Raw genomic sequence first — 72,089 nt, forward strand, 5'->3', positions numbered from 1 at the left:
TTAAGCTTTAGTTACAACTCAACCTTGACCATATCTATCCTTGCATCGTGCACACCTGCAGCCAATTTTCTAATCTTGGCCTGTTGGGCATGGAATCCCCCACAGCATGTTTTGGGGCTCAAAGCCCAAGTTTTGGTCAAATGTATTGTAAAACTCTACGAATTGCGGGCGTAGAGCACGAAGTATAGGTTTAGTCATAGGGTTGTTCAACCTAAGTATTGTGATGTAATGTAATGTCATGTCAGCCTACCCATGGTCCGCGGACCATGGGATTATATAAATAGAGTGATGCTCTAAGTTGTAAAGAAAACGAATGGGAGAGACAGATGAATACGAATGGTTCGAGCATAGAGTAAGAGTCTAAGTGTATTGGGTCATAGTAGTAGGAAGAGGCTCTGTAGATAAGTGCGCAGAGGCCTAGTAGAGTCTGCAGCTGAGTGCGCGGACCCCTGTAGCTGAGTGCATAGGGCAGTGTCGAGTCTGTAATCTTGAATGAAGAATAATAAAGAGAAGTTGATTCCAATTTCTGCGTATATGCTTGTGTATTTCCTTCTTTACATTTATACTGTTTTGTTTATTGCACGCACTTATATGATTGTTGGATATAATGTTAATTATCACTAGTATTACACAAATAAGTTAAGTAATCAGGTAATAACATGTTAAATAGTAAGGAGCTTCGGTATAATATGGATCATGCCACAAGTGGGGCTGTGCAAAGGCATCATCACAGGTTGGGTGGGACTAATAGGTGCACATAGTGATGTGTGCGTAGGGTCAAATCGTGGACCACTAGAAGCTCATTAGACATCCTTAGAGTGAGTAAACCTGGTTCTAGAACCCTTCCATACTGCTTCGGGTGAGACCTCAATCTGTGCTCTGCGGACTGTTGCCGAAAGGGCTAGTAGTACTGGGATTTTCTTGGCTAAATCACCTCAGAACCTGGGTCAGGCCCATACAAGCCAACAAATGGTTATGTTGCCGAGACTGGGATTTTCATAAGGGATGTGTGATGGTGTGCCACTCAAATTCCACAAAGAAAGTACACGAGTTTGTGGCACAAGAAAACAGAAATCTATGTGTAACGAAGGAACAGTGGTTGGAGCGCTACTTGTATATGGAAATCATCGAAGTTTTCTTCGCATCCTTTCCTTTTGAGCTGTATGAGTGGTTCATGAAGCTAGTAGACAGTTAGGGAAGGTGTAGGCTCAACAAATTAATTGTGTGGACTCTGGAATTAGTGTGCAGACTAGAAGCATTAGGAGATAAGATCGCGTGAGTTGTGGACCATTGGCTAGACTGAATTATAGGAGGATTTATCACTGATTTCACGATAGATATGATCGTCAGCAACAGTGAGGCAGAATGACGTTTCATCAAGGGACTGAAAAGTAAGTATATTAAATCTTTGAACACTTGGATTAAGATTCTATTGTGTGAAAAGCAGGTTATGTGAATAAATTAATGTTTGGGACTAAGGCGAAGTGGGAAGATCTACAGAAGTCGAAGTAGTGAAGAATTACAAACCAGTCCCTTAATTTCCCCCTAGAGAGAAAGCGAGGAAGAGCTCGTGAAAGTATCTCCGAGAAGTGCAGTCAATCTGATAAGGCAGTGAATTCCATGCCTACCACCTCCACCTACAATGCCACCCATCTCACCCTCCTCACCTCCATCTCCTCCCACCCCACCTTTGCCGCCACCACAGTTCAGTATGGCGAGTACAATCAAACTGCTGGTATTTAGAGGAGTATGGAATGAAGACTCGGACCAATTATGGTTCATGGTAAGAGCAGTATGGGAATCGCAAGGAATCATGGATGACAATATTAAGAAGGCTACATTGGCAAGCGTGTTGCAGGACCGCCCATTAACATGGTACATCAAGCATTCTAATGACCATCCAAACGCAGGGATCGTAGAAATCCAGACTACGCTGAACACAGAATTTAGTAGGACAATGTCGGAAAGACAATCAATCATTGGGTTTAAGGAGATCGCGATGCTCTCGGGCGAGACCCCCTGGGATTTCGACTAAAGACTGAAGGCTATGATTCGCGAAGCCAACATGATGTTGATGGATGAACAACACCGCACATGGTTTGTGGCATCACTAACACCACACTTACGAATGGTGTTGTCACAGCAAAAACTTTCCACCCAGGCCAAAGCTTTGGAGATGGAGATGAGATTGCATGAGACCCCTATACAAGACCCTGGTCTAGGACTCCAACAAATCCATGCACAACTGCAGAATCTATGTCTGGAAATGCAGAGTTTGAAATAGGACAGGACACCTTGACTAGAGGCGCACGAGGAGGTATGGTGCATAAAATGTAAAGGCCAGGGGCATGATAAGGACCACTACCCAGTGTTCACGAATTACTTGGCAGGAGGAGGGCTAATGCTATGAATACCTGAGGCACAAGCAGGACTGAGCGTGGTGCCTACATTATGGTGCGCGATTTGTCAGATAGGAGGAAAACACACTACAGATAGTTGTCATCTATTGTAGAGGTATATGTAGACGTCCCAACAACTGTTTTGTAACTTCTACAGGTCGGTAGGCCATGATGAGCGCACCTGCAGAAGTTACCAACTAATGATGGATCTGACTCATGCCTACAGGGTGTAGACCGAAATGCGAGCCTTTGACCTGAATGCAAGAATGGAATGCACTGTATTTCAGGGGAACAGTTCAGGTCGAGGTGGACTGGGACTAGGAAGGGGTCGCATGCAGTTAATTTGTTATAATTACAAAGGGCCAGGGCACTATGCCTGTGATTGTACAAACCTGACAAGGACATCATGTTTGTATTGTACTTAGTTTGATGATGAGGCAGAAGACTACCTTACATTGATAGCGAGAATGTAAGAAAGAGGGGTACTTCAGCCCCCTCTGACTTGGAATCTACAAATGATGACATTTGAACCATGTAAGAAGACCTGAATGTATACATGATGCTCGGGGGCAGTGTAACCACTGGTGATGATAAAGGGAAAAAGTCAGAAGAAAGTGCATGGGTTTGAATGGCTCTTACAAGGCAACCTGAATTTCATTTAGAACACGTGAAGGAGACATTCATAGAAGATAAGAAGAGCTTCACGAAGGCCTCCACTTCAGGTACTAAGGATCAACTAGAACCAAGGATGGATCCTTCAATGCTCACTACCTTTCTGGAGACATGCATGAAATTGATGTGCGATAGCAAGGCAATAAAAGGACTATAGGAACTTATCACTAGGTGCGTGGGGTCAGGAGAACCGCACATGGTCTAGAATCTTGGAAAGCATGCATTACGCATAGGAAGGGAAATGAGGTTGACTGCGCAAATCAGTGAATATGAAATGGATCAGGTAATCCTAGATCTCAGATCACAGACAAATGTACTGCCAAAACAAACATGGGAATGCATGGGAAGACCCATGCTACAGTGGTCCCCTATCCAGTTACGAATGGCGAACCAACAGAAGGTCTTATCCATGGGAAGATTACAAGGGGTAATAGTAGATATTGAAGTTGCAAGCGCACAAGTGGATTTTGAAGTGATAGAGATTGTCGATGACAATAATCCCTATGCCGCACTACTAGGAATAGACTGGGCCACTGATATGAACAAAGTCATAAATATGAAAAAGCATGAATGATCTTCGAGAAAAAGTCAGTACACATAGTAGTACTGCTAGATCTAGCTGAAGGAGCGTGATACACTGAACTGGTGCATAATGACGATAGTGATGACGATGTCAATTGTATTTACAAGATAACCACATGAGAAGAGGATTGGGTGAATCCAACTACAGATGGAAGGATTTCGTGGGAGTGCGAAATCTCCTGCACTTCGTATTCAGTCGAAGAGATAGAGCGATGGAAGAATCGGTTGCACGAAGTAACAATGCTTAATTGCAACATGATTGTTAGATCACTGTGTTATGTGACAACAGAGGCAAGGGATCTACCTACATATGATGGGTTGATATCGATCGATGAATTCCTAAAAAAGATTGAGAGCACAGTACCAGAATAGCAGCGGTTCAATGCGCTGTAGTGAGCAGTGCATGCAACACCCACAAGATGGTGGGGCATGCATCAAGGAAGTTTGAGGACTGGCGTTGATGCAGAAGGATGATGTTCCCACGCTTTGGAAAACCCCAACTCAAATGAGAGCCAGTCAGTAGGGGCAGAAAGGCTTGCGTGCTCACCTTTCCCGATGGGTACGGACATATGTTGTATAGCCTACAGAAGCACACACCACTCCCAGAATAGAGAATCGAAACAAATCACAGCAATAGGAAAGGTGACGCGCACTACCAATTATCCACAGAGAAGAATTCGATAAGGTGTGCAAAGTGCTGAACAGGGTTCACTAGGTGAGACACACTGATTGGGACCTGTACATACTAGCGGTTCAATGGACCTATAGGACCATGTGCAAAACCCTGACCACAAAAATGATTCCAAAGGTGCGGAACATAGTAGAGACCGTAATTTCTTAATAGGATGCAAAGAGGATTCCACCTGTAAGAGCTTCCGTAGTTGTGACAATGCGCGAAGACCAGGATGAAGAAATCACACAACTATGTGAGGTCGAACACATAAAGATTCAGGTAGCCATTCAGTGAGGGAATCTTAGACTTCATGAACTCGAAAAAGACCGGGTACAACTAAGTAAGAAAAGCATTTTTATGGACACCAAGATCAAGAGGTTGGAAAATGAGATCAAGCAAGCATGTATCGTCAGTAAACCAAGGATGAAAAAACAAGGTGCGAATGATCATGCTGTTGGCTTAGAAGATTGTCACCAAGAATTTATGAATCTGCTGCCATGGCTACGACTACACCTCACCAAACACAGTATCCAGGGTAGCGTACTACATATGGTAGAATGTGTGGCACTGGCTGTCGTGAGGGAAATTGAGGATTTTTCACAGACTATACTGGAAGGCCAGTTGAAGTATCGCATAGGTGGTGTGACCACCTAACCAACGATAGGGAGCACAGTCTTAGTGCTCCAAGCAGTTCAAATAGAGCGTGAGACTATAAAAGAGTCTGTTTGGGAGCTACGTGATAAGGGAGGTGCGCGCAGAATTAGCATGTCAAAAGGCTCGCGCCTGCACACGAGGGGATGCGCTGCTGTGTGAGTAGGCTGGGAAGTAACCATTAACATCACTGTTCATTATGGGATTTCTAATTTAAGGGAAAAGGGAGTGGGCGGCGGGCATTTAAGATGAAAATTAAGGGCAAGATTTGGGACAATCTGCCACCAAGAAAGAATTCAAAAGGTGTTATAAAACTCTAGGGGCTAGCCACAAGACAACACTTATTCACTTGAGATTTGAGTAGTTGATTAGCACACAAAGTGTTGAGTGTCGAGCAATATTCGAGCCCCAAAGTTCGTGAACGACCACAGATAGTTCAAACAACATGGTGGCTACTAGGAGAGGTTTGCGCTCTGTAGAAGGAACTGCCGACAAGGCTGCAAAAAACCCCACAGTACACGATGTTCTTAAAGATATTGGGGTTGCATCAGAAATATCGACATCACCTCGGGCGCCAAGGCCAAAAAAAGATAAGCAGGCAGTGGGACCAGTCCGCATGTCCTCGAGGAATCCGTTGTTCGGTAAGCTCTTAATGGAAGTAAAGGGTAAGGCTATCACCATTGAGACAGATGATGAAGAGGAGGACCTGCAGACTCTCATTTCTAAGGTAGAGTGTTATAGAAAATTTTGTGCCTTACAGCAACAAGCATGAATTAGGGGATCCAAAGTTCCCTAAACATGATGTTCCTACCCCTAGAGGAACAAGGTCAGCAAGCCAACAGCTATCAGATCAGTTCTCCACCTGAAAACACTCAAAAACAAGCAATCCTGAAATCAAAGCAAGTGCTCCACTAGGTTTCTGCGCTGAAACTCAGTTGCTCCATGGTGTACCTGCGTTGCAAAGCAAGTGGAACAAAGGCCACCTGCGCTGAGCGAGATGGGACAAGTGGCACAATGAGTCATTGCTTTGGAATCTTCCAAAAATGACACTTGGTTCAGGTATTTCGCCTTGTGATGAGTCAGAGGCTCTGTTTCTCCAAGTGGAAGCAAGGTTCTCCAAGTGGACTCAAGAACTGAAGATCAACTAAAGATTAACTGAAGAGAGAGAGGACACAAGGCAGCTACACATCAGTTGCAAGCTGACTCATCCTTTCTCAATTCATCTATATATTGAGCTCTCTCCTATGAGCTCAAGAGGCTGGAATTTGGTGCAAAGTAATGATATGCTGTTGGTTTCATTCTTGAGTTATTGGGTGATTGTTTGAGAGAGGTGAAGAAGAGCAATTCTTTCTGCTGGGAGGTGTTGCTGGGTTGGAGCCTGCAATGGTTGTAATACTCTCAGAACCTTTATTTCTTCATTAATAAAAGCTATTGAGGTTCTTCTATGTGCTTTTGTTCAATTATATATTGTGATGATTGCATGTTTGGTTTACACTAATCCATGGACCAGTTATGATTGCATGCCTCTTGTAGTTTCCTTCGTTGTTATTGTGAAGGATCTCATTGCAGCTGGGTGAGCAGAACAACAAAGAGCTAGGAGCAAGCGACCAAAGAGGAGAGTTTGGATTCGACATTAAGCGCAAGGCAACGGTTAGTGTTTCCTCCATTCTCTTTTGCTTTCATAAAGAAGTAAACTTTCATTAGTTTGTTTTACAGTTGTTGCTAAGGAACTGTCACCCTTAGAGTGGGTTAGGGTCATCCGAGTCGGATACTTTTCCCTACAACAAATTGGCGACTCCATTGGGGATCGTATCCGTTTGATTGTGTTTGTAGTATTTTGCTATTCATTTCCTGAACAAAAGAGTACCAAATCGAAAAGCTTTTGACTATATCAAAAGCGAAGTAGAGGGCAGCTACTCTAGCTCATTTCTGAGCAAGTTCATGATTTGAAGAGCTGATCTACAAGGATCCTTGTAAGCTCTTAGTGATAGCTTTTCACCTTCCTAATCATCCCTTTGAGTGTGCTTGACTGATTGTCTCTGATTTGAGCAAAAACTGTGCATTTTTGAGAAAATTATGACCCGGAAACTGTGAAAACGCAAGTTTCGTTTTCCAAAGCAGGTAGTACACAGGCTACCTGCTTTGCAACGCAGGTCCCGAAGGGGCTACCTGCGCTGAGAGCCAGATTGGCCGTGCAGCACCTGCGTTGGCCCAAATTTGCCTAGTGCATTTGGGGTTTCCTCACTTTCTCTTGCCTGTTTTCACTTAGATTTTGCTGCTAGGTGTCAGTCTTGTACCTGTTCTGAAACCAATATTACTTGCCATCATTCTGCCTCTGTTATATAACGAAATTGTACTTGTTCTTTGTATTTCTTACTCATTTACAATTTCCCATAACGAAGAGTAAACTAGTCTTGCTTTTGGCCTCTTAGATCTGAACCTGTGTTAGGCATTTTGCTAGTCTAAAGAGTTAGCTTGTTTGCTGTCCATAGCTGATTAGTCATTTTACTTTCGTCAGTATGGTTTGATTTCATATATTTCCAGTGATTAAGCAAGTGAATCTTAAGGTGTCTTTTGGTTTTGGACAACTTGTTTGTTTTCGCTCTAAATCGAAATCAAAGTTATATAACCACTTTCTTTTTGTAACCCATCCACATTAAGAAAGGGAAAAGAAAATACATGCATTGTGCATTTTGCATTTGACTGTTTGCTTGATGATTTAGAAAAAATTTGCATTTAGTGTGTGCTCTATGATCTGTGTGAAAAGATTTGCCTTTCTTCTCCCTCAGTAGTTAAGATTTTCAAAGTTGAAAGATTGAAAAGTTTGCTTCTCATCTTAGACTGCATCAGGAATTTGTCATATACATCTCGTGGTGATCCTTAAAGGCAAACTGCTAAGCAAGATCAACATTAAAATAAATTCAATTTACATAACAACGCTTTGAAACATAACACAAACACATAGAGGTCTAGGTAGAGACGTGTTCCGGCGTCGTTAAGCATAGTGACTGTCGATCTCTACGAAGGTGGGTGATTCCTCCTGAGAGTCGGTGGCACTAATACGGAATTGTGCTCCCACGTACCGTCGAGTATATATTGGGAGACCCCTATAGGCATATATCCTTTATCCTTAGGAAGCCGTGTCGGCCGCCCTACTGATCGCAATGCAGTGAACACAGCATTCACGAAGATTGACCACACGTACCGTAAAACGTATTCCGTGGTTTTGCGAAAGGTTGGGCACACCCTCTGCCTAGATCTCCAGAGCAGTTTCTTTTGGCCTTTTTCAAACTCTATAACTAAAAAAGTCCATCTGAGCATTTGTCACTTCAGGCTCGTTAAAACATCGAAGGAGACTAGAGTCATCTTTAGCTTTTTCTCGACTCTTTAAAACTGAAAAAGCAAGTTGTGTCTAAAGCATCGTTATAAAATTTATTTTAAGCGGAATAATCATCACCCTTCCCTCGTTGATCTTCGAAGTTAGTCCACCACAAGTGGAAGTTCCTGTAGAATCGCTAAGAAATCTTTCGGATAGACTAGATATGTCTGAACAACCGTCAACATCTAGGACTGTGTCGTCCGACACAGCAACCGCAGAGCCTCCTACTGCTACTCCAACGATGTTTGCTCGTATACCATCTGTCCCGCCAAATTGTCAACAGCAAGTCGGAGTCCCGTCAGGGACAACAATATGGTTAGTTCCTATTTCTTCATCCGGATTATCATCTGGTACTTCTTATGTTGAAACTCAAAAAATTGATCCAATGTGTCTTCAAAGGCCAATTTACCCTTTAAGTACTGGATTTCCACCATGTGGAGGGCAGTATGCTCTTTCATTGTTCCCTCCCGGAGAACAACCATGTGGGAGTTTACAACAAAGTTCAGGTCAAACTGGAATCACATCTAGCGGTTGGGTACCAATACTGCCTCAACAATCAGGAGTTGCATATTCAATGCAACCAGTACACCCTGTGTCGAATATTCCCACCACACCTGCTACGGCGAATGCGTCGCAAGTACAAGCGCTACCTGTTGTAATACAACAACCACTTGTCTCAACGACTCAATCGCAATCTCAGGGTAGTGCCTCCTTATCTGGAGCGACTCAGACTCAAACAACTACTGTGACTCCTCATCCTGGTGAATCATCCAGTATTGGTCAACAACCGCCATTCCAGCAATCATATCAAGGACCTGAGCAACAAGTCTTTGTAAGTAATGGGCAACCATACTATAATGGTTACGCCCATCAACCTTGTCAAAGTTGCCAGCACTATGCTGGTCTGCAAAGACCCATTGCTCAGGCAATCCCATCTTATCCTGGATATGCTTCGCCTAACCTGAATGAACAGTTGCCCTTTGTAGCAACTCTAGAATTACCAGATCTAAACCGGCTGACAAATGATCCAATTGCTTATGCCCCTTGGTGGCCAGCGATTCCACATAAACTTCCGTCAGATATTCCTAAATTTAATGGAAATCCGGGTGAAGATCCGTCGAATCATGTGATGACGTTCCATCTATGGTGTTCATCGAACACCCTGAATGATGATTCGATAAGACTTCGCCTCTTTCAGAGGACGTTAACGGGTCCAGCGGCAAAATGGTACATTGAATTGCCTAGAGCTTCGTTCGACAACTTCAGTACCTTAGCCACAACCTTTTTAACCCATTTTCAATTACCGATAAGGTATGAAACGGGAACAGAACTCCTTACCAACTTCAAACAGACAACGGCCACTCATATATCTGATCATATACATGAATGGCGACGTCGTCGTAGGATGGTAAAAACATATGTTCCCGATCAGTTATTAGCTGAATGGTTTATAAAGTCATTACTTCCGGCCATAACGGAAGATGTGGCAAAAGGGGGGGTCGTAACAGAAGAGCAAGTTATAGCTCGTGCGCAATATCTAGACTTGGTTTATACTCAGTCTGGCACGCTCTACGACAAAATACCTGACGCCCCTAGACCGGAATTCTCAATTCCTCCTCCTCCTAAATCAAGCAATGACTCTCACGCCGGCGATGGCGTGATTAGCAAGCACAAAACTTATAGTCAAAATGCAAATGAAGAACTTCTTGCCTCAGAAGTAAATGCCATGTCGACCGACAAGGGCAAATAACTGAAGCAACCAGGGGGCAAGAAGAAAAAGAAAAAGATTGTTTAAACCATCTTAGGTGCATTTTTAGTGATTTTGAGTCGAGTCTTCATACCACGAGTTTCATCTCCGCACCTTTTGACTTAAACAAAAACCAATAAAAATAATTCTTAAAGTAAAATTCATCTAGCAACATTTTTATTTCTAGGGCTCTGATACACCAACATAGCTTAGGCTAGTGTCTTGGAGTAGGAGAGTAATTAACTCTCCAAGACAGTAAAAACAAACAAGTAGCTATATCTTGTGGTAGGGAAGAAATCCAATTATTTCTTTTATGCTCTGGGAAAGCTCCTCTTAAAGGACAAGCACGAGATCGTGTCCGAACCAGTGTGGGAATCAATCCTTCCTCATTGGGAATGACGCCAGATATTCACGTATTAAAAACGATAAACCTCAGATTAACCATTGTCGAGGAGCCTGGGGTCACTTGTTCGTAAACCTTGGATTATGTCAAGGAGCCTTCAAGGGGATTGAGCTTGCTACTCTGCCCTTGCGTGCGTATCAGATCGTAGACTATTCCCCCAGGTATATTTGTTTCAGTTGGTAACCTTAGTGGCCATATTCTTTAGGATTCTTCCTAAGGTGACAGTGGTGGGAAGATCCCACTATACCTGGAGCAGACATCGGCTAGACTCACTTGGATTTTTTGGGGGGTTCTCTTCACTCGAGATGGTTAAGTGGACGAACTTGTGCCAGTCTATTCATTAAGTAGGTTGCCAGGGTAACTGTTCCAACCGCCATTTCTGTATTGAACTCTGCGACATTGGATTTCATCACCAACTAGTGTTTTCAGTACGGGAAGTTACTGTTTGTGTGTGTTTGATCTCCTAGATTCTTTAGGCGTGTGATTCAAATTTGTTTGGTTCTTTAGAGGCTTTAGGTGGTTTTCATTTAGATTTTACTTTTTTTGCGTGTGAAGTAGTTAAAAGTCTTTAACCGTCGCTGAATTACCGAGGAAGTCCCGTAGACTTCGGGGCCAACCTCCTGAGTTTTCACCGAGCCATCCTGAAGGGTTGAAAGTCCTCGTAACTCCTAGAGACAGTAGAGTTGGGTCACGTGAAGAAGGAGTGTCTTCTTTGGTGGTACATCCTGATTTTCAAGCTTTAGTAATAGATTATAATCCACAATCAGTGTCTGTTTCCGAAATTATTGGTAGCTTTTCATCTACTAGTGATATAGGTGAGGAACCTGAAATATATGAACCTGAAAGTGAATTTGTTGCTACTCTGACATCGGGGTTTGCTTCTCCAGCTTCTAGTGGTCCTGGTTCACCTAGGGTAGAAAGAGTAATCAGCCAAGATCTTCCTTCTGGACTCATAGCTATCGAAGAACTTGCTACTCTGGAAGAAGAAGTAGGCATCCCTATCCCTGCAAATCAACCTGTTATTGAGCTAAGGGAGCTTGAATCAATTTTTTACAGTCCACCTAGGAGGAGTACTTGGTATCTTTCTTTGACTAATTTCTTAGAAAACCTAGGGTTAAGTTTTTCACCACCTCGTGTTCCTTATCACCCAGCACCTAGAGGTTACTATCCTCTGTTAAATATTTCAAGACAGTCATCCATGTTTACTCAATCGCCCGAATCCTTTTTGTACGACGGTCCTTCTATTCCCTCTGGGTATTAGTCACTTTCTGGTACTTTTTCGGGAGCATCTCCTCAACCCATTGAACAAGGGTTATTAACTGGAAGCAATGGTACTAAGCCGTTGAGTGTAGAAGACTTTCTCATGATGTCAGGTTCTATTCCCAATCCTCGACCTCAAGTTGGCTAGTTACCGCCTGGGGGGCAGCCTCAATTATCGCTTGGGGGGCAACCTCAAGGTACCCAATTTGCACCTGGGGGACAACCTCAAGGACAGTACATACCTACGGGATAGTACGTTCCTCAAGGTCAACTCCAGACGCAATATGTACCGCAAGGTCAACCCCAGTATCAATTTATACCTCAAGTTCAACCCCAATATCAGTACGTGCCTCAAGGGTATCAACCCCAAGGTCAGTATTCGAACCAAGGTTTCCAACCACCCTCCGATCAATCATATGTTCAAGGAACGGGAAATGTACCTTTGAATTATCAATCCTACTCTCAACCTGGTTATGGTCCTCAATATTCTCAACCTGTTATGGGTCCGTACCCCGGAATGAATTTAGTGTGGGATCCATCGCAAACTCAACAGGTGTTGCAGCCAAGTGTACAGTTGTCATCTCAAACTAGACAACCCTTAGTTTCTGGTATGCCCCAGCAACCTGTCCAGTCTAATATTCAAACTTTTGTACGTTTGGTAGTTTCTCAGCCTGGGCCTAGTACGCCTCGTACTCTGCCTCAAACGACTACTGCAACATCTTTTCAATCTACCCCACCTACTTCCGGAGTATCGACAACTCCTATTTCTACTATTCCTGTATCTACTCCTCAGACATATTTACCACCGTCTGGATCCACGATTCAAACTTCGGTTCAGATGCCTATAGGACAACCTGGTTTAAGTACGGTTGTCACAAGTCAACCACAATTTACTTATCAACCGTACCAGGGACAGTACCAATTCGGTCTTACTATGCAGCAACCAGTCTATCAGTATCAACCATACCCTGGGTACACATATCAACAACCTCAGCAACCCCAGTACGGCTCGGTTAATCCTGGTTTTCCAGGAGGATACAATATCCCAAATGCAATTCCTATTCCTAATTATCCTGGATATCCTCCTCCTGGGGTTGGTCTCATGACCCAGAGTTTTAGGGACCCTAATCGTCAGTTACCGTTTATCACAACTTTGGACTTGCCTGACTTGTCGCGCCTAATGAACGATCCCATTAATTATCTTCCGTTTTGGCCGCCAATGCCGAATAAGTTGCCTAGTGATATTCCTAAGTGCGAAGGCAAATCAGGAGAGGATCCGTCGAACCATGTGATGACTTATCACCTATGGTGTGCATCTAACTCCATTTCAGATGATTCAATCCATCTAAGACTTTTCCAACGCACTCTAATTGGTCTTACAGCCAAGTGGTACATTAAGTTACCGCGAGGCACTTTTTATAATTTTAGTCAGTTAGCTACCTCATTTTTAACTCATTTTCAGTTGCCAGTCCGATATGACAATGGCACGGAATTGTTAACTTCGTTAAAGAAATCGATGTCCACTTACATTTCAGATCACATTCATGAATGGAGACGTCGACGACGTTTAGTGAAGGTTTTTATTCCGGATCAGGTCTTGGATGAATGGTTTGTAAAGTCTTTGTTGCCAAAGATCACTGAAGATGTAGCTAAAGCCGGAGTTGTTACTGAGGAGAAAGTAATTGCTCAAGAACAGTACCTTGACTTGGTCTATACTCGGTCAGGTACGTTACACGATAAAATCCCTGATCTTCCCAAGCAAAATGAAATCGCTGCAGCTCCTTCGGGATCTCATGCCGCCAATGGTATGATTGGTATGGTTAATACTAAAAGTAAGAAGAAGTCTTCCAAGAATTCTTCTCCTATCATAACCTTGCCTGATTCCCCGACAAGAGATTCTTCTGTGGAGATTTCTGCCGATATTCATGTTGTAGAGTCATCTATAGCCAAATCAAAATCTGGTGGGAAGAAGAAAGGAAAGAAGAAGAATAAAACTGACAAAAATTCAAAGGAGAAACCTGAAAAATTGGAATCCAATGATGAAAAACGCAAACCTCGTTATCCTTGTCTCATTTGTGATGATGAACATTTTACAAGAGACTGCCCTCATCGTGCAGAGGTTGCGAAGATTGTCAAAGGTTCCCAAACGCCTGCTATTTTGAAGGATCCTTTTCCAGTTCAAGACAGTAAGATGATAAGTTATTCCTTGAGTGCCAATGAAGAATCCATACTGATGATGTCCCATGTTAGGATTGCGACTCGATCACATGATTATGGTAGTAAAAGTCCTGTTGATGGTAAAGAAGCAGAATCTTCTCATTCTAATCCATCAACCTCAGCTCCCGGTTCTGATCCACTACAGATCGAGAAACCTAATCCAGACTTGGTAATCAAACCGCCCGCCAAGGGTATACTTCGAAAGTCAGCTTTCAATCCACATGCGAGAGCGGCTCAGAACTATAACATTGTTGAGGATTTAGCTGTTTCACCCTCAGCAATTTTGGCTTTGGAAGTGCTGTAATCATGTCCAGCACAGCATAAATTACTTTTGTCAGCTATAGGAGCTGTTGACGTTCAGGACTCGAACCTAATAATTTTCGATCTAGAAAATAGTACACCATGCTTACCTCATCAAATGGCTTTCTAGATTCCAGTGATAGTAAAAAATAGGCCTATTCATCGGACTATGATTGATGAGGGAACCTCAACGTGTATTATGTCGATACAGTGTTGGAGATTACTTGGTTCTCCTTCGCTAAATCAATCCTCGACGATTCTAAAGGCCTTTGATGGCCGTGGGTTTCATCCTTTTGGAATTCTACAGGATTTGCCTATAGGGGTTGAATGAAAAACCGTTAATCTAGATGTGGAGGTGGTTGATGCCCCTCTAGATTACAACCTTCTCTTGGGTCGTAGTTGGTCTTACACTATGACAGCTGTCGTTTCATTGGTCTTTCGGGTTATAAAGTTTCCTCATAATGGAAAGATCGTAACAATAGACCAGCTGGCTTACTTTTCCTCTGACCCAGCCTCTTCTAAAAGTATTCACCATGTCGGTAAAACGACTATCCCATATAAGGATGTTGGAGTAGGACTAGTTAAAGATGCCGATTTATTGGGAACTTTTCCTTTTCCTCCAATCAACGCATCGTCTTCATTTGCAACCATTCGTATGATTACGTCAGACACCATTGTTTATGATGATCCTTGGATCGTTCCTTCTGAATCTGATATAGACTCATTTGGTGATGTCATGCCTTTGAGTCCATATGAAATTGCGTATGAGGCCGTGCAATCGTTTACCGATCCATCTTCAACTGAAATTGACTTAATGAATGTGGTCTGTGAAGAATCACTTTTCGCATCAAGCTCAAATTCAATCACATTTTCTAAACTTGTTCACTCTGATGAGAAAATTCGTGAAATCCTCTGTGTAGATGATTTACCATGGGAAGATCTCCATCACAGATCTTTGTTTTTACCCGAGAATGATCGTTTTGAAAATGATGTTTCATCAATTTTTATGACTGAATATGTCAAGGAACCTCAAAATCCAATGAAACATCCTAATTCAGAGTTAAATTTGGGAAACATCTCTCGAACTATTCCTATTGACATTTCGGTTAAGCCTGGAATTGTTGAGAACATTCATATAGGTGCCTCATGTACAGATGACAAAATTCAAATATACAAGGCCCTATTTCAAGAATTTCGTGACGTGTTTGCCTGGTCCTATGAGGAAATGCCAGGAATCGATCCCGCGATTGTTGTTCATGAAATAAAGACTTACCTAGAAGCTAAACCCGTCTGGCAACGTTTGCGTCAGATTCACCCAAGAAAAGCTGCTGCAATTAAAGCAGAAGTTGAAAAATTACTCAAAGCAAGTTTCACTTATCCGATCCCATTAATGGATTGGGTATCGAATATTGTTTCGGTTAACAAAAAACAAGGGACAATAAGAATATGTATCGATTATAGGGACGTTAATCGAGCCTGTCCAAAGGAGAATTACCCAACTCCCTATATCGATCAAATCATTGATGATTGTGCCAGCAGCGAAATGTTCTCCTTCATGGATGGTTTTTCCAGATACAATCAAATCAATATTCTACCTGCCGATCAACCAAAAACGGCTTTCATTTGTCCATGGGGGACATTTGCTTATTGCAAATTACCTTTTGGACTCAAGAATGCCGGAGAAACCTTTCAAAGGGCTATGTCTTATGCATTTCATGACATCAAGCACATTGTGCAACCCTATCTCGATGATTTTCCTGCTCATTTATTACATCGAGCTGATCACCTCGTCCATTTACGAGCAATATTTATGAGGTGTAGGCATTATCGGATTCGGTTGAATCCACACAAATGTGTTTTCTGTATAGAAACGGGTCGATTGCTAAGGTTTTTAGTTTCGAAAGCTGGCATTTGAGTCGATCCCTCGAAGGTCGAAGCTATTGTCGAATTGCCTCCTCCTTCAAGTCTTCGCCAACTCCAAAGTTTGCAAGGGAAAGCAAAATTTTTACGCCGACTCATTCCTAACTACGCCGAGGTTACAAAGGGTTTTACCCGGTTGTTGAAACAGACTACTCCATTCTATTGGGATGAGATAGCTTAGAAATCTTTTGATGCACTAAAACACGCGTTGACCCATGCACCGTTATTGCATCCTCCCAACTACAACCAGGATTACTTCTTGTATCTCGCCGCCTCTCATTCCACCATTGGAATGGTCTTAGTTCACGAAGATGAATTTGGTAATGAACATGTGATATATTACCTTAGTCAAACTTTAAATCCAACTGAGCTAAAATACTCACATGTGGAGAAATTGGCATTGGCAGCTGTTCAAGCTGTCCAATGTTTTCGTCACTACATTTTACTACGTAAAACTACAGTAATTTCTAATTGCAACCCTACGATCTACATTTTGACCAAGAAATTGCTAGGGGGCAAGTACTCTAAATGGATTGTTATCCTGCAGGAGTTCGACTTGGAATTTGAGAAATCTAAGTCTAAGAAATCTTTAGTTTTTACGGAGTTAATGTGTGATTTCCCGCGTGCTGACACAGAAACTGTGGCGGAAGAGCCCATTGCGGACGAATCCTTGTTCTTAATCAGCACTTTAGATCCATGATATGGGGATACCATCGTTTATCTCAAGACCCAATCCTTTCAGCCAAAAATTTCAAGGTCGGAACGTCAGAAAATACGATTCCAGTCCCAACAATTCAGGATTATTGGAGATACTCTTTATTGCCGTGGGGTGGACTCTGTTTTTTACTATTGTTTAACTCACGAGGAAGATGAAAGGGTTCTGAATGACTGTCACACTGGAGCCTGTGGCGATCATATGTCTGGGTATGCCACAACCAAAAAGATATTGCGCGTTGGCTACTTCTGGCCGTCTTTGTTTAAAGATTGTATTACCGCGGTCCAAAAATGCCACAACTGCCAAATTTTTGATCGAAAGATGCACACTCCACTTGCTCCTCTCCACCCTATAATTTTCGTTGGTCCTTTTTCCAAATGGGGTATCGATTTTATTACATGTAACCCTCACTCGGCGAGGGGGCATCCATATATCATCCTTGCGGTAGATTATTTTACCAAGTGGGCCGAGGCGATGCCTACATTTGAGGCAGACGGCAAGACAGCTGCAATTTTCATGTTCAATCAGATAATTGCTAGGTTTGGTGTTCGACAAGCGATTATCACTGATCATGGGCGTCATTTTCAAAACGTTATGATGACCGAACTTACAGGCCAGCTTGGTTTGCGTCACGATAGTTCAACTCATTATCCACAAGCTAATGGTTTGGTTGAATCCATCAACAAAGTCTTAGTCATCATGATCCGACGAATCATTGGGATTCATTGGTCTAATTGGCATAACATACTATTTTCAGCGCTTTGGGCGTATCGAACTTCAGTAAAAACATCAACAGGGTTCACTCCTTTCCAACTAGTTTATGATCTGGAAGTTGTGTTACCCATTGAATGCGAAATCCCGTCATTACAAATGGCCATCGAGTTACTTCCAGCCACTTTCGAAGAGGAAAAGCGTTTGTTATACTTGGCTCAATTAGATGAGAATCGGCGTAATGCTGCATTGGCAATCGAGACTCACGCAAAACGTATGAAAGCTTAGTATGATCGAAAAGTGACCCCTCGAAATTTTTCGGAAGGAGATCTAGTCTTAGTTTACGATCAAGCTAATGATAAATTAGGCACTGGAAAATTCATTCCTATGTGGCATGGTCCCTATGTTGTCAAGCGAAAGCTAGTAAAAGGGGCCTATGAATTGGTAGACTTTGACGGGGACTCTTTAGGTAAACCCAGAAATGGTCTTTACTTGAAGAGGTATTATGCTTAAAGGATGGGTATGGAGATTTTTAGTTAGGATAGTTTTTATTTCTAACTAGTGTGTTTTAGTTTAAACAATGTGCTTAGCTTAGAGAGTGTTTTTTCGTCATTATTCCTGCTTATCTTGGTTTTACTCTTGATATTGCAGATGTCGATGCCTCTCCAAACATACATTGGTTTCGCTGATGGTGCTTGTTGTAATACATGGAACATTTCTTCTGCAGCTTGGGTTATCTATTCGCCCTCTGATGAGTTGGTATCTATGCATGGGGTAAGGCTCAGTCAAACAACGAACAACATTACCGAGTATAGTGCAGTGATTGAGTTATTATCTAAATCTATTTCATTTGGGATTCGGAGTTTGATAGTGAGGTTAGATTCTGAACCCATTGTATTACAGCTTAATAGAGTGTATGCCATTAGAAATCCAGTGTTATTGAGATTATTTTTGAGAGTGTGTCTCTTGGAACATGAATTTGATTATATTGAGTATCAACATATTCCAACATCTTTAAATACATTAGCAGATGCAATTGCTTCTCGAATGTTAAGTAGACATTTGCAATAATCATACATGTAAATTTAAAACCATTCCATAACATGATTTACAAGATAAGCCGGTAATAGTGATATATATATATATATATATATATATATATAGGAGTGTGTCAAAAAATACATCGTTCTCGATCATAGGTTGAAAAACACCTTATGATCGGCAAAAATGATAAGTAAAAAATAAAAAATGTCATATGTGCCGATAATAGGCGATCATCCTATCACTGGTGATGATCTCGACAAGAAACCACTGCACGGGCCACCTTGCAAAGGAACCTCCTAAAAGGTCCTGCGACCCCAATCACATAGCGCTAAATTCGACGAGGAATGTCATATATGGTAGTCTCCGGAATATCTCCTGTCAAGCGCTCTAGATGACCCTCCAACTTGGCCAAAACCTCTGCTGATTCGTCCTGTGGCGCTGGCGCGACTACAACTGGTTGCTTCCTCTCGTAAGGCTGGAGAGCGGCTGATCGTCGTGGACCCACATCTGCATTTGAAGCGTTTACTATCAGTTTTGGGACGATGAAAAAATAATAAAAAAAATAAAAAATAAAATGTCAAAAATGATTTTACCTAATTCATCCCATTGCTCTCCTAGAGGAAGAGCCATGTCTGGGTCACCACGAAAATCTACCCCAGCATAAGGGAAATCCTGAATAGAAAAAACCTGGTTTTCCAACCATTGGAAATACTCAGGTTTGAATCGAACAACCTCTGTCCCCTCGTCCGGATGACGGGCCATAACTGCGACCCATCACATCAGTTTGGGCTCTCGAGGAAGCCCAGCTCCAACAGTAAGGTGCTGCGCGATCAACATGGGAACCCTCTCCAAACCAAAGCTCACAACCAAAGCCCCATAACCAAAGGTCTTTAGTTGTCCGTTCTTGGCTCTGGTCAGTTCGCCTTTCACATTGGCCAACACAGCATCGCACCAGTTGAAGATGGTGCCTCGAAAGCAGTCAACTGCCATCCGCATCTGGGATCCAGGGGCAATATGCACTACCACACTCCCGCAAAGTATGGTGACAGTAAATGCGATCACCATGAGTTCAGGAAGGGATATGGTTTTTATGTCTATCCCTTCGTCTCTAGCCTGGCTGTTGTAGAACTCTAGCCGGAGGCTATCGACAGACTGGCCACCTGGCCTAGCCCCGAATAGAGTCAAGTCTTCGCCTATCTTAAGCAAACCGGTCAATAAATATATGTCTGCTGGCTCGATTTCAAGCTGGTGGCCACCAATGAAGAAGCATTGGTCCTATATGCTCCATCTGTCAACTAGCCACTATAAGAAATCCACCTGGGCCCTCATGCTAGGTATGGCCCAAAATTTGTACAAGTCGCAGGCCTTCAATGCATCGATCGAAGGTTGGTGATTCAACGCGGCTAGATCCACGTCCTCATGCTCTCTTTCACTCCAATCTAACATGATGTACTCTCTGCATCAAGTAAAAAGATAAATTAGAATACTAGAAATTAATTTGTTTGGGCCAAATTTGAGAATTTTTGGGTTAAAAACCCTTGCGGCGGGGACCGCACCCTCTGTGTTAGACACAGTGCGTGGGTCCACACCTTGCCTACATGGAAGGTGCAGACCCCTGACTTTTTCCCCATTGAGAAAAAGTCGAGGTCTGTGGGCTGGCAATGTTACACCTGCAGACCCCCGCGCACGGGTTTTAAGCCTAAAAACCCTAAAAAAATAAAATAAAAACCCAAAACAAAAAAATGAAACGGTTAAAAATGAACAGTAGGACGATGTGGATTACCTGGAGAAGACGGTGTTTGATTCTGACGGTTGGATTTTCCGCAATCTTCACGGGAAGTTTTCTGAACAAAAGCACTATTTTCTCACCCAAACTCAAATGGTAAAAATGAATTGATGAAAGCCCTTTTTTATAAGTTTTTTGAGTAAATAAATTGCAAATTTGTTTATGTTTCACTTTGGAAAGGTATTTTTGCAACATTTTTATCCATTTCAAACAGGTATGAGTAATGTTTGCATTTTTGTTCAGGATAACGGATTATTCAGGCGAAATCTATCATTTTCGACGAAAAAACATTTAGAGTCACCTTTAAGCTCTTTTCTGACTCCTGAAACATGAAAATATTACCGAGTTTTTCTTTTGAACTCGTTAAAACAGAACTAAAAGACGGTCCACTTACAGCTCTTTTCTGACCGTAAAAACATGAAAAGATTGCCGGATTTTTGTCGTTTCGAATTCGATATTGGTTATAAAACGACGTGTCGTTGATCGCTTTTTTACTTTTTTGAATCAGGGACACTATTTACGAAAAGTTCTCCTTGGTCATAAAAGATCAAGTGGTTCTCTCAAGTATTATTTTATACTTTTTCGGGCTTGGGAGACAAAAATTTATGAAAAAGGTCAACCTTGGAGTTTTCTTAAGTTTTTTTAGACTCTCTAAAATTGAAAAACGTCGAGTTTCTCCTATACTGGACTCGTTAAAATTTCACAGTAAAGGACCTGTTCAATTACAAACAGGAACGAACCACTCCTTCTTAGGGTTCGAATTTGAACTAAGTTGGACTCATCAGAAGGATGAGCTTATAATCAATCAAATGTTATCCTCCTCAAGCTTGTCAAAAAAAAGAGGTACTTGCCAGAAATGGCGGGGGAAAAGAGAGAAAAATGAGCCTGTTTTTCATACTTTGTAACCACTCTTGAACACGACACTTTTATTCACCTGGGTTGGGAAATCCTTTGCCTAACAGTTGATCAAACCACATTGAAAGTCTTCAGCTGGTTTCTGGGTATTAACTTTGGGTCAATGGTCACCAAGCCATCTGCTGTGTCGTTATGTGTTCAAGAAGTCACTGCCAATAAACCATTCATCTGCAAAATATCTGTCATCCATCTTGACCATCCCTGAGTCAGTCCTTTCAACTAAATTTCTTCAACTTGATCTATGATTTCGTGTTGTGGGCTTGCCTGCGAGGGATCACTTTCTATTGACTTCACCTCATTATCTAGAAAGATGATCTAGAAATCATCAGTACCTTGGGATCTGCATGCCTCAATGGCAGGTTTCTCGCCTTTGACGACAGGTTGCATCATTGACCTTCGATCAAAGGATTCCGTGACATGTTCGACATCAACACATTTATTCACATCTCATGGATTGTACTGGGTACTTTGAGAGCCATTGACATCACTGGTGGTTTCTCTCACACTTGTTAACAGTTTACATCATTGACTAGTAATCAAGTGGTTTCTACCATGTTCAACATCAACACATTCATTCGCATGGATAGAATCGTACTATTTCGAGAAGTAGAAATGAAGACCCTGGATCTAGTTTCCACAATCCAGGTTGCGAGGAATTTTGTATTCATTATATAATGGACTATTCATAAACAGATGGCTGCATCCATACTGTGTCCACATGCGTCTATACTTGTGATGTATTACAAGATCATTCCTGTATCAGAGCAGTAGTTAGTTTTCTAAGTCAGTTTTGATCTGAGTATGAAAATTACTACCTCAGCGATGATATGATCTCATATATATATCTTGCATTGAATGTTTTCACAGGTTCCGACCGGGTTCTCCACAAGATGATCCTCAAAATGATAAAGTACTTCACTCTCCCTAAATGATAAATGAAATCCTCATCTACTACAGACATCGCACTTTAGGGGGCAATCTGTTACACAAAAATATCGTCACCATGATTATTTGCAGTCAGTATGGGTCTATCATCACTTGTACTGACCTCCTAAGCAAGTCTCAGGCCTCAGCTCTTCAAGTCAAGATTTGAAAATGAGAGAAAGACATTGAAAATCAATAAAACTCTGGTTCCGCACTTTCTCTCACTATTGCCTGCAGTCCCACACCTTCTGTTTACAAAAACTGCGGACTTGCCCGCTCTGTCCCTAAAGGTGTGGGTGTGGACCCCTGTGAAAGTAAAAAAGGCGCAAGTTTATTCTAAAAAACTCACTTTGGGTTAATTCTAGATGATTCTAGAAGGAATTTTGACATGGATTGGCTGCTCTTAGGTGGTTCATGCATCCCAAAAGAGAAGCAGCTAATCCCTTGATGAGAGGAGTTATCCCTTTGAAGGAGGGCTTTTTCCCTTTGAAGGAGCACCTAGTAACTTCCCTCCATTGCACTATAAATTCAGGCATTGGGCTGGTTGCTGGAGAGGTTAGAAGCTGAACATTTTTTAGGGTAAATGCTGGTGAAATTAAGACTTCCTAGTTGAGCTTAAGAGGAGAGATCACATACCTTTTTGGCTTCATTGGGAAGAGAGTGAAACTTGTCAAAGTAGAGGAGACTTCTTGCTGGACCCTAGGAGGAGCTTGTACAACGTCAAGGCACAGGTTGTAAAGTTCTTCTTGATTTGAATTAATACAATCAAACTCATTTTTCTCAACAAATTGTCTCATGTCATTTCTTTCATGAATTCCTTAACTTTCATGTTAAATATGTTTTATGATATTGGCTTTTCAGGTGCTATTTAATTTGTTTGCTTGTTTGTGTTTGCAGATTCACGACAAGGGAGCTCATTTGGATCGAAGGAGAGAAGCTTCCACAAACTTGCGTTGGACCCAAGGTAGGCCTAAAGCACGTGTTTTCCTTTGTTTATATAAGCATATTTAGAGAAAGATAGTGTGTGATTGGTTTGCTTGTCATTAGGTCTTCTTTAGATTCTAGGAAGGTATGTCTTGTCCACAAGATCAACTTATTCCATGTGACAGCTAGAGCCGCGAAAATGGCTTTGCAGTGTGGAGAAGGCCAGATTGCTTCATCTGTTGTGGACTCCACACTTTCACCACGCGTCCATCACTATTTTTGTCATCAGGAAGCTACATTGCCTAGTGCACAATGGGTACTTATCGATGGAGGAGCCTATTCCCATCACGGCGAATCTCATCCACAGAATTTCTCGGCTTCCTTGTAAGGGAAAGGACACCATGGCAATAGTAGGAAAAAGTGGATATTTGGCTCTCGTGGAGGCCATGAAGAAAAAATATAAGCTCGAGAAGAAAACAAGGGGTTACGCAATCAACAACATCAAAGATAAAGGGGTGCACGTAGCCACCCAACTCCTGGCCAGGAAGGTAATGAGAATGTGCCACAGCAATGAGGTATTAGTGCCAGTAGTTGCGTTGGATGAACAATGCATAGAGGGGGTCCAATTCAATTAGGCCGAGTTCCTCTATGAGGAATTCTTGACCAACTGCAAGGAAGCCTAGGAGTAGGGTAAGACCTTCCACTATGCATGGTTTCTTTTGTCCATTCTAGTAGTAGCGGGAGAACTGCCAAAATATAGTCTATTCCCAAGCATTGAACATGACTTACTAGAGGCTGCAAAGTATGTGTCACTCTAGGCTACCAATGACATGAAGTGGATTTGCGAGACAAAGATCTTCTGGGTGCTCATTGAGGCGAGCATCTGAATGTGGATTAATAGGCGACTGTGCCTATCCGCCACAGTGCACAACAATCTACGGAGCTTTGTAGAATTTAAGGTGGACATGCATAATATTTACATGAAAGTGTGAAAGGATACAGTGCATCAATGGACCATGCTCCCCTTCATTGTCATTGATGGTGCAATTTTTACAGTGTTATAATCATGGCCTCCCAAGTGGCGCACCCCAGATTTGGCAAAGCTGGATAGGACAATAGCATAAAAAAGAAACGATGAGGCCAAGTTACGTGTCACGAAGTTGGCCAAGAAGAGGCGTAATGAAAAAGTGGCAGCAGAGGTAGGGGCGGTCCGTGAGGTAGCAAAGGCAACCCCACTGTAGGTAAAGGTGCCCCTAGTATTAGCAGCAATGTAGACAATGGGGGCCACAACAAAGCAGGAAGAGGAGAGCTAGGAATTGTCTACAAGATACGAGGTAGAGGACACAAACCTGGTAGAAAAAGGCACAGACCTGGGCACAACTTCCACCCAACTCAAAAGGCCACACGTCACATAGAGATTGGGTCCATAGAAAAAGGTCAAGTCCTACAAATTGGCCATTGATCTGATCATGTTGACCGAAGGCGACCTCTATGAAATCGGTGACATAGTTTGTGAGGTCACTAAGGAAGCACTCCAAGAAGCCATGTCAGAGCAGGAGACTATGTTTGGGGCCCTAAGGGCGCAGCTGCAGGAACTACAGATGTGGCCCCCACAGGAAGGAACCGTTTTCACCTACGGCATAGTAGGCACATTAGCAGTGGAGCAGCTGCTACGCACAAAGATGGCCAACACCATAATGCTACTAGAAGGGGAGGTAGCAGTAGAGAATGAAATTGACAGAGTCACGGTTGGCAGGATCAAGGGACTTCGCCTTAATTTGGCTGCCCTTCTACAAGACACATTATACGAACTGCAGGATGGAGTAACAGTAGAGCTCCGAGCCAGGAGGGCCATACAATCTAGGTGATGAGTGAGCAAAAGATCAACATCGAACAGCTCAGTCTGCAGTGTGATGAATCGGTGCCACAAAACCAGCAAATAGTGTAGACAGTTGATGGAGCATGTTGGCGAGTCCAATAGTTACCCATCGCTGCAGATCTACCAACAAAAATGCGGATCCACTATCTGGCAAGTGGAGTCTGAAACGTGTGCGAGGAAACAACGCATGTGTAACTAAAGCTAAATCTCCAGATTTCCAAGCTGCGGCTGAAGGCGTAGCTTCCACTCCCTTAGAAGTTAGAGAGTAGCGCGTTAGCACTATCCAAAGAGGTTTGGAAGAAATTGGATGGGTAGTATAGGACTGTACCGGTATGTTGGACCAAGCCTCTGGAGTCCTCACATCCTTGTAGGAGGACCCAAAAATATAGCATCTGGAAACAGAGGTGCGTGAGCTTTTGGAGAAGTATGACAATGTAAGGGGCACTACGCATACATTCTTCCTCACTCAACAACTCACAAAGGTGTAGCAAGAAAGGGCACTGAAAGAGAAGGTGGATGTCGCGAGACAAAAAGAGGCACTTCTCAAAGCATACATCCAACCATGGATTGATGAGGCCTTCACCATTACAGCAGATATCAAGGGCAAGCTCGCACAGATGTAGGAACTTTACGCACTAAGGCAAGGATTTGATCCTCACAAAGAAGCATTAAAAGAGTCCATACAACAGGTCCAGGAAACCGCAGAATAGTGCATCGCGAACCTCCAGCAGTATGGGACTAGTTGGAGGGACTCCGCGCAAAGATCACCACACCAACAGAGTGACTCAGGAACGAGTCACAATGATTTTTTTGGGGTTTGTTGGGCATGATATCCTCCCACAGCATGTTTTGGGGCTCAAAGCCCAAGTTTTGGTCAAATGTATTGTAAAACTCCGCAAATTGTAGGCGCAGGGCACGAAGTATATGTTGAGTCATAGGGCTATTCACCCTAAGTATTGTAATGTAATGTAATGTCATGTCGGCCTACCCATGGTCCACTGACCATGGGATTATATAAATAGATTGAGGCTCTAAGCTATAAAGAAAATGAATGGGAAAGATAGATGAATACGAATGGTTCGAGCATAGAGTAAGAGTATCAGTGTATTGGGTCGTAGTAGTAGTAGGAAGAGGCTCTGCAGCTAAGTTTGTAGAGGCCTAGTAGAGTCCGCAGCTGAGTCTACGGACCCTTGCAGCTGAGTGCACAAGGCAGTGTCAAGTTTGTAATATTGAACGAAAAATAATAAAGAGAAGTTGATTCCAATTTTTAAGCATCTACTTGTGTATTGCCTTCTTTAGATTTATACTATTTTGTTTATTGTGCGCACTTATATGATTGCTGGATATACTATTAACTATCACTAGTCTTACACAAATAAGCTAAGTAATCTGGTAATAACAAATTAAATAGTATGGAACTTGGGTATAATATGGATCTCACCCCAAGTAGGGTTGTGCGAAGGCAGCATCACAGGTTGGAAGAGACTAATAGGTGCGTGTAGTGACGTGCGCATAGGGTCAAACCGCAGACCACCAGAAGCTCATCAGACATCCCCAGGGTGCAGAAACCTGGTTCTAGCACCCTCCCATACTACTTCGGGTCAGACCTCAGTACGCACTCCGTGGACTGTTGCTGAAAGGGCCAGTAGTACTGGGATTTGCTTCGCTAAATCACCTTTGAACCTGGGTCAGGTCCATACAAGCCAACATGGCCTCCATTGGTGCTTCTTCTGGGATATGCGGTTCAGGAATGGTTCTGCATGCTTCGGCTACAATAGTTATGGTTCGCTCACTCTTCTCCTAAACCTTCTTCGATGCTTCTAGCGTGACTATCTTCTCAATGAATATCTATTCGTTGTTGACTTTCTACTCTCTAATCATGCTCATCGCATGCTTCTCTTAGGCCTTAAGCTCTTCAATCACACCTGCTTCGTAGTGTGTTAAGGAATTCATTGGGGAGCATTGCCAAGTTCAAACCAATATTCTTTAAATCACTGACAGTAGCCTTGTCAGCTTCCATCTCCCTGCTTAGAGCTCCATCCGGCAGCACAACTGCCCGAAGATCCAAGGATTGAACTAACTCTGTGGCTTGAGTGGTCCCTCACACTAAACTAGTTGATGTCACGTTGCTCTACCCTGCACCTTCTTGTAGTCTAGTTGTTTGGATCTGCAGCTTATGCATACCCATCTGTATGGAACTTAGTACCCGCTTCTACTACTGCTCACACTACTGCAGTAGTTCCATTTTCGTATCCCTTACCTTATCTCCAATATCATCCAAGTCACCCTCCATCAAGATGATTGGATCTAATGGTGATTTGGAGGCCTTGTCTTCTTTCATTGTCCCTCCTTTTCCTATTCCCTATGTCACCTTATGCGAAAAGGAGTGCTCTCCAGATCTCTGCCACCCTATTCTAACTGTTCTTCTTCCTCCATTTGGGAAAAAGGAGATTTTTGATTTCTGCTAGAGCCACGCTCTTCCTGATCTTCTTGTTCTTTTGCAGCACACTCTACTTTTGCATGGGCCTTCTCTTCAGTTTCGTTCTTCCTCTTTTCTACCAACTGTTGCACCTTCAATCAGGCTGCCTCCTTTTTCTACCTCTCTATGTACTTTCTAGTCCTGTTTTCCAAATACGATGGTGTGTGCCAATCAACTAGCCATCACTTGAGAACCTCTGTGATGGCATCATCCATAGCCAAGTAGGGGAGATCATACCACTTATTGTCTTGATCCTTCAGTGCCCAGATGTAAACGCGATGGAAATCCATTTTGAACTCTTCATACCCATATAACTGATCAAAACCTATTGGTGACAACCGTGACTTTTGGTTGATGGCCATATGAATGCTCATTTCCATTAATACCCAAAAAAAAATTGCTTCTCGAACCCGCGGAACGTCCTTTGTGGCCCATAGCGAAGAAAACTTTGCTGCTGCTAGTAAATATGTTTGAATAAGAGGAAATTGGTTGTCCTCCGGCAACTCCCATGTAACCAGCACAATTTACACTAATAGCCATGAGTAATGGAAAGTTTTACTTTGGTCCTATGCCTCTCTACTATTCACGAGGAACTTTTTGCATAGGTAGCATGCCCAGTTAAACTGTACAGCCTCTGTACTGAAACTACTGGTGCTGACACCTCATCGACACAGCACTTCCTCATCACTGTGCCAACCAAAATTTGGGTGGCCACATTCACTGCAGGGTTAGTAAAACTGGAAATAGAATACCCACATGATTTCTTGACAATTTTGAACTTGTCCTTCATCTTCTTGGTGAGGTCACGCTCACCCGTCTTTCTGCCAAGTGCCTTTGCAGGATTTAGCCCAGAGTGAGGTAACAATGTGATACTATGGATCAACATATCAATGATCGGTATGGGCTCATTCAACCACAAAAACCTGTCATGCACAAGGCACAACAACTACTTAATGACTATCAAATTTATAGGGGCACGGTGGTAGTGAGGCACCCATAGTAGGTTCAACAACCCTGCCTTATTTACCCATGAATCCATTCCATGGGCTTTAGTGTGGTGACACCATACTCCTTGTAGAATACTCACTTCATGAAGGTATCCGTGGCCAGGTGGGGAAACTGCTCAACGTCTCCCATATCCCAATCTTCAAGTCTCAGATGTGGGACGTGTTCCAAGCGCGGACCTTCAAAAGTGATTTTTTTTGGAAGCAGGGGTGTGTTCAAGAGGAATTTTCCCTCATGTGGGTTCTTTGGGACCTTCACCTTGCCTTAGCGTGGAGGTATGTACTCCAACAGATTCAAAATAGGGCCTACCCGCTCAACATCTATGTCTTTTGCGCCCTCATTGGCCTTCAGGTCTACCATTTTTCCTTTCTCCTCCACGGTTTGATTTTCTTTCCGCTACACCTCTGTAGCCGCATGGTTCCTCGATGACTCGCACACCAGTAGAGTCTTCTTCTATTTATCCTTCTTTGGATTGGGAGCCTCTCTCAACAACGTAGGCTTCGTCCTATGTGACCTCGGCACCTTATGCACTGATGCAAGAACCTCCATATTCATGACCTCTGGGGCAGCCCCCTTAGAGGCGACACTGCCCTCAGTACTAGTGGTCTCAGCTGGTGTGGAAATGAAACTATTAATGAAGTTCTGATCAGACTGAGACACAAGGCTTGCAAGAAAATTCTCAACGAGATCACATCATAGACAACAAGACTCAGAAATTCTCAAAATGAAAAATGTTTCTCGTTGGACAGTCATCTGCAATTTATACGTAATTTCAAATTCAGATTTTACCATTCCCCCCATAATCCATTCATAAATTTCAGATTGGTGGAAGATTTCCAAAGATTTTGCACTTGATTTTAGCCTTAAAAACGTTAAATGCCTTAAACGCTGACAACCCGCTCCTCTTAACCATCTTCTAGAAGTCAAATCATGAACATTGACTGTAACCATCACTTTCTGGCTATGTTGCATGGTCTCTCATCCTCTATCATAGCTCTATTCGTGTGTCTACTAATACTGTGACACCCTTCTATTCCATGCAAACCCCTCATCGTGCATCTCTACAACTCATGTAGTGTAGTCTATGGTGTTGTGCGTCCTTGCAGCTCCTTGGAGCGCTAAGACTATGCTACCATCACATAGTCATCTGGGCAGATCCCTAGTGTATGGCTTCAATCGGCTGCCATTTAGCTTTCTTAGAAATGGATCTCCATTCAATTTCATAAGCTAAAGTGCTCCACCATTGGTAATATCCTTGATAACATACGGCCCCAGCCAATGCATCTGAAATTTTCCTAGAAATTTATCAAACTTGTTGTCATATAATAAAAGTAAATCATTTACCTTGAAGGTGATCATTTTGATGTGATGATCGTGCCATGCCTTTTCACGTTCCTTCTAAACTTGTTGATGGAATCCAACCAAAAATCTATCTTCCTTCAGCTCTGATAGCTGCAGGAACCTCTCTTCTAAGGCTCTGTGGTCTACCATTCCTATCAACACCACTATGTGTAGGCTAGGCACAATATACTCCATAGGTATCACATCCTATACACCATAGACCAGCCTAAACGGTGTCTAGCTAGTCAACTTTTCACAAGTAGTTGTATATGCCAATAACATCACTGGTATGCTCACATCCCAATCATTCCTCTACACATTGCAGACTTTTGTCAGTACATTCTCCAACATATTATTAAATGCTTCCACTACCCCATTGGCCTGAGGATGATATGGCATGCTCTTTTGATGATGCACTTGGAACTCTTTCGTTAGCGCACTGATCATTTCATTAAGGAAGTGCATACTGCGATCACTCATCAAAACCTTCGAGCAACTAAACCTGGTCAGCACATATTCAAATAGGCACTTTGTTGATGTTTCCCCTGAACAAACCTTGACAGGTTATGCTTCTGCCCATCTGGTCAAATACTCAGTAGCGACGATGATGTACCGCGCACCTGTCTTGTTTCCTGGAGGCTGAATTGGCCCTACAAAATTAATCATCCATTTCTCAAATGGCTACAATGATAGTTGTGGATTCAAAGGCATCTCATCCCTCCATGATGGCCTTCTCATCCTCTAAGATGCATCGCATGCCCTACAATATGCTTTTGAATCCTTATGTAATGTTGGCCACCACAACCCAGCGCGTAAAATCTTCTGCGCTATGGCTTTTCCTACATAATGGCCTCCCACAACGCTTCCATGAGTTTCAGTGAGGATACTGCTATGTTCAAAATCAGGCACATATTATCACAATATCTCATCTGATCCCATTTTATACAAGTGACCTGCAATAACAGTAAAATCTTCCGTGCGCACCACCAATTCATTCTTCCGTTGACTCATGTATCCTTCTATAGCCGTTCCCATAGTCAGGAAATGGATGATGTCTACAAAATGATTGTCTACCATGCGCACCAGAAAGAGTTGTGCATCATTCAGTCCTTCCTCCAATTAGTAGGCTCCTCTCTTCTTTCAATGTGCGATAGATGATCTAGTGCCACACTCAATCATCCTACCTTCACAATGGCTTTGAAATCATACTCCTGAAACAACAATAGCCAACTGCATATTCCCCCCCCCACCCCCAACACAGGTTTTTTCAATAGGTAATTTAATGTAGAATTGTCTGTATACATCTTAAAGTCTTTGCCTAGCAAGTAATTCCTGAACTTTTGCAGTGCGTACACCATAGCCAACCCTTCGTATTTCGTCATCGAATAGTTCTTTTCAGCCTTCAATAGCTTCCTACTCGAAAATGCTATCAGGTGATCGAGTTCTCCTTCATTGGCCTATGTCAATACTTCTCCCAACGCGATACATGGCGCATCCACATGCACGTGAAATTCCTTCTTCCAATTCGCAAAAAATAGGATCGGCACGGTGACCGTCTTTTCTTTTAACACATTTAGGCTCCACTGACATTCCTCATTCCAATAGAATGTAGCATCCTTCTTCAATAACTTTTCGATCGGCGCAGTAATTTGAGCATAATTCTTGATGAACTTTTGATAATAACCAGTATGACCCAGGGTTGCATGCATATGTTTAACACTCCTCGGCACCTCCAAATTGATTATAATTGTGATCTTAGTTGGGTCCACCATTAATTCTTGTTTGCACACTACATGACCCAACAAGATTCCGAAAGGGACGCAAAATAGACACTACGTTGTCACTGCCCAATCGTCAAAGTATACTTCTAAAAACCTATGAATGAACTCTTTGAACGTTGCAATGATTACGCATGAAAATATCGACGATGCATTCTTAAGTCCAAAAGGCATTACAATATACTGAAAGCATCCCCGCTTGGTCACGAAGGTCGTTTAACTCCTATCTTCTGGCACAATATTTATATAATGATTTCTAGAGAACCCATCAGTAAATGAATATGCTTCCTATCTACTGACATTATCCAATACCTCATCCGTGTATAGAGTTGGAAAGGGATCATCAACACAATCGTCATTCAGTTTCCTGAGATCTACGCAAATCCTTATCTCATCCTTTTGCTTCTTTTCCTGAAAGACCGTAGGACTTACCCAATCAGACTCCTCCACTAGTTTAATAATACCTGCTGCCAACATCTTGTCCTACTTCAAGTAGACCTTTTCCTTGTACTTAGGTTTAAGGTGAAATGGCCTTTGTTTTACAGGCTTCACGTCTCATTTCAATGTTTTCTTCATCACTCCTAAATTGCCTATGATTCTATTCAAATATGAAAACTTTGTAGGGAACAAATCCTGGTACTCGCAAAGCGACTTAGAGACCTTATTGATTGTAGCATCATCCCAATAGTCCCTTATCTTCACAAAATGCGGCTCTGCCTACGTTCCAATATTCATTTGCCTAGTTTTCAACACCGCGGTGATATCTGGATTCTCTCTCTACGGCCCCTCAATTTCATGGTGACCTTTTGTTTCTGGGAAATTAATGTTCCTTGGATCCTCCTCTTCTTCTTCCGCATTCATATTATAGCACTCCAGCACATGGCGCAACTGGGTGGTCCAATCTAGTTGAATCAAATCCAAGGGATGTTGTGTAATTCTGAAGATCACTTCCTGGACCTCCTGTAATGCTTCATCAATACACTTGAATCCATCTTCAAAGCTGAATGTCATTAATAATCCCTGTCTCAAAATATCCCATTCATCTGTGCCATGGTGGAGGTCTGTTTCCAAGTACCAATTCATCATTATCACATCCATAGTGTGACAAAACAAATGCACCCACTCTGGTTGTGGTTCTTCTCCATAAGAATCAGTCCATTTTGCTAAGTGATCGCGTGGATCACTCCTCCCATCTTATTTCTATGTCAATCATACTTTTGGGTGACCAAATTTCACCCTCATCATTCTTCTATATTCGTTCCATCCATCAAAATTGTCCTTATGGGTACCCCACAATATTGTAGGCATAGCACATAGCACCAACTCCAAGGCTTGGAAGCAATGCCTCTCTAGCACTTCCCTTTCAAATGCATCCAAAAATTTATCATGATTTGGTCATCATGTTACATCATAGAGTAGACACTCCATGCAATCGATTCTGCTAGTTTTCAAATTCATAATCTGAATCTTATGTGTAGGAGATTTTGCGGTCCCATATAGTACATCCATTAGTTGTTAGATTTACCCAATCTTGATCTCACTCTGTTATCTTATAAATCTGGTCCAAGTCATCGTCGCTTTCATAATCATAGACCGGTTCAGTATAGCATAGTCCTTTTGTAGGGTCCAAAGGTACTACTATGTGGAGCGCTTTTCTTTGAAATGACATCATCTGCTTCTTCAAATTGATCACCACCTTCATGTTAATAGCCCAGTCGATCCCAAGGAGCACAGGGTAGGGATTCCTATCATCGACAATCTCTATCACCTCAAAATCATCCAACGTGCTCGTGCCTTCAATATCAACTATCACTCCCTACAATCTTCCCATGGGGATAATCTTTTGCTAATTCACCATCCTCAATTGATTAGGAGACCACTCCAGTGAAAATCCCCCCATTCTATCCCATGTTTGCTTTGGAAAAACATTTGCATCTGACCCAAGATCCAGAATAACTTGATCCATTTCATATTCACCTATTTACATGGTGAGCCTCATCTCATGCCATGTTATTGCCTTATGCTTACCAATTTTCCTAACCATGCATGGTCCCTCAAGAGTATTTTCTTTACCACCGCATTTATTGGTCAACTCCTGTAATCCTTTCATGGCCTTGCTATCATGTAGTAGCTTCATACAGGTCTCCAAAAAGGTAGTAAGTATGGATGTGTCCATTTCTTTAGGTTGCTTATCTTGACTTCTTGAGGTAGAAACCTTAGCAAAGCTTTTCTTTGCTTCCATGAAGGTCTCTTTTGCATGTTCTAGATCAAATCCAACCTCCTTCTATGGAGCTTTGTGAACCCATTCACTTTCTTTAGGATGATTCTTCTTACCTTCACTAGTCATTATTCCACTTCGCAACATAATATTCACATAAGGATCCTCTTCACGGGGTTCAACCTGTTGGAAAATACTAAGAGGGGCGGAGGTGAATCAATATTCCTTAGCAAATAGCACTTTTAAATCCTTTCAGAGCAGTAGTTAATATTCAATTATCATTAATGTTTATGCAGTAACAACAGTGAATAAAAGAATGCAGGAGGGACAAAAATTTTAGGTCAAAAACCCCTCCAGGTCAAAAACCATGGAACTCTTTTCTAATAATTCTTTAATCTTCAACTCCAATTGAAAAGAAAGCTCCAACTTCCTATAATCTAGAAAATCATTCTTCTCCAATGCCCACTAGATGGGCACTCCAATGCCCGATATTCCTCAGTGGTCAACTGAACGGATGCCCCAACACCAAATGAGCTACAACTCACCCTAGAACCAACCTACCACCATGAAGTTTTCATAGGCTTGACCCTATTGGTGACATCATGCACCAGCCTAGCACCACCCTACCACACTATAGAAGAATAAAAGAAGAATGGACTCCCATACTACGGAAAATGGTCCACTTTACAGTGATATAGAATGATGTAGAAGAAGACGACACACTAGATCATAACCCCAACTATGACACAACCACCTAACGATGATCCTAGACATCTCGACACTTCCTCTTCAACTCTTGGTACATAGACACTTGTACAACATTTACAAAGATGCTTTTACAATGACTTTGTAGAATGATACTTTTACAATGTCTATATACAGTGCTGCCCACTTGAAGACTTCATGTGGTGAACTTCTTGCCTCCATTCTGCACCTTGATTGTTGCTCTTGTCGTTCTACCCTTTCTCATTCTTTAGAACATTAGATTATGCATTGGGTCTTCTCTTGATGAATATATAATACCTGCAAAAAGTCTTCAAGGAAATACCCATTACATGATAATAGAAAAACTTACCTTATCCTGTAGAGCATATGTCAGTGCTAAACAAAAAAAACAAATTAGAATACAAGGAACCTCATGCAATTAAGAGATGAACATACATATACATAAGACACTTACCTGTAACTTACCTCTGCTACATCATTTTGCTGCACCATTCTCTTTCCTGCCCTAGAAAGTCTGGTCCTTTGCTGTTATATACCTAGGGGGGATAATATGGGGTACCAAGGGAGGTACCCAAGGTAATAATGTAATAATGGGATGGGCCATAGTAATAAATAAGGTGGTTAACCCATGTCATGTAAGGGACCACAAGTATTAATAATAATGTAATGGTCCCATGGTATTAGTTGATGGTATGAGGGAACCATGGTAATGACCCATGGTATTGTATGTATGAGGCCTATATAGAGGCTAGAGACTCCACCTGGAGAGATATGAAGATGAAGAGAAGAATTATTGTATGAACAGGCATATGGCTTGTGGAGTGTTCTCCTTCCTTAAGGAGTGAATGTATGGTGTTGCCCTACCTTAAGGGTTTTGATCAATAAAGAATCATTTCATATTATTTCTGGGTTTCTTTGCATTTTCATATCAGATCTATAGTATTTCTGGGTCAGATCTACAACAAGTGGTATCAGAGCTATTTCATATCTGATCTATAATATTTCTGGTTTAGATCTACAACAATTAAGAAGGAAAGAAATTTCCCTATTCCGGTGGCTGAATTCCATGCACCATATTGCTGCCGAATTGTTGCCTTATTAGGACTACCACTTGACCACGTTTGACTAGAAATTTGACCAGCTATAACTTGATCATACGAACTTGTATTTGAGTGACATTCACATCATTGGAATCGGGTCAACAAGCAATATGATCTGGTCCTAGTTTCATTTCAATCTGAGGACTTTGATTTTTGAGCTTTTCCATGGCCAATGCTGAATTCTGAGCATGTATGGAACCACTTGGATCGAAAGCTTTTCCCACTCTCTGACAAACATAAAATATTCAATAGGAATATTTTGCATCATGTTGAATAGTTGACCACCAAATAACTACTCAAAAAATATTCTATGTAGTTTCTTTCCTTGCATAATAAACTCTAGCCTCTTCTTCAGATGACTACTTTAAGATTATTTTTATTTCATGTTCTAGTACATGAGGATGGAGTATACTATCCACTCTGAACTTATAACAATCCTATGCCTTAAGTTATAAGCCACACTAGGCCTCTTGATGATGAAAAAATGTTCAATGACAAAATGCCACTTGCAACTTCTCATTCAATATGATAAACGTTATTTATTGCCTCTATTACACCTCCTCCCACATTTTCCCACTTTTACAAGATCTGCAAGGTAAACATGAGATAAGTGTCACTATGATATGAACTAACCTCCAAGTTCTAGTTATGGAAGTGAGGCCTACAAATCGAAACACATACTGACATCCATCGAAGACTACAAACCACTCAAGAGCCTAACAACCACCTCATGTCGTCAATCATTGAGATGGAACTCATTTTATCTAACTTAACCTTCCAATTGCACCCTTGACACAATGTGCATGCAATTATGAAGCTTCAACCACACCCATAAGAATGCATGCATGTTGTTATGACCCAAAATCGCAATTTTCATGCATGCAGTGGTGAGATCTACGTCACCTTTTTAGGCTAGCCTCCATACCACTAGCCAAAACTTCCTATGACTTTCTAGACACATAAATAGGATGATAACAATGCCAAGCATTCAAACATGAGGAAGATATTGAACTGGACACATGCAATACATGATATAAATGTCATCAAACATATGATTAACATAGAAGCTATAGGTCATGAATGCATATCTGATCATATACTTCTAAACTACATAGGAGAATAACCAAGAAGGCTTGATACCCTTGTTGGCATTATGATGCATGTGTTGTACTTGATGGCAACCCACCTATAGCAGAACAACTCACTTGTATATGGTAACTAGATGAATCTATGTATCTAGATGAATCTACAGGAGAGATATCAAATGTGACAAAATGCATGATAGTTGTGTTTATAGATATGACAAAGTGCAGGGTAGTTCAAAGGAATTAGTTCGGAAGGAAAATCACATTATAAAAGGTATATTTAGAGGGAACAAAGTAATGATACAAAATAATACGATGAAGGAACAAAGGGCTACAGATCAGAATCAAGAAGTTGAATAAAAAGGACATTTTCAGGTATGTTAAGTTATATACGCGAGTTCACTTAAGAAAAAGAGCATATACACGAGGGTTAACAAAACAAAAAGAGCGTATAATGTATACATGCACTTTCACAGGAGGAAAAACGCGTACATGTTGGAAAGCTAAGTTTTTTGCCCGAGGTATTGACCCTAGGTATTTGGTCCAAGGTATTGGTCCTAAGTGGTTTTGGTCTAAGGTATTGAGAAGGCCTAAAACTATATAAGGAGGAGAAAATCATTCAGCCAAGTGTGCAAGTACTAAATATCCTCTAAAGTGTTAGATCATATATGCAGGTTATAAAATTTGAATGCTTTGCTTGATCTGATCTAAGAATGCACCTATGTGGTTGATAATGGTTGATGGATCAGGATCATCAAGCCTTAAATGTATTACCATTATGGGGTTTGATCATGGACAGTCTAGATCTGAATACTGATGGATGTTTTATTCTGTAAATGATATGATCTGGAAATAACTAAAGTCTTGAATGTCTGTGAAGTTTTAAGTTAGTATTTGCAGATATGTACGTTGTTTCGCTTTGGTAAAAGTGTGTATACAGACTGGTTTGACACATTGAAGTAGCATATACCTTATGAACTATGATGTTTGAAATTACAGTTGGTTCTTGTTGTTGATGTAGAGTTTTGGGTTTTGCTTTATGTTCTGTTGAATGTATTCTATTGAAAGTACTCTGAATGTTCAAATTGATTGATTGTGATTTGCTTAAGTGATGATGGATAAGATCTAATGATGGATCAGGATCATAATGACTTATCATTATAGATCTTATTGATAACACATGTTTTATCCTTTATATGTGATGATCTAGGTATGTCTGAAGTCAGGCAGTGTAACGAAGTTATAAGTAAGTATTTGCAGATCTATACCTTGGTTCGCTTTGATGAAGTTGCATATACACGTTGGTTCGGCTCTTCCAAGTTGTGTATGCACACTGATGCATGGTTTTGAGGTAATAGCTGGTTATGAATGTTGATGCAAGTGTCCTCGGTTCAGATCCGTGTACTGGTTACAGTGATCTATCTGTTCTAGTTGATTTGTTGAAGTCAATTAAGTATGAATGAATGGTTGACTTAGTTGTGTCAGAGGTTCAGAGGTTGATTGAGTTTGGTTGAGTGATGATTGAGTTTTAGTGATTGGTTGATGCATATGTAGTTGATGGTTGTATCGCAATGATGATGGATTCTAAGCTTCAATGTTGTTGATGGGTCGAGTATGAAAATTGCATGAAATGAGGCGTTCATGTGTATTGTTGTGTACCAGGAGCATCTAATCTGAAAATTTATGAAACGTGGTCCTTGGAGGAAGAAAGAAGGTCATAGCCTTCTGTAGGTTGGTTTCTATGTACTAGTAAACATATCGGCTAGTATAAGAGCTAGGGGGTTGTAGCTCTCTTCTAGTAGAAGCTAGAGAATGAGAGAAGGTTGTAACCTTCTACAGGTAGAAGCCTGTGTACTCGTATGAGTCTGCACCGGTACAATGTTGTAAACAAATTTTCTTATTATTAAAGGAAGACAGAGATGACAACAATAGGTGGTTTTCACCCACATTGGGTTTCCACCTTAAATCTTGGTGTTCATGTGTGTTTCTTATGTGTGATGGTTCTTTCTGTTATTAACTGCACATGGTTACTGTTTAATGCTTAATAAAGTACTAATGCACATATTAAAGATCAACATATGATGAATTAACTGAATCATAAGTTCACTAGATATACGTTGGTTGTGTTAAGAACAATTGCATGCAGATGGAAGTTCCCTTCACTAACGTAGCATATATAAATCTGATTATGGAAATGAGAAACATGTTGATTTGCAAATACTGATTCACCACCCCCCCCCCATTAGTATTATTTCCAACAATTGCTATTAGAGTAGGTCCTTTGGCAAGAAGCTTGATCTCTTGAAGGAGATCCATAGAAACAATGGGAAAGAAGAAAAATCCTCAAAAGAAGAAGGAATATCAAAGGAACTATGACAGTGGGAGAGTCGATTGGGGATTATGTGGAAGCAAATCTTCAGATTCAGAATCACCTCAGAATGAAGATGAACAAGCAAAAGAACTATCAGGTATGAATTTTTTTATCTTTTGGCGATACATTTCTCTATCCATTTGAAGATGATGAAGGTGACAACAGAACAACTAAATTTGCTCTTATGGGTGAAAGAGAAAGATATCAAATAGAGGCAGAATTTAAAAAACTCACAGAAAAAATTAGAGATCAACAATATCTATTGGACAAAAGGGAGTGTGCCTCCAAATAAGAAGCTACCAGACTAAAAGATCAATTGCAGGAAGGAAACAAAGTGAGGAAGCAGTACAACGAAAAGGAAGGTCAGTGTCAAAAGCTGTAGGATGAAGTGACAACATTAATAAATGAAGTAAATAAAAGGAGCACAACAATCAAGAAACTTAAAGATAGATCCAGTTACTATGAAAGTCTTGAAGCTAAGATCCTCTCTCTAAAAGAAGATCTTGAAAAATCAAATAAGGAGAATGAATAACCACTCCAAGCTCTTGAAGAACAAGAAAATGAAGTTCTCAAATTAAGGAAACAAGTAGAAGAAGGAAGAAAAGCTGAAGAAATCATGAATAAATAGTATATTCAAAAGGAAGAGCAATATCAAGTTGAGGTAATTATCCTAAAAGGTAAATTAGAGGAAAAGGATAAGCTTTTACGATTTCAAGATAGTACTAAGAGTTTAGATGATATTCTTAGTAGTCAAAGGTCTCCTGCCATCAAAACTGGTCTTAGCTTTCAGGAATCTATTGAAGGTGAATCTAGCTCACCAAGTAAGGCAAGGAACTCAAATGCAAAATCTGAAATGCTCAACAAGGAGATGAGAGGTCAACCCCATCAACAACCAAGGAAAGAAAATATTTTACTCCTAACCATGGAAGTGATAGTTAGTTATTTCCTCAAATGAATAATGTTGAATGTTTTATATGTCATAATTTTGGACATGTTGCAGTGAGATGCAGAAGCAGAATGGTTCAAGACCATCACACAGAAAGATCATCAACTTCCAGGTACCTTAAGGGATATTGTTTTTCTTGCAATATGTTTGGTCACAAAGCCATTGACTACTATAGAAGGAATATGAAACATGTAAGATCTTATGCATGTGACAAGTTTGGACATATAGCAAACGAATGTAGGAGAAAATTCCGGGCACCATACCAAAAGGATAAAACATCATCACACTCAAGGATATGGAAGAAGAAGGAAGTACAATTAGAAAAATGTGGCATGGCACAGTGTATAGACATAACAGACTCGGGGGGAGATGAAAGTGTGAAACTTCAATGTTCTAAATCACATACGCAAATTTCATGAAGACAACTCACATATATACATGAGTTAGAAGTTGCAGAGTCGCGTATATGTTGTTTGAGGAAAAATGTAGTGGGACAGACTCAGAAAAACTGATTTGATATAATTTAGACAATTATCAGTTAACTTTTTGTCATGATGATAGATGACTATAGTCTATGGATATTATTTAGAAGTGTTTTTGATCCTCACAAGTTGTTGATAACTTGATGTATATCTGATTTATGATGATGCCTTGATACTTCTTACTAATATATGTAATGATCAGATCTGACAGTGAACAACTGGAACAGGTTCAGGGGGAGAACATGTTATGCTTCTAATAAAGAATTTGTTGGCATTATGTTTAGAAGTGTTTGGTACCTAATCAATGATGATGATGCTTATATGGCTAAATAATACATCTTGCTATGTTACGGTTATGAGTTGCCCATGATAAAATCTCAGATGATACTTGGGGTCACATAGTTGGTATTTAGATCATATTTATGGATGATTGTGAATGACCTTTTGATGATCCATATAGTACTTATATGTTACTTACATGGTGATCTTCATAAGGACAAGGAGAAGTAAAATTCTTGAGTACACAACTTCATTATTTGATGATGAGCCACTCATTTCTTTTATGTTGTTGTCATCATGCCTTCAAATATGCATAAAGTTCATATGGTGCAGTTATGATGCAGGATTCCTATAGTTCTTGTCTCTCACATGGTTGAGGATTGTTTCTGTGGATGATATCAAGAAATATTGACAAATGGCCATGAGCTCATGGTTTTCTAGATACATATCGCTATATCTTTGATGGATATATAGTATGTTGGATACATGGATGATTACTTAAGTTGCATATTGATAAATATTGTTGGTTGACAAAGAGAATGGTGTTATTGTAGGTCACATGAAGACATAGCTATTTGAAGACATGGATATTCGAAGATGTTAGACTCAGTCTTGTCAGTCTTCTGTCAGAGTCGAATTCACCAAGGTTAATTTCTCGTCATTTGCAGTCACCAAATACCAGTTTGGTCAAAAAGGGTCATTTTAATCCTTGAGTCAAGGGTTTTGTCTCCAGAAGTGTTCACTAATGCCTGTAGGCCAAAGAGAGCTTCAATAAGGTTTCACTTCAAGATCCACATTATTAATAATGCTAAAGGACAGTTCTTCATCAAAACTTTGTTTTAAAGAAGAAATTATTAAGTTCGTTCAATACATGGTTGATAAGGGTTTACAGCTCTTCAGGCAGCCCTACCCATCTTGCTAGGTTCAGCAGCCCCTATCCCTGAAAAAGCACAAACAGACAGAACATCATCAGCACAAAGAGACAAAGCAAGATCTACAAGGGTTGGAGCGGGATTTTTCAAAGCTAATCTAGTTATATCTCATATCAACAAGTGTATGACTGAAGCCCCTAGACAACATTAAGTACAAGAAAATTCATTTCATCAATACAGTACCAATTTTCCTTTATTGAAGATGGACCTGCAGACAAAGCAAATGAAATACTATTGGAAATGAAGAGAACTTTTGGACCACATGATTGTAGGTTGCTATGTATTAATTCTTTACAATCAAATGAAGAGATCTTACCAGAAGATATCTGAACTACTTTTGTTTCATCATATTTGATAATTCATCATCTAACCATGATCTAGGCTACTGTTTCAACAGAAATGTCTTGGAACAGATTAATGAAATCATGCAAGAATTTTCTGTAAAGAATATTATCTCATACATGGAGCAGAAAATACGCTCCTTGAATCAACAGGTTTCAGCAACAAGGAAGTGGTTGAAAAATCAGTTTAAAAACCTTTGGTGGCATAAGGGGAAGGATGACACTGTTGATGTTTCAAATGGGTCCATCTACACATTTAGTTCGATAGAGTCTCAGATCAGAATTTTGGGAGACTATGCCTTTATGTTGCGTGATTGTGAACTTTCTCTTTCAAATTATCGATTGTTATCCAGTGACTACAAGATTGACAAGGCTTGGAAGCGTTATGCTGGTACTCAGGAAATTTGGATTCCATCTTGTCCTTGCAGGAAATCGCTACACTATATGTGGACAGTGGAAACATGCCATTATAGCATATATGTGTGTTCTTCCTGTATTTGAAGGTGATGGATGGAATTGTATCAGAGACCATGTCCACTTTAATCTTGGAAGATGGTATGCTGTTATCGGGAAGTCAGAACTAGCCATTCAACATTTAATGAGATTACTTGCCTGTAGTCATCAATCAACTGTAACTCAGGAAATGTTTCTAGGAGATTTCCTGCATGTTTTTCAGAGTGTTTGTAAAAAAGATGAAATGTTCAAACTGAAGTTGCCTGCCATTAATATGACATCACTGAGAATTCATTTTGAGGACCACCGCACATATCCCTCTGCTAGAGCTATTCTTTTGCCAGAAAATACATGGCAATATTTGGAGGAAGGATTAGTTCCATCGACATCCCCGAGATCAAGTAACTGGTTAGATTCTGCAACAAGGTCTTCTTCGAAATCTTTGAAAGGAAAAGATAGCAATATTTGTATTGCTGGAAAGGCTATAAATGTGGAGCTTGAGTTTAAGAATCCTCTTCATATCCCTATTGATATATCTGTAGTTTCCCTCATATGTGATTTCATTCCTCAAATGATGTCGGAGAACGTTGGTGTTGGTCATCATGGAGAAAGAGAAATTGGATATGAAATTGCACTATCTAATCATAACATCGATCAAGAGGGGAACATATATGATCGTGGTGCTTCTTCATTGGTTTTATCTAAGGATGCTTCTAGTCTGAAAGGAGGTCAAAATATGATGGTACATTTGAAAGTGACTCCTAAAATGGATGGTTTCCAGCATACGTTGACAGTTGATTTGTATACTCTGAGTTCTGTTCAATACAAATTCAGTCAGGGAAAGGTACGGTGCCCAAAATTATGCTTCCAGAAGACATTAAACTGTTGCAATTTAAAGCTTTCCATTAATGGCATACCGAGCACTTTGTGCATATTAAGGTTGATACTCTTCCAAATCCATGGCTGGAGATTGTTAGTGTTCCGGATCAAACGTTCAATGATGGAGCAATCTGTCATGCCTACGATGAGAGCACAGCAAGTCAATCACAAATAAGTAATCAAACTATGGTGAATGAAGTTAGGTTGTACATTGAGACTTTTATGAGTGAGATGACGAAATGGGAAAATGATTTGAAGCAACTTGGAACCAAAGTTAAAAATCATGAGGATGAATTGAGGAAATTAGAAACCAATTTAAGTGAATTAAATAGTTCTCTGAGTGACTTGAAGGCAGCACAGTGCATATAACAAGAGGCGTGGTGCACCCAGGGTGCGCGACGCACTGGGAGCCCGGCCACAATGCAAAAATACCACTGGCACGACGCACTGGGCAGAGCGCGCGGCACATACAGTCCAAAGGGTTGAATTTGCTCGAAATTTCTCTAGCGCATACCATGCGTGGATTTGCCAGCTCTAGGGTGTTCTCAAACAGCCCTAAGCTGAAACATTAGGATCAACGAGGACGATACAGTTGCAAGATACAACGAACTCTATCATGTTCAAATGCGCTCATATGTGGATGCCTTGGCAAAGGGAGTATCCACTATCATGGCGTCTTACTCGAAGCTGGAACGGAGCGAAAATGCATGTGTGCCATTATTTTCTAACTCATATGTTGAAAAACACAATGGGATTCAAGGGATTCATCATTTCAGATTGGGAAGGAATAGATAGTATTACCTCACCACCAGGGGCAAACTACAGCTACAATAGTTCTGCTTCAATCAATGTAGGCATTGACATGGTGATGGTCCCTTTCAACTTCCAAACATACATTGATGAGCTCATAGCTCTAGTGAACTCGAGTGCGATCTCCATGAGCAGAATAAACGATGCAGTTAGGAGAATTCTAAGAGTAAAATTTGTCAATGGTTTGTTTGAGCAGCCCATGACAAACCACACCTTATTGGGCATGGTTGGAAATCTTGCACGTAGAGAGCTAGCCAGAGAAGTTGTACGCAAGTCTCTCATTCTCTTGAAGAATGGGAAAATGCCTGGAAAGCCATTATCACCTCTTGACAAGAATGCTCCGAAGATACTTGTAGCAGGCAGTCATGCGGACAATCTGAGGTACCAGTGTGGAGGATGGACTATAAGCCGGAAAGGCAACTGTTGTGAAACAACTGTAGGAACCACCATTTTGGATGCCATAAAACAAGCCGTCAGTCCGTCAACCGAAATAGTATACGAGCAGAACCCAAATGCAAATTTCACTAAAGGGAAGGGATTCTCTTGCGCCCTTGCAGCAATTTGGGAACCTTCGTATTTGGAAACAGGGGAGATAACACCAAGCTGACCATCCCTCTAGGGGGAATCGATGTGATCAACAATGTATGTAACGACGATTTTCCGTGCCTGGTTATTTTGATATCAGGGAGGCCGTGGGCGGTGGAAAACTACTTGAAACAAAATGGATGCGCTTGTAGCTGCATGGTTGCCTGGAAGTGAAGGGCAGGGCATTGTGGATGTTATATTTGGAGATTATGATTTTCAAGGCTAATTTCCCAGAACATGGTTTAAACGCATGGCATCAACCATGTCAGAGAAATGAGCTATGTATCCTACTTTGTCTTCAGCGGCGATTCAAAGGGAGTTACACCAACAAATTTCACCCCCTCATTGGCCATCAGAAAATTCAAAGTATGAATTTGTAACGTTGCCCCTTGTACATACGGCTGGCTTTTTCATCTTTCGTTGATAATGATCAAGCAATCCCCTTTTTGAGTCAGTTCATTTCCTCATGGCAGAGTTTATGAGAATCATTTTGTAAAAGGAGGAGTAGAAGGTTTAGGATTTTGGATATTTGGAAGTTGGATCAAACTATGGCAAGGATTTTCATCGGGGATTGCATTTGAAAGATGATGATAGCCATTGTGATTGAAGATGTGCGGAGAGAAGTTAAGATTTTGAAAGCATTGTTAGGGCATCATAATTTGGTCATATTTCATGATGTATGCGAGGACGACAACAATGTCTACATTATCATGGAATTCTGTGAAGGTGGGGAACTGTTGGACAAAATATTGTCCAGTGGTGGAAGGTTCTCAGAGGAAGATGCCAAGGGTATTGTTGTGCAAATTTTGAGCGTAGTTGCCTTTTGTTACCTTCAGGGGGTGTTGCATCGTGATTTAAAACTAGATATGAAAGACTAAATGATATTGTAGGCAGTGCATATTATGTAGCACCAGAAGTCCTTCACCAATCATATAGTATGGAAGCAGATGTATGGAGTATTGGTGTGATAATGTACATCTTACTATATGGTAGTCGACCTTTCTGGGCACACTCTGAATCAAGAATTTTTCGTGAAGTTTTGAGCACTGAACCTAATTTTGATGATGCACCATGGCCTTCTATCTCTCCTGAGGCTAAGGATTTTGTGAAAAGGCTTCTTAACAAAGATATACGCAAAAGAATGAGTGCAGCTCAGGCCCTTTCTCATCCATGGCTTTGTGGGAAATATGTAATTCCATTAGATACTTCAATGTACAAACATGTTAAAGCTTATCTCCGCTGCTTACCGTTCAAACGTGCAGCTCTCAAGAATAAGGAGTTGATGTGACCAAATGGTTCTAGGCACTGGTGAAATCATTAAGAGAGGACGAATTGGTGTACCTCAGAGCTCAGTTTAAGCTCCTGCAACCTGATAACGATGCCAGGATTTATCTAGAAAATTTTAAATCAGCTCTAATGAGAAATTTGACAGAGGCCATGAAAGAATCAAAGGCTCTAGATATACTAAATTTGATGGATCTGTCACTAATTACAAAAATTGGTTTCAAACAGCAAAAGAGAAGGTGAAAGGTCAAAAGCCCAATTAAATGAAGAATACCTGCGGCAGCTGAAAAATAGGAAACGATGGTCTATTTCTGACTTTAGTTACAATTTCAAGGGATTCACACCTACAGATGTCACTTTTTTAGATCCAAGAAAAATGTAACGCTACTCCTTTAGCGATGGATGGCTTTTCATCTTCAGTTAGTAATGATTAAATCATCTCATATTCTAAGTCGATTCATTTTTTGATATAGCGAGTCTATTTATTGTATAAGATTTTTTTTTTTGTGGAGAGTTCTGAGTTCTGGCAAACAGTGGGAGGGCTGTGAAGGAAAACTTCACTATACAGTTTTTTTTGACAGGAGTTTAATGAAGAGATACAACTCTGACTCCTAAGATTCTTGTGGTGTGAATTCAGCATTTGTTTTTTCCTTTGTTTCATATGTAGCTGTATGTTTCCATTTCATTTCATAATCATTCCTAAATGAATACTTTTAAGTGAGAAAGGCAGAATCCAGTTTGCTGCTCTACCTTGGGAATGTATTCATGTTTTGTATTTTCTTCTGTTTGATAAGGATTCACCTATTGCCCTTGTCAAACTCTCAGCGTTCTTTTCATTCCATATAATGTCAAAATTGAATGCTAAATTTATTGCATGTCTTGCCTCCTGAGATAATCTGTCTCTCGGATTTAATTTCCTTTCTCATGCTATTCTCGATCCCACGCTGCCCAGAAAACCCAATCATTTATCAAATTACCCCTTTCCTATCCATTTACTAGCCTAAAATCAGTTCCCATTTTTAGTCATCTCACACCCGATTGCTCATTTTATCGAGATTGACTGGAGAGAGCCCCCTCCTGTCCTCATAGGGCTAGCTACGAGGCTGAGCTTGGTTTGATGTTGCCGCGAGTTTTTCCTTTTTCAGCCTAAGGCAGATTCGAGTGCTAACATAGTGGCAACCATATTGGGGATCCGAAAATGGTTTGCTTGAAGATTGTTTTGCCCCAGTACATACCTCAAGTTTAGAGCTGATTGTTGATTGTGAACAACGATCAGACATAAGAAGATGGTTGAAATCATTCACCTGGCGACTCCATTAACTAAAGAATCCAGCAATCAATCCTTCATGGTGACTCCACTGCAGAGAGATCAGTAGCGGTAAGATTTTCAAGATGGATCAGATTGCAAGAAGATATGCTCCCATGAGCCGAGATCACATCCCAGGTTTTCCAAATAAAATGCCCAAGATAGATTGGTCAAAGAATTTGCTTGTGTTCAGAAATGTGGAAGGTAATGACGTTGCTCTTCATCTGGTGAAATTTCACATTCATGTGCATAGATTAAAGATCAATTTTCCTGAGGACTGTTTGATGAAAATGTTTATGGCTACTTTGGAAGACGAAGCCCGATCTTGGTATGAAAGTTTACCACCTGCTTCCATTTATTGTCTAAAGGATTTTCATTCCATATTCTTTGAGAAGTATAAAGAATCTTATCCATCATTAAATTTAGTTCAGGATTGTTGCAAGCATGCTTATGGTTTTATTGAGAGCCTTGAAAAATACTATGAGGATGAGAATTTTACAGATGATGAGATCATGGAAGCATTGTATGAAAATCTGTTTTAGCAGTCTACAGAAATCTTAGAGGAAACTTTGCAACAGGATCAAAATCAGCAGGTTGAAGAGTTCCATATGGCTGAAGGTGATGAAAGAAAAATTGTTGGTTCATATCTGTCAATAGAAGAAGACGGCATGCAAGTAAGTTCAGTCCTAATTTCAGAATGTGATAATGTCAGGACAGCTACTTCAATTCCAGATTCAGATTGTGATGACCAAGAATGCCAGTACGGAATCCTAAGAAAGAGAACTTTGATGTGGAAACCATCTGGGATGCAGAAGACACAGTTGTGGATCCAAATTCTCTCATTTCATTAGGATACAGCCTTCATGAGGAAGTAATCCAATCAGTGTATGAAAAACAAGATCAGACCTTCATTCAGTACATTCACGCCATAGAAGATCAAAACATTCAGGATTTCCATCCAGATTCCTCTTCATATGTTTCATGTGTTGAAATGTTTTTCCAAGAAGATATCTGCTCATCTACCTGTTTAGAGTTTTTTTAAACCCATGAGTATACTTTTACTGAAGCACATGATGAAGGAAGATCAGAATTTGAAGCAAAGGACACCTTGTTCCTTCAGCAGGAAGAAAACCTTCATGTTTTTCACGATCCAATGGTAGATTTATTGCAGTTAGCAGTGAAGGTGATTATTGCAGTATTCAGTGATGAAGGAGATCATGGTAAATTAGCTTTTCGGAGACCCAGTTACAAGCATCCACTGTTGACCAAAAGATCTGATAGGAAAAATCAGTCAAGAAGCCATTTCCTTGATTGGTTGCATTGGCATTTTGATATAGCATGAGGATATATTGTCTAGTAAGAAACACAGGTGGCCATGTACTGCCACCAAGCTTTAAGTTTTAATTGCAGGTCTAGGTATTTTGAGTTAGTTTCCTAGAGTTAAGTTTTTCAGTCATTTCAGTTTGCACTGAGTCAGTTTGAGTCAAGTTTCAAGAAATAAATTGAGTCGTGTTGGTTTGTCAGAATAATGGAATCCATAGCCCAATGGAAGAATGAACTGTCTAGCTCTCCCAGAGATTTGATGTTCTTGGCACCTCCACTGAGCGGCAGCTGCCATCCCAATTGGAGCCAATGTTAGAGTCAGTCTTGTCAGTCTTCTGTCAGAGTCGAATTCACCAAGGTTCATTTCTCGTCATTTGCAGTCATCAAATACCAGTTTGGTCAAAAAGGGTCATTTTAACCCTTGAGTCCAGGGTTTTATCTCTAGAAGTGTTCACTAACACCTGTAGGCCAAAGAGAACTTCAATAAGGTTTCACTTCAAGATCCAGATTATTAATAATGCTAAAGGACAATTCTTCTTCCAAACTTTGTTTTAAAGAAGAAATTATTAAGTTCGTTCAATACATGGTTGATAAGGTTTTACAGCTCTTCAGGCAGCACTGCCCATCTTGCTAGGTTCAGTAGCCCCTATCCCTGCAAAAGCACAAACAGACATAACATCATCAGCACAAAGAGACAAAGCAAGATCTATAGGGGTTGGAGCGGGATTTTTCAAAGCTAATCTAGTTATATCTCATATCAACAAGTTTATGACTGAAGCCCCTAGACAACATTAAGTATGAGAAAATTCATTTACTCAATACAGTACCAGTTTTCCTTTATTGAAGATGGACCTGCAGACAAAGTAAATGAAATACTATTGGAAATGAAGAGAACTTTTGGACCACATGATTGTAGGCTGCTATGTATTAATTCTTCAGAATCAAATGAAGAGATCTTACCAGAAGATATCTGGACTCCTTTTGTTTCATCATCTTTGATAATTCATCATCTGACCATGTTCTAGGCCATTGTTTCAACAGAAATGACTTGGAACAGATTAATGAAATCATGCAAGAATTTTCTGTAAAGAATATTATCCCATACATGGAGCAGAAAATACGCTCCTTGAATCAACAGGTTTCAGCAACAAGGAAGGGGTTGAAAAATGAGTTTAAAAACCCTTGGTGGCATAAGGGGAAGGATGACACTGCTGATGTTTCGAATGGGTCCATCTACACATTTAGTTTGATAGAGTCTCAGATCAGAATTTTGGGAGACTATTCCTTGATGTCGCATGATTATGAACTTGCTCTTTCAAATTATCGATTGTTATCCAGTGACTACAAGATTGACAAGGCTTGGAAGCGTTATGCTGGTACTCAGGAAATTCGGATTCCATATTGTCCTTGCAGGAAATTGCTACACTATATGTGGACAACGGAAACATGCCATTAGAGCATATATGTGTGTCCTTCCTGTATTTGAAGGCGATGGGTGGAATTGTATCAGAGACCATGTCCACTTTAATCTTGGAAGATGGTATGCTATTATCAGGAAGTCAGAACTGGCCATTCAACATTTAATGAGATTACATGCCTGTAGTCATCAATCAGCTGTAACTCAGGAAATGTTTCTGGGAGATTTCCTACGTGTTTTTGAGAGTGTTGGTAAAAAAGATGAAGCGTTCAAACTGAAGTTGCCTTCCATTAATATGACATCACTGAGAATTCATTTTGGGGACCACCACACATATGCCTCTGCTGGAGCTATTCTTTTGCAAGAAAAGACATGGAAATATTTGGAGGAAGGATTAGTTCCATCGACATCCCCGACATCAAGTAACTAGTTAGATTGTGCAGCAAGGTCTTCTTCCAAATCTTTGAAAGGAAAAGGTAGCAATATTTGTATTGCTAGAAAGGCTATAAATGTGGACCTTGAAGTTTAAGAATCCTCTTCATATCCCTATTGATATATCTGCAGTTTCCCTCATATGTGATTTCATTCCTGAAATGATGTCGAAGAACGTTGGTGTTGGTCATCATGGAGAAAAAGAAATTGGATCCAAAATTGCACTATCTAATCATAGCATCGATGAAGAGGGGAACATATATGATCATGGTGCTTCTTCATTGGTTTTATCTGAGGATGCTTCTAGTCTAAAAGGAGGTCAAAATATGATGGTACATTTGAAAGTGACTCCTAAAATGGTTGGTTTCCATCATATGTTGACATTTTATTTGTATACTAGGAGTTCTGTTCAACAGAAATTCAGTCAGGGAAAGGTACGGTGCCCAAAATTATGCTTCCAGAAGACATTAGACTGTTGCAATTTAAAGCTTTCCATTCCTAGCATACCAAGCTCTTTGTGCATATTAAGGTTGGTACTCTTCCAAATCCACGGCTGGAGATTGTTAGTGTTCTGGATCAAACGTTCAATGATGGAGCAATCTGTCATGCTTACGATGAGAGCACATCAAGTCAATCACAAATAAGTAATCAAACTATGGTGAATGAAGTTAGATTGTACATTGAGACTTTTATGAGTGAGATGACGAAATGGGAAAATGATTTGAAGCAACTTGGGACCAAAGTTAAAAAGCGTGAGGATGAATTGAGGAAATTAGAAACCAATTTAAGTGAATTGAATAGTTCTTTGAGTGACTTGAAGGCAACGCAGCGCATATAACAGGAGGCGTGGCGCACTCAGGGCACGCGACGCACTGGGAGCCTGGCCACAGTGCAAAAATACCACTGGCGCGGTGCCCTCAGAGCGCGCGGCGCATTGGGCAGAGCGCGCGGCGCATATATTCCAAAGGTTTGAATTTGCTTGAAATTTCTCCAGCTCATACCATGCGTGGATTTGCCAGCTCTAGGACGTTCTCAAACAGCCCCAACCTGAAACATTAGGATCAATGAGGATGATACAATTGCAAGCTACAGCGAACTCTATCATGTTCACATGCGCCCATATGTGGATGCCTTGGCAAAGGGAGTATCCACTATCATGGCATCTTACTCGAAGCTGGAACGGAGCGAAAATGCATGCGTGCCATTATCTTCTAACTCACATCTTGAAAAACACAATGGGATTCAAGGGATTCATCATTTCAGATTGTGAAGGAATAGATAGTATTACCTCACCACTAGGGGAAAACTATAGCTACAGTAGTTCTGCTTTAATCAATGCAGGCATTGAGATGGTGATGGTCCCTTTCAACTTCCAAACATACATTGATGAGCTCACAGCTATAGTGAACTTGAGTGCGATCTCCATGAGCAGAATAGACGATGTAGTTAGGAGAATTCTAAGAGTAAAATTTGTCATTGGTTTGTTTGAGCAGCCCATGACAGATCACACCTTATTGGGTATGGTTGGAAATCTTGCACATAGAGAGCTAGCGAGAGAAGCTATACGCAAGTCTATCATTCTCTTGAAGAATGGGAAAATGCCTGAAAAGCCATTATTGCCTCTTGACAAGAATGCTCTGAAGATACTTGTAGCAGGCAGTCATGTGGACAATCTGGGGTACCAATGTGGAGGATAGACTATAAGCTGGAAAGGCAACTGTGGAGCAACAACTGTAGGAACCACCATTCTGGATGCCATAAAACAAGCCATCAGTTCGTCAACTGAAATAGTATACGAGCAGAATCCAAATGCAGATTTCACTAAAGGGAAGGGATTCTCTTACGCCCTTGCAGCAATCGGGGAACCTTCGCATGTGGAAACAGGGGAAGATAACACCAACCTGACCATCCCTCTGGGGGAAATCGACGTGATCAACAATGTATGTAACGATGGTTTTCTGTGCCTGGTTATTTTGATATTAGGGAGGCCGTCGGCGGTGGAAACCTACTTGAAACAGAATGGATGCGCTTGTAGCTGCATGGTTGCCTGGAAGTGAAGGGCAGGGCGTTGCGGATGTTATATTCAGAGATTATGATTTTCAAGGCCAACTGCCCAGAACGTGGTTTAAACGCATGGCATCAACCGTGTCAGAGAAATGAGCTATGTATCCTATTTTGTCTTCAGTGGCGATTCAAAGGGAGTTACACCAACAAATTTCACCTCCTCATTGGCCATCAGCAAATTCAAAGCATGAATTTGTAACGTTACCCCTTGTACATACAGCTGGCTTTTTCATCTTTTATCGATAATGATCAAACAATCCCCGTTTTGAGTTGGTTCATTTCCTCATGGCAGAGTTTATTTATGGTATGAGAATCATTTTGTAAAAGGAGGAGTAGAAGGTTTAGGATTTTGGATATTTGGAAGTTGGATCAAACTATGGCAAGGATTTTCATCGGGGATTGCATTTGAAAGATGACGACAACCATTGAGATCGAAGATGTGCGGAGAGAAGTTAAGATTTTGAAAGCATTGTCAGAGCATCATAATTTGGTCATATTTCACAATGTATGTGAGGAATACAACAATTTCTACATTATCATGGAATTCTGCAAAGGTGGGGAACTGTTGGACAGAATATTGTCCAATGGTGGAAGGTTCTCAGAGGAAGATGCCAAGGGTATTGTTGTGCAGATTTTGAGCGTAGTTGCCTTTTATTACCTTCAGGGGGTGTTGCATCATGATTTAAAACCAGAGATGAAAGACTGAACGATATTGTAGGCAGTGCATATTATGTAGCACCAGAAGTCCTTCACCAATCATATAGTATGGAAGCAGATGTATGGAGTATTGGTGTGATAATGTACATCTTACTATACAGTAGTCGACCTTTCTGGGCACACTCCAAATCAGGAATTTTTCGTGAAGTTTTGAGCACTGAACCTAATGTTGATGATGCACCATGGCCTTCTGTCTCTCCTGAGGCTAAGGATTTTGTGAAAAGGTTTCTTAACAAAGATATACGCAAAAGAATGAGTGCAGCTCAGGCCCTTTCTCATCCATGGCTTTGTGGGAAATATGTAATTCCATTAGATACTTCGATGTACAAACATGTTAAAGCTTATCTCCGTTGCTTACCATTCAAATGTGCAGCTCTCAAGAATAAGGAGTTGATGTGACCAAATGGTTCCAGGCACTGGTGAAATCATTAAGAGAGGATGAATTGGTGTACCTCAGAGCTCAGTTTAAGCTCCTGCAACCTGATAACGATGCCAGGATTTCTCTAGAAAATTTTAAATCAGCTCTAATGAGAAATTCGACAGAGGCCATGAAAGAATCCAAGGTTCTAGATATACTAAATTTGATGGATCTATCACTAATTACAAAAATTGGTTTCAAACGGCAAAAGAGAAGGTGAAAGGTCAAAAGCCCAATTAAATGAAGAATACCTGCGACATCCGAAAAATAGGAAACGATGGTCTATTTCTAACTTTAGTTACAATTTCAAGGGATTCACACCTACAAATGTCACTTTTTCAGATCCAAGCAAAATGTAACGCTGCTCCTTTAGTGATGGATGGCTTTTCATCTTCAGTTAGCAATGATTAAATCATCTCATATTCCGAGTCGATACATTTTTTGATATAGCGAGTCTATTTATTGTATAAGAATTTATTTTTTTTGGAGAGTCCTAAGTTCTGGCAAATAGTGGGAGGGCTGTGACAGAAAACTTCACTGTACAGTTTTTTTTGACAGGGATTTGATGAAGAGATACGGCTCTGACTCCTGAGATTCTTGTGGTGTGAATTCAGCATTTGTTTTTTCCTTTGTTTCATATGTAGCTTGTTATGTTTCCATTTCATTTCATAATCATTCTTAAATGAATACTTTTAAGTGAGAAAGGCAGAATCTAGTTTGCTGCTCTGCCTTGGGAAGGTAATCATGTTTTGTGTTTTCTTCTGTTTGATAAGGATTCACCTATTTCCCTTGTCAAACTCTCAGCGTTCTTTTCATTCCATATAATGTCAAAATTGAATGCTAAATTTATTGCCTGTCTTGCCTCCTGAGATAATCTGTGTCTCGGATTTAATTTCCCTGCTCATGCTATTCTCGATCCCACGTTGCCCAGAAAACCCAGTCATTTATCAAATTACCCCTTTCCTATCCATTTACTAGCCTAAAATCAGTTCCCATTTTTAGTCATCTCGCACCTGATTGCTCATTTTATCATGATTGACTGGAGAGAGCCCTTTCCTGTCCTCGTAGGGCTAGCTATGAGGCTGAGCTTGGTTTGATGTTGCCTCGAGTTTTGCCTTTTCAGCCTGAGGCAGATTCGAGTGCTAACAGAAGACATGTCTTACTTAGACACTTAATTATTATGAGTTCTTACCTAATGATGATAGGTTGATATTCGCATATGTTGATTATCACGGTTGATGCTTATTAGATGTGGGATGTTCCCTCGTGATGATACGTGGTTGATATATTAAGGGTTCTTTTGAAATAGCATGCAGTTCTTGATGATGATGTGATGACTATGGTGTTTTCACATATGATATGATGTGAATGATTTTGTGTTACTTCTTGGAGATATGACATATGCTTAGTTCATTCATGGAAGGTTATGGTAAGGCTCCTTCTACTAAGGAAACGAAGCAAGTTGATCTTGATGAGATCAAGAGGATGCGACATACTTTGTCACAGGTTGATGATATTTACACTGCCATATCTTGGGAACTAATGATGAACATATACAGGTTGTTGGTCTGGATGTTGTTGACAGATGCTTATGGTGCAGGTCATACATGGTGTATGATAGTTTCTGATGACTATAATGGTCTTGTTTAGATATTTTTTCCCTGTTATAAATGTCATGTATATCTTTCAATGTAAAGGTCATATAAAGACCCATGATGTAATAATTTGTCTCTGTCTGTCACAGTCTTTTGATGAGTCCTTTTTGGTCATATGATGTAATTTGTACCCCAACTTTGAATGGGAAGGATGATGTAATAATTGTTATATTTCAGTCGTGTATAAATTGGTATATCCTCACTTGGTTGGGAGGCTGAGTCAAATTTGGTATATCCTCACTTGGTTGAGAGATTGATGTATGTATGAGTCATTGGTGATAGGAAGGCCAAAATCACTTAGTTGAGTTATAGAGTCATGTTATTCTTTTGAAAAATATTTGCAAACTCTTCTTGTGCTCAGGGGGAGCATGGATGATATAAAGCATCTCAGCATGTACAAAGGGGGAGTTTAATCAGAGAATTTAGCATGTGCTTAGGAGGAGCATGATCAATGTTTATATTGCGTTGTTCAGATATGAAAGTCTTATTTTTGGTCAGCCCTTTGTCCTTGATATCAAAGGGGGAGAATATCTTGGTCTGCCCTTTGCCCTTGATGTCAAAGGGGGAGAGTATTTTGGTGTTGCTTGTTATCTTTAACAGTTTCTACAGCTTGTGGTAATTAACACCAACATGGTTTCCATCAAGTCCAAAGGGGGATATTGTTGGCATTATGATGCATGTGTTGTACTTGAAGGAAACCCACTTATAGTAGAATTTTCACTTGTATATGGTAACTAGATGAATCTATGTATCTAGATGAATCTATAGGAGAGATATCAGATGTGACAGAATGCATGATAGTTGTGTTTATAGATATGACAAAATGTAGGGAAATTCAAAGGAATCGGTTCAGAAGGAAAATCACATTATAACAGATCTATTTAGAGGGAACAAAGTAATGATACGAAAGAATAGGATGAAGTAACAAAGGACTACATATCAGAATCAAGAAGTTGAATAAAAAGGACATTTTCAGGTATGTTAAGTTATATACATGGGTTCACTAAAGAAAAAGAGCGTATACACGTGGGTTAATAGAACAAAAAGAGTGTATAACGTATACATGCACTTTCACAGGAGGAAAGCCGTGTACATTTTGGAAAACTAAGTTTTTGGTCCGAGGTATTTAGTCGAAGGTATTTTGGTCCAAGGTATTGGTCCTAAGTGGTTTTGGTCCAAGGTATTCAGAAAGGCCTAAAACTATATAAGGAGGAGAAGATCATTAGGCTAGGTGCGCAAGTATTGAATATCCTCTAAAGTGTTAGATCATATATGCAGGTTATGAGCTTCTGATGCTTTGCTTGATCTGATCTAAGGATGCACCTATGTGGTTGATAATGGTTGATGGATCAGGATCATAAAACCTTAAATGTATTATCATTATGTGGTTTGATCATGGACAGTTTAGACCTGAATACTGACACATGTTTTATTCTGTAAATGATATGATCTAGGAATGACTGAAGTCTGGAATGTCTGTGAAGTTTTAAGTTAGTATTTGGAGATATATATGTTGTTTTGCTTTGGAAAAAGTGTCTATCCACACTAGTTTGACACATCAAAGTAGCGTATACCTTATGAACTATGATGTTTGAAATTATAGATGGTTTTGCTTGTTGATGCAGAGTTCTAGGTTTTGCTTTATGTTCTGGTGACTTCATTTTGGTGACAATATTCTGAACGTTCAAATTAATTCATTGTGATTTGCTTCAGTGATGATGGATGAGATCTAATGATGGATCAGGATCATAGTGACTTATCATTATAGATCTTCTTGCTAACACATGTTTTATCCTTTCTATGTGATGATCTGGGTATGTCTAAAGTTAGGAAGTGCAGCGAAGTTATAAGTAAGTATTTGCAGATCTATACGCTAGTTCACTTTGATGAAGTTGCATATACACATTGGTTTGGCTCTTCTAATTTTCCTATACACTCTCATGCATGGTTTTGAGGTAACAGTTGGTTACGAATGATGATGCAAGTGTTCTGGGTTCAGATCCGTGTACTGGTTATATTGATCTATCTATTCCAGTTGATTTTTTGAAGTTGATCAAGTATGAATGAATGGTTGATATAGTTGTGTCAGAGGTTCAGAGGTTGATTGAGTTTTGTTGAGTGATGATTGTGTTTCAGTGATTGGTTGATGTAGATGTAGTTGATGGTTGTATTGCAATGATGATTGATTCTAAGCTTCAATGTTGTTGATGGGTCCAGTATGAAAATTGGATGAAATGAGGCCTTCATGTGTATTGTTGTGTACCAGGAGCATCCAGTCTGAAAATTTATGAAACGTGGTCCCTAGAGGATGAAAGAAGGTCATATCTTTCTATAGGTTGGTTCCTACGTACTAATAAACATACTGGCTAGTACAAGAGCTAGGGGGTTGTAGCTCCCTTCCAGTGGAAGCTGGAGAATGAGATAAGGTTGTAACCTTCTATAGGTAGAATTTTGCGTACTCGTATGAGTCTGCACTAGTACAATGTTGTAAACATATTTTCTTATTATTAAAAGAAGACAGAGACGACATCAGCAGGTGGTTTTCACCCACATTGGGTTTCCACCTTAAATCTTGGTGTTCATGTGTGTTTCTTATGTGTGATGGTTCATTCTGTTATTAACTGCACATCGTTATTGTTTAATGTTTAATAAATTATTGATGCACAGATTATAGATCAATGTATGATGAATTAACTGAATCACAAGTTCACTAGATATACGCGGGTTGCCTTAAGAACAGTTTGCAAGCACACGTGAGTTCCCTTCACTGAAATAGCATATATAAATATCATAATGGAAATGAAAAACATATTGATTTACAAATACTGACTCATCCCCCCCCTCTCAGTATTATTTCCAATAACACTCTCAAGTAGTTGCAACGGTACTTGTTAGCTTATTAATACATCAATAATTCAATCACTTCCCAAATCATGAACAAGATGAATAATAAGGGCACATCATATAATGAAGGATATAACCAGCATATAATCAAAATAAAATTCATGAAAATTCATCCATAAGATCAACATGATAACCAACACAACTGCTAATCAATCATAATAAGAAAATAACTTAAATAGACATATTGAAAAGATAACCAAGTCAGGGAGTTCGACCTACCACCCAACCATAGATTGGGTTGAACCAAATCTCTCTTTCAGGTAATCACCCCTGAGCCATATTCCAAGCATGAATATGGCATCATATAGGTTAAAAATAAATAAAACCAACCAGGGCTCCCAGAGGCCAGACCACCTCAACCCTCTTCTAGAGTGATCCCACCTACACTAGTATAGAAATCACTCACATTAGAATAGACATGCATGCCTCTGACTTCCTTCTTAGCTCCATAGGAATTTTCCCATATCCACCCATCTGTCAATATTTCCAAGAGGAATCCCATATCCAACCTTAACCGTTTTTAATTCTCACAAGACCGCCTCAACTAGAATCCGAGTCTATGGGTCATCCAAAGATAAATCAAATAGAGAAGCCACTACATCATGGCTCTCTAGGAAATGGAAAGGCAAGGTTGAAGCCATTGTCAATACTGGAAAATTTCTATGCGAATGATAGCACATAACCAAGGAACGAATTTCATATACAATGCATCCGAAAACCATCAAGGAAATCACACATGCTGTTAGCACTCCACAGTGTTCCAAGGCTTAAAAAGGAGACCAACAGAGGTAACCTCAAACTAACTTTGGATCTGGTAGCTAGCCCTACAAAATCAGAGAGGGCTCTCTCTATGATCTGACATACAATGTTTGACTTGAGAGGAAGATAGATCTTAGGCCAGATATTCAAAGCTCAGTAGGTTTGAATTTAGGGTTTGTTGGAGTAGGATCAATATGTATAGGAAGCTATGTCAAGGTTTCAAAAGATCAACTGCAGAGATATAATGGGGCAAGGTACGTATGTTTAGTGACATTTTTTAGTATTCATGGTGGTTTAGGTAGAAAAAGTGAAGGATCAAAGTGAGCATATGTGCTATGAATTCATTTATCAGAGGAAATTAAACATAGACATGAAAATCTCATCAAACAAAGAATAAACATATGAATTCTGCTTCAATATTACTGAGATGATCACATGAAAGCATTAAGATGGAAGTAAGGAGACATACTATTCATACTGATGACAAAACAAAGAACAACCATTGTCACACAATCATACCACAGGAATCCCATGATAATAGCTACAAATTGTTTGTATTACTCCCACAAAAGTGATGGTGTACACTAGCTTCAAAGCCTTTGACTCATAAGCATCCAACCCTCTTTATGACTTAGATCAGGATACATATAGAACAAAAAATACATTCCCCCTCTCAGGGGTTGAATCCATACCTAGGAATTGATTACATCAATCTCTCTAACCAAACCTAAACCTAGGGAAGTTAGAAATTACTTCCCTGTTTAGACTTAGTTTATTCACTTTGACTTTACAGGCAATAATGAGCATGAATCTACATCAATTTGACATTTTCAAACTCCACTACAATTAATTACATCATGTGAAAACACAATTAGACAAAATACATCATTAAAAGTTGACCTGGATTGATAAAACTCGAAAATTTGACCCCCTGGCAAAAGTGCAGTGAAATTTCTCAGAAGTGCAATGTGAGAGACAAAAGCGCTACGTGAGGCTTTGAGGCCACTTTTGAGGGGTTTTCCTTGATCTTTTTGCTGAAGTGAGGGTTGATGAAGATAGCTTAGGATGTCTATTTTCCTTGTGAACCTTCAAACCTACAAAAATTCTTGTCCAAGGCATCCAAAAATCAATTTTCCCAAGGCTACTCCAGAAGCACAGGGAGGGGTCCAAAAAGGTGGCAAAAACGTGCATTTTAGGTGGTTTCTGAGCTTTTCCTTGCAACTTATGAAGTGACATGCAAAATCAAGTCCATATCTAATATTTACTACTAAAGATATATCCATTCATGCAAAAATTTCATCATTTGGTGGATCTGAGAAGAAGTGCAGTGTGAGTTCACTCCGCTTTTGTGCATCATGAAATTGCCAAAATTGCCCCAAAACTCAAAATTTTCCAAAATTTCTAAAAATTGTTTCTAACTTATTTCATTTGCCTTGTCAATGACGGGTTAGAAAATAAATTATTCCTAAGCAAGAAAATAAACGTTGTATCTCTTCTTTATCATGGTTAGGGTTTTCTTTAGCTTCTTTTTCATATTCCTAACCCTAATTTTGCAAATATGGTTCCTGGTGAAGTAGTGCCTTGCCATGTGCCTCTGAAGCTTGGTGTCCCAATTGGCCTTCTTCAGGAGCATATCCAGGTGCTCATTGACCATTCCAAGCCAATACTCTTTTTCCTTTTCAATCTCGGCTGCAATGGTATCCTCAATGTCTTGTTGACCTAGTGGAGAAGATGGCTCACTCCCTTGTCCTTTCTGCCTCTTTAGTGCTCTTGTCTTTGGCCTCCTTGGCTTGATCTAAAACTCTTTATCCTAAAGTTGCTCAACATCTATTATAGTCTTAACTTTATCACGCAATTTTACATCTTCATGAGGTGAGAAATGTACCTTAGGAAGCTCTTTGAACACTTTTTCCCTTATCGCTAACTCCCTTGATGGTGACTATGATGATGACATGACTCCCTACATCACTTTTGATGACCTGACCTAATTATAATGCAAAATGGATGTCTAAGACCATGATTAAAGACCTTTGAAATCTTCCAGTATGCATGAAAATGATATGATGACCTTTAATGATGACCAAGACACTCTTTTGGTGACACATTGCAGGAGTAATGACAAGACCATGACAACATTTTATGACCTTGAGTATGGACGGTGTAGTAATGACCGAGAACTGACCAATGATCATATCTTATTTGAAAATATAACAATTTTACCTACGACCCTATCAACTGACATTGAAAGAGGACATTTTATCATAGGTGATTCATAGACACTAACACATGAAACCTATTATGAGCAAAGTATCCACACTATAGTTGTTGATATAACCTTATTCTTTGTTGTCTTCTGATTCCTTTCTTGTTCCTTTTTTTCTTTCTCCAAGTACAAGTGAATTTCTATAATCCTCCAAGAATGTTCTAAATGTGCAAGAGTGTAACAACAAAAAGCTAAGACTAACAAAGATCTAACAACTATTTTTCTGATGCCTTTTTATCATTGATGTCTCCTTTTTTTCATTTTCCTTCATTTTTCCTCTAATTTCCCTTACATGAAAATTTGTGTCTCTTCACCTTCAATTTCTCTTATTTTCCTTTATTTCCATAATTAAATTAGATGTATTTCCTCTTTGGCTTTGCCAAATCCATTTTCAATTTCCATAGCCATTATTAAACCATAAGTGATTCCCACTATAATGTTTACCCTCCATTTAGCTTGCAATATGTATCCCATAATCTTCATATTATTTATTAACATTGAAAATAAAACAAGGGTTGTTACAAATGCCTCCCCATTGGGGGAACACCATCCTTAGTGTCCAATGACATTTATGACCAACAAAACATACGAATTATGGGGTTTTATATAAAAACACGATGTAGTATTTATAACATACCAAATTGCTGAAAAATATTGACCATCATACTTCTTATTTGAGCTTTATAACACAACTCACTACTATAAAAAAAAATTCTCAACCAACAAATAAGGAAGGATACAAATCATGTTGGAAATAATACTGAGAGGGGGGGTGAACTAGTATTATTAGATCAATAATTTTGCATTTCCCAAACAAATTTATAGACGCTATTTCTGTGAAGTGAACTAGCGTGTACACGGTAGTGTGATTAGTGAAACCAGCGTATACCCAAAGAACTTGTGATTTAGTTAATTGATCATGCATTGATCTATAACCAGTGCATCAATAACTTATTAAAAAGTGCAATAAGAATAGAATAACCATCACACATAAACAACACATATGAAAACTGAGATTTAAGGTGGAAACCCAATGTGGGTGAAAACCACCTATTGTTGTTATCTTTGTCTTCTTTTAATAATAAGAAAATTTGTTTACAGTCTTGTACTACTACATACTCATATCAATACGAAGGCACCCACCTACAAAAGGCTACGACGTTCTATCTTCCTCTAGGGACTACATTTCATATCTTTTCAGACTGGATGCTCCTATTACACAACAATACACACGAAGGCCTCATTTCATCAATTTTTCATACTAAACCCATCAGAAAATTTGAAACTCAAACTACATCAACTAATAATTAGTTAATATGAACAATTAGATCATTGTCACAAGAACACTATGTTGAACCTAGGAACTTGCATCATCATTCAAAACCAGCTACAAGCTCAAAAATCATGCATCAGAATTTATGTGCTACTTTACTGAACCTAACATGTGTGTATACGATACTTCCTTTAATCAAACTTGCATATACCTTCAAAACTATTGAAACATAAAACTTCTGAATCAAGTTTGTACCAACCAGCAATATACTGAACATCTACTGTCAATTTACAGAGCCTTACACAGGGAGTAGCAGAGATCACCCTTGTCACTTATACAGCCAATCAATTAGATATCAAACTCCTCATGCATTCAGTTTTACATTCAGATCTAAGGACTTTATTTACAGACAATAGGAAAGCAATAGTACTGAACAAATAGATCAGTCATCTTTGAACAACATACGTTTCTTTTGCATATGATACCTGGTAGAGGCAAACTGGCATGTGTACGCTACTTCACCAAGGAAAATATGCATATAGATCTTCAAATATTAACTCATAACTTCCTCACTATTCTAGACTTCAGACAAACCCAGAACTTGACATTCAAAGAATGAAATAGGTGTACACAAATAGATCTGGCCCAACCAATATCAGATCATTCAATGATAAGTCATTTCAGGTTTCATGATCTTGATAACATTGAATTCAAGGTGCACAAAATATTTCAAATCAAATCACCAACATTGCCCCTGCAACATAAAATATACTTCAGATAGAAGTATTCCTTAGAAACCCTTTTCACTTGTACACTTTGGCCATATGATCTTCTCCTCCTTATATAGTTTTAGGCCTTTCTCAATACCTCAGACCAAAACACTTAGGACCTGTGGTATTCTTGGGCGGGATCAAATAGTCATTACTCTGCTCAATATTGTGGGTTAATACCATGGTATCGACCCTTGATATTCTCTACTCCTGAAAATCCTTGATTTTCAACCTGTACATGTGTTTCCTCTTGCAGGAGTGCGTGTATACGTATACACTCTTTTCGTTCTGTGGACTTGCGTGTATACATTGTTTTGACTAAGTGGACCTGCGTATACATCTCAAACTGTTGTTCACCATCCTTTACATTCAAGTTCTTCATTTTGATTAGTAGACTTTAGTTCCATCTTCCTGTTCTTCTGTACCAATGCCCTGTTACATCTAAATGGATATGTTACATTGTGGGTTGCCTTTCATCAAAACTAAACTTACCTGTGAATGAGTTGCCATCAAGGACAACACTTGTATCATAATTCCAACAATCACCCCCTTTTGACTTGATGGAAACCACGCTGGTGTTGATTACTACAAGCTATATAAACTGTTAGAGATAACAAGCAACACCATAATACTCTCCCCCTTTGATATACATTATGTTGTCCATGTTCCCCCTGAGTACATGCTAAGTCTCTAGAGATATGTTTCAAAAGAATAACAAGACTCTATAACTCAACTAAGTGAGTATAACCTCCCTATGACCAATGACTCATACATACATCAATCACCCAATCAAGTGTGGATACAACATATTTGACTCATCCACCCAACCAAGTGGGGATATACCAATTGTTTATACATGAGAGAAATACAACAATTATTACATCATCCATCCCATGCAAAGTGCAGATACAAATTACATCATATGTCCAATAGGACTCATTGAAATATAGATCATGACAGATGAATTCATATCACACCCTAGATCTTTACATGACTTATGCATCAAATGATATAAGCATCTGAATCGATAGTTGAAATCAACAAAAATGATGCCAACAATGCTGATTGTGAGTGAAGGCTAATGCTCCCCCTGAACCTATGCTACCTGTGCATTGTGAACAAGTCATTCATCAAGGCATCTTTGTTAGTCAAATAAAAATCAATCAAAACAGCATATCGTCAGACTATAATCATCAATATCAGATAGAGCACCCATATCAGAGTCTGACCCACTGTTTTTCTGTCAGAAAAACATATATGCTCCTTCAGCCACAAAAACCTGCATGTATGCATGACTATACTTCGTGAAACCCGCGTATAATAACCTTCTTTTGAAAACTGGATTTAACAACAAGATGATGCAGCAACTACTCCCATCTTTTGTCTGAGATATTCAAATGTTTCTTTGGGAAGTGGTTTATTGAATATATCAACAACCTATTCTTTGGAGGGAACATACTCCAATTTAACCATTTGTTCAAGCAATTGTTCTCATAAAAAATTGTACTTAATGGGCATGTGCTTGGTCTTGCAGTGCATGACAAGATTTTTCGAAATACTGATGGCACTTGTATTATCACATAGGATGGATATGGGTGGATTACATGTGATTTGAATGTCTTGAAATGTTTGCATCATGTTGGCATAGTGGGGCCTGACCTGGGTTCAGAAGTGATTTAGCTAAGCAAATCCCAGTACTACTGGCCCTTTCGGCAACAGTCCGTGGAGTGCAGATTGAGGTCTCACCCAAGGTAGTATGGGAGGGTGCTAGAACTAGGTTTTTGCACCCTGGGGATGTCTGATATGAAGTGATTGATATGCGGTCCAACCTTAGCACTTACTGCACTACGTGCACCTGTAGGTACCTTGCGCCCTGTGATACTGTCTTCGTGTAGTTCTAGGTTCAACGCAACCCATGTTATTTACCCAAGTCTTCCTTAATTAGTTTCCATTAGCTAATTACTTAGATTAAATTCACATATAAGAATTCATACAAGTATTGATCAACTGTGCGGAGTAAATAAATAGAGTAAAAGCAATGAATAACATCAACAAACAGATTCCAAAACAGATGCACAGAATAAACTTCTCTTTATTATCTTTCAATCACAAGTACAGACCCGACTTCGCCTTGTGCACTTAGCTGTAGGGGTTTGTGCACTCAATTGCAGACTCTACTAGATCTCTCCACACTCAGCTGCAGAGCCTCTTCCTACTACTATGACCTAGTACACTTCAACTTTCACTATATGCTCTTACCATGCCTTCACTATTCTATCTATTCTCTACTAAGTTTTTCTAAGCTATCTTTACACTTAGAGCATCGCTGTATTTATATAATCCCATGGTCCACAAACCATGGGCAAGCTAACACAACTTTACATTAAATTACAATATTTTAGGGTGGACAACCATATGACTCGATTGTACCCTTCGCGCTCTGCGTCGGTACTTTGCAAAGTTCTACACCATCTTTGACCAAAACTTGGGCTTTGAGCCCTAAAACTTGCTGCGGAGGATCCCATGCCCAACAGGCCCCCAACACAATCATAATGACTCGTCCCAAGTCACTCCGTTTGTGTGACAATATTTGCACGGAGCCCATCCAGCAGGTCTCGCGCAACTTGGGTGTCTGTGCCACACTGTTCCACTATCTGGTGTACTTGTTGCACGCGTATCTTTGAACCTTCATGAGCAGGGTCACATTCTTGTCTAACTAGATAAACTCCCTATATTTGATATAGCTTTCCTTCAATGGTAGCTGTAACTATGAAATCTTCATCGATCTATGGCTGGATGCGTGCTTTAAGAAAGGCTTCTTTTTGTTGCGTTGAGTCTAACTGGTCCTTCAGGACCCTTTCTTGTCGTAGTTTGGCGAGTCATTGAGTGAGGGCGACCGTCTGCATGGTCCCCTAGACACTGTCACACTCCTCCTGCGACTCACGTGCCTCTATCTCTAGGCGCTGTAGGTTTGGATCTTCCTGTAGGTATGTAAGCATGGTTAGTGCTTGATCCAACATCCTGTTGCAGTCCTGTATCGCTTGGCCAATTTGCTCCAGCCCTATTTGGATAACGCAGGCGTGATACTCTATGACCTCTGGGGGAGTGGAAGGCTACCTATTCAACCATAGCTCGATGATCTACAGGTTTAGCTCCAACTGGACCTTTGTTGTTTCCTCCCTGGCCTTGTGGACTCTAGCCGCCAATCAGTGGACCCACTCTGCTGCTGATAGCTCTGCCGACATGGCCAACTCTGGGACACTACTACATGCATCCTCTACCACTTGCTCTAGTCCGCAAACCGGTGCAACCAACTCATCACGCTAGAGGTTGAGTTGATCCATGTTGATTTTCTACTTGTTCAGGAGTTGAATCGCGCAGCCTTCCTTGGTGCGGAGTTCTACAATGACCCCATCTTGTAACTGGTATAGGGATTCACGTAGCAGGGCTGCCAAGTTTAAACTGACGCCTTTCATGCTACTCATTGTAGCCTAGTCAACCTCACTTGTTGCTGTTAGGGAACCTTCGGGCAACATGAAAGGGTTGTCCCTACAGGTGTGTAGCACTTGTTCAACCTCTGCAATTCCTGCTGTGAGATATGGAGCCATTGTACCTATTTGTGGGGGATGTACCTGTAAGCCTTGTAGCTACATGCTGAGAGCCCCTAACACAGTGTTTTTCTCCATCCTCATTTCTTGGAGCGCATCCTTTATGACCTCGCGAACCATTTCACTGATGTCAAACATATCACCTTCTGTGAGTGTGATTAGGTCAACGGACATTTCTGTTCCTTCACCTTCTTCCTCGGAGTTGTTTTCTCAGGGATGCATGGCCACGTGAGTTGGGTTGATGCTAAGCTAGGGTCCACATGATCTTCTGTCCTATCCACTTCCCCGTTCTGCTGCCTCGTGGATATCTCTTGGTCCTCATCGAGCTCTTCTATTGGCATTGTAGTTTTTTCTACTATTTTTGCTACTGCATCTACATTGGCTGTCTTTTGTTGAGCGGCTGCTTCTTTTTCTCGGCACCTCTTTTCAGCCAACTATGCGATGCACAACTTGGTGTCCTTCTTCCTTTACTAGGCTGCGACCTTCTCGATTCCTGCCAAGTTTGAGGCATGCCACTCTGGAGGCCATGTTTCCAACGCTATGAAGATGGTATCATCCATAGCAATAAATGGAAGCTTTTTCCATTCATTTGCTGGATCCTTCTGTGCCCAGACATGAATGTTGTGCATGTCCACTTTAAAATCTGCAAAGCTCTTTAGAGTTGTGTACACTATAGGAGACAATTGTGGCCTTCTATTTATCAATATCTAGATGCTCACCTCGATCAACACCTAAAACACCTTGACCACGTGAATCCGCTTTACGTCCTTCATGGCCCAGAGTGAAGCATACTTCGCAACCTCAGGGAGGTCCTGGTAGATTGGCGGGAATTCACTATCTGCCAGTAGTTCACCTGCTACGAGCACAATGGATAAAAGCAACCACGTATAGTGGAAGGTGTTACCCTACTCTTGGGCCTCTCTACAGTTTATCAAAAATTCCTCACAGAGGAACTTAGCCCAGTTGAACTGGAACCCCTTCACACACTACTTGGCCAGAGCAACCACAAGTGCTGGTACTTCATCGGCATCGCACTTCTGCATTAATTTGTCGGCCAGGAGCTAGGTGGCTACGCACATGCCTTTTTCCTTGATACTCACAATTTCATAGCTGCGGTTCTTTTTCTCTAGCTTATACTTGGCTTTCATGGTTTCTGCGAGAGCCAAATCGCTGCTTCTACCAGCTATTTCCATAGGGTCCCTTCCCTTACATGGAAGTTGAGAATTCTTGTGAATTAGTTCCACCATGATGGGAATCGGCTTCTCCAGCCATAAATACCCATCATGCACTAGGAACATCAGCTTCCTGATGACAAAAATGGTGACGGGCGTGCGGTGAAAGTAAGGTATCCATCGTATATGAAGTAACCTGACCTTCTCCACACTGCACAACCATTTTCATGGTTCCAACATGATCACTAGCCCTTCCAACTTTTTTGTCATCAAACTTTCCATTGTTAAGTGTAGGAACTTCTCGCGGTCTGCGAGGTCCCAATCTTCGAATTTCATGGTAGGCACCTATCCAAGGGGTAGACCTTCAAAATTAATGCCATCAGGGAGGAGTGGGGTCTAGAGAGCACTCTTCGTGACCTCCATGTCTTTTGCTACCTTAACTTTCCCCTTCCATGGAGGGACATACGTGGGTAACTTTGTTGCGGAAGGCATTGGTGGGACATCCTCCTCCTCATCGTCCTATGCCTCTATTTAGTCAATTAACGCATGTAAGTATTCCTCCTCTTCATCGGATTTAATGGTGATGACTTTTCATTTTTCTTTCATTGACAATTTTCTGAACTGTGGGTTTCTTGGGGATACGTGGACTGGTCCCATTGTCTGATATCTTTCCTCGGTCGTGGCATCCATGGCGATTTTGGAACTTCTGCCACAACTACTGCCTCTCTAGGCCCTTATGGACCATATGGGGTTCCGTGGCCTCACTAGCAATATCTTCGGCAAATTGCACTCCTAGTTTGGTAGCACTCATCGTGTCTACACTTGAAGGTGGTAAGAGTACACGACGCTTAATGATCTGTGATTGCTCAATTCTCAAATAGCCAAGTGGTTTCTCATGGCTAGGCCTGGGGGTTTTATAGCATCTTTTGAGATTGAATTCAACCATTCCCCCCACTTTTGAGTCATTAATGCCTTCTTGGCAGCAGATCATCCCCAATCTAGCTCTTAATTCATGTCTTGATTGCTCGTCACCCACTCCTTTTTGTCTTAAATTGGACATCTTTTCATGAATAGTGACGCCAATGGTCACCTCTCGGCCTACCCGCATGGCAGCATAGCCCCCTATGCACGGGTGCAACCCTTGTGACATAATGCTACTGTGCATAACCTTCATATTGCGCAGCTCCCACACAGACTCTTTTATACTCCTACGCTCTCTTTCAACTGCTTAGAGTGTTGAGACTGTACTTCTGACGGCTAGTCAGGTGGCCGCACCACGTGTGCGAGATTGCAATTCACCTTCCAGCCTAGCCCATTGGCACTTCTCAATTATCCTTGCAACAGTCAGTGCCGCATGTTCTTCCATGTGCAGTGCACTCCCTTGGTTACTGTGTCTGGTAAGGTGCGGTCGTAGCCATGGTAGCAGAGTCACAAATGCTCAGTGACAATATTCTAATGCACTAGTATGGATGCCCATATCTTGTCACGTGATGCTTAGTTTATCGATGCGACATGCCAACGAGACTTTTTTTTCCAGTTTTTTTATCTCCACGTCTATCAACATGCTTTTCTTCCTTATTCATACCTGATTCTCTTCGAGTTTCTGAAGCTTAACGTTCCCTCGTCGAATGGATTTCTGAATCTGCATATGTTCGCCCTCGCTTAGCTGCATAATTCCTTTGTTATAGTTCTCGCGTACTGTCCCAACTGTGAGACCTATTACGTGAGGATTCCTTTCCTCCAAAATTATGGTCTCAACCCTGCTCCTCAGCTTCCGAATCATCTCCACGCTCAGGTTTTTTCACATGCCCCTATAGGCCCATTGGACCGTTGGTACGCGCAGGTCCCAATCAATTCTTCTCACCTAGTGAACTCTGTTCAGGATTCCGCATACCTTCTTGAATGCTTCTACATGGAACGTTTGTGGTGTGCATCACCTCTCTTGCTACTGTGTCCTGTTTCGATTTTTGATCCTGAATTTGGGGTGTACTTGAGTGGACTACACTGCTCACGTTTGTACCCATTGACATAGGTGGGCGTGCAAGTTGCTCTATCCTTGCTGCCCGACTCTCGTTCAAAGCTCGGGGCTTCCAAATCGTAGGTGCATCATCCTCCTCTGTCCATGCCAGTCCTCAAAATTTTCTTGATGTGTACCCCACCAACGTGTGGGTGTTGCGTGCAATGCCCATTTCAACGCATCAAACCGCTATTGTTCTGGCACTACGCTTTCAAATTTGCTCACGAATTCATCCACCACTATCAATCCATCATATGTAGGCAACTCTCTTGCTTCCATTGTCATGCATTGCAGTGATCTAACCATCATGTTGCAATTCAACATTGTCCCTTCATGCAACCGATTCTGCCATCACTCTACTTCTTCATCTAAATCTGAAGTGCAGGAGCTTTCGCACTTCCACGAGATTCTCCCATCTGAAGTTGGACTCACCCAATCTTGGTCCCACGTAGTTATCTTGTAAATACAATCCAGCTCATCGTCGCTATCATCTTCGCGCACTGGTTTAGTGTAGCTTGTTCATTTGGCTGGGTCCAGTGGGACTACTACGCGTAGCGACTTTTTTCGAAGATCATTTTTCACTTCTTTAGGTTGATGACTCCATTCATATCGGTGGCCTAGTCTATTCCTAACAATGTGGGATAGGGATTGTTGTCATCGACAATCTCTATTACCTCAAAATCCATTTGCACGCTCGTGCCTTCAATATCAACAGTCACCCCTTGTAACCTTGCCATGGGAGAAATCTTCTGTTGGTTCGCCATTCGTAATTGAATAGGGAACCATTGTAATGTGGGCCTATCCATGTGTTCCCATGTTTGCTTTGGTAATACATTCGCGTCTGAAACCAGATCTAGGGTCACCTGATCCATTTCATATTCCCCAATCTGTGTAGTCAACCTCATTTCCTTTCCAGTCCAAAATGCATGCTTCCCTAATTTCTGGATGACACACAGTTCTCCTGACCCCACACATGTGGTGATCAGTTCCTGTAGTCCTTTAACTGCCTTGTTATTGCGTAGCAGTTTCATGCATGTCTCTATAAAGGTAGTGGGAATTGAAGGATCCATTCCTGGCTCTAGTTGATCCTTAGTACCTGAAGTGGAGGCCTCTGCTAAGCTCTTCTTAGCTTCCATGAATGTCTCTTGTGCCTGTTCTAAGTCAAACTTGGGTTCCTTTGTAGGAGCATTGCGAACCCATGTACTTTCCTCTGGCTGCTTCCCCATATCTTCTCCTGCGGCCGTACCACTTCTGAGCATCATGTATAGATTTGGGTCCTCTTCGCATGGCTCAAACCTCATCATTTGTATATTCTGAGTCGGGAGAGGCTGGAATATCCATTTTTCGTGCATCTTTGTGATCAACGTAGGACAGTCTATTGTTTCATGATCAAACTGAGCACCATATGAACAGGATATCCTCGCCGGGTTGGTACAATCATGGGCATAGTGACCTGGTCCTCTACAATTGTAACAAATTAACTGTCTGCGGCCTCTTCCTGGTCCCATTCCACCTCGTCCTTGACCCCACCCCTGAACCTACGCACACCATCCCACATTTGGATCGAGGGCTCACGTTTCGGTCTACATCCTATAGGATGGGGTCTGATCCATCATTAGCTCGTAACTGCGGCAAGTTCACTCGTCGTGGCCTACTGACCTGTAGAAATTACAAAACAATTGTTGGGGTGTCTGTGTATATTTCTACAGCAAGTGACAATTGTCCATCATGTGTTTCCCTCCTATTTGACAGATCACGCACCATAAAGCGGGTGCTGCACTCGGCCCTGCCTGTGC

General features: G+C 40.7%; 2 pseudogenes; both read left to right on the plus strand.

Moving 5' to 3' along the window:
* The first annotated feature begins 45,495 nt into the window (after positions 1–45,495).
* On the plus strand, positions 45,496–46,438 carry LOC149231151 (CDPK-related kinase 3 pseudogene; annotated as a pseudogene).
* A 6,711-nt stretch (positions 46,439–53,149) lies between these two features.
* LOC149231152 (CDPK-related kinase 3 pseudogene) lies at positions 53,150–54,092 on the plus strand (annotated as a pseudogene).
* Positions 54,093–72,089: the final 17,997 nt, after the last annotated feature.

The sequence above is a fragment of the Pinus tabuliformis genome, chromosome J, assembly GCF_031772625.1.
Source record: "Pinus tabuliformis cultivar Carrire ecotype Pingquan chromosome J, CPIR1, whole genome shotgun sequence".
In the NCBI taxonomy this organism is placed as follows: Eukaryota; Viridiplantae; Streptophyta; class Pinopsida; order Pinales; family Pinaceae; genus Pinus; species Pinus tabuliformis.